We start from the raw sequence: 72,089 nt of genomic DNA, 5'->3' as shown, positions 1-72,089 counted from the left end.
TCTTCACTATTAAACCAAATTCTTTACACAAAGGAAATTAATGCAGAAGTGAAGATGAACCTTTGGTTTCAGGTCTTAACCTGCAGTAGATATTCTGTGAACTCTGCATTTGTGTTATGTTATCTGTGTTAAGACTGTGATATGCAGAAGCAAAAAAGTGTGTGATTAGTGAGTGATTTGCACAGCACTTCCTTGACTTTGCCCTTCTTTCCCATTTTGCTTTGGTCATTTTTTAGCTTTGAATATTTCTTTAAAAGAACAAAGACGTGAAATTTGTTCCAATTGGTATCGTATTCTGTCAGTATAAGCATGTGGGAGTGGTCTTGATTTATTTATTTATTTATACTATGCAGTTGGCATGCACTAGCACAGAGAGAAGATAAGGTCATTTCATCCATTACGAAATATGCACATGCATGTGACTTTCAAATTCTTAAACCTAAACAAAATCCTCAAATTTCTTTATTCTATTCTTCTGCTTACTGTGATTTGATTCCATTTCTAGAAATGGGGCATGTATGAGAAACAACTTCTTCAAGAAATTATTCTCCTTCTTTACCCTCCAATCCTTTTTATTCGATGCTGCTCCCAGGAGTAACTTCAACCTGCAAAATCATGCCACAACCAAGGTTTGGAATAGTTTATAAATCAAATTGATAATTATATAACACAGTTCCCTGTGAAAACTTTCTCTTTCCAAAATTTTAGTCAAAGAAAATCAATTTCAAGAATGATTTTTAACTTGTATTTAAATGATGTAATTTAAGAGAATAATTTGTTTAGTTAATGAATTTAGAATTATTTGGAATGAAATAGCTTGTTTGGGTCAGAAAATTAAAAAAAATTAAAAGTATTTGAAATAATTAAAATCATAAAAATTTAAATTTATTGAATAAAAAAGAGAGAAGAAAGTGAAACTTCAAAGCCAGTAATGTATTTTAAAATATGAAATTCTTAAATATTATTTAAATTTTGAAATTTGAATAATATTTTTATAAAGTTTAATTTGTAAATTTTATATTTTAAAATAAATATTATCTTAAAAAATTCAAATACTTCAATGTAAAGATGCTATAAAAATCACACTTTGATAATATTTTTATCTAATTATTCAAAATAGGTTACCCTTAATATGAAATTTTTTTATTCCTATAATTTAAAGTCTTAAATTTTTATATTATGTAGCATCTTTCAAAATTCAGGTTTTAAACGTATAACTTATTAGGTAATTTTTGCAATATAGATGTACAAAATAGAATTATAAATAGATAATTGTTATTTGGATTATTTCATTAAAAAATAAGACTATTTTTGTGAGGATTTTGAAAAAATAAATTAAGGCATTTGTTTAACCAGCATAGCCTTAGTTATTGTACAAGATTGTTAGATTATCATTTACAATATTAGTTAGCAATGTCACATCACAAAATTGACCCTAGAGATGTTACAGTATTTTTTTGGTCAGAGAAGTGCCTTATTTCTTGGCTTAAATGGTGAAATTTTGGGACACTAAATAGTTGTTAATTTAAATTTTTAATAAAGTCAATTTGATGACATCACTAAATTTATTAATTTTAATACTTTATTCAATGGTTTACTCTGACTTTAGCCTTTTAATTAATTTGAATTTTGAACTAACAATCTGACAATAAGTAACAAGTTGAAACTTAAATTATGCAAATAAAAGATAAAATTTAAATAAAATTGAAGTTGTCAAAAGTTCAAAAGTCAAATCGAAATAATTCATCAGCTATTAATGAAACAGGACAAGAATATTCAAATATTATTTGGGAAAAATAACTTTATAACTTCATAAATAAATGCCCATGTCTCATGTATTATTACAATGTTTGAAAGTATTGAAATGTTTAAATAAATGTCTAAGATGAATAAAGTGTTGAGTATCATGTTAAATATTTATATTAACAAAGAAAAAAAAAGTCAAAATATACCTAAGATGTGGATCAATTTTAAGATGGACAAACAATTAAAATGTGAGATGTCATTAAAACTAATATTTATTTAATCAACCAAAAGATATTATACAAGCACTACAATAGCACAAAATATAAACAACAATGATAAAAATAATTTGATCAAACAAAAGTAATTAAAAAATATTTTTTAATCAGCCGAGAATATTATATAAAGTACTAATATAGCACAAAATACAAATCTTGATAAGAATAATTTGATAAAAAAAAATAATCAAGAAATTATCAGTAGCAAATACATCATATAGAAAAAATAGATTTAACTTCTGTAAGTTTGAATCATTGTTTGCTAATTCATACGATTTAGGGAATGTAAATAAATAAAAATAATTTTTAACACCCTATACAAGTATTTAACAATTTTATGTAGATTCTTGGATTAATAAAATCGTAATATGCGTTTCTTTATACTTAAATGAAAATACCTTGCAGAAAATTTTATGTCAACTTATAAATATTTGCATGTTATTATTTTAATCCTTAGGTCTCACCATCATAACACCGAAATGAGATTATCTTAAAGGCATATACAAGTTTTTATTGAGGTTTAAATCTTAGTGTTGTGCACAAGACACTCATGTTTGATGTATCTAATATTTTGCACAAGTAAAAAACAAGTATTAAAAGAAATCTAACTCAACACAAGACACTTTGGTGAAAAATGATGACTTTGAAGAGTTGACAGAATTTTAAATTATATTTCTTAAAGTCTCAAAAGAATATGTAAGAAAGAACACTTGAGAAGGAAATTACTCACACATCTTATAGTGATCACAAAACATTTTAAAGGAACAAGTTGACTAGGACCACATATCAAAGATAATTTTGACATAGTGCACCAACAATTACACCTTATATGATCAAAATTTAACATCTCATATTTTAGTAGTATAAAATTAATAAAATAAAATATTTTATAATAATATTCAAAAGTAAATTAAAAAAAATTATATTAATACAATTTTTTAAGAGTTTAGATTATAAAAATATATTATTTATACAGTGATGTCTATCGTAGCAATTTTTTTCAAAGAATATAATCTTAAAATATAGTTAATGTATATATTCTTATTAATTTCTTTATTAAAAAATAACATATCTCTTAAAAGAAATGTTTGATTCATGAGATGATTAAATTAAATTTTTAAATTGCATTGGTGATTAAAAGAGCATTTATTAACATTTTTATTTATTTATGCAATGATTGAGTAATATCAACAAGTTGAATATAAAATAACTAATTGGTTAATAATATAATCACTCAATTTAATTTGTTGTCACTCATTCTAATCATATTATTAAAAATATATGGATTAATTTGGTGGAGAGGTATAGATGAATAACTCTTTGCAATGTGTGCTTCTTAAGTAAGTGTGATATGGTAATGTTATAATGTATCATTTTTGGTTAATTTATGCAAAATTATATTTTTATAATTTTCTTAGTTTTGTAAAAAATATGAATTCACAATGTGTCATGTATACATTTTATTATGTAAATCATTATCTTAAACATCATTAACGCAAATCGACAAAAGATCGAAATCATATTGAAATTAAAAAAAATGAAGAGAACATATTGGACTAAAAAGTTTGAGAAAACAAAAAACACTGATTACATATTGAAATAAAAAAAATGAAGAGAACATATTGGACTAAAAAATTTGAGAAAACAAAAACACACAAGAATCAAAATTGTATAGTCTTTATTAAAATTTGATGAAAATAAAAATGAATATTAAAATTTTAAATTCAAACTTGTTGAAGTTTGTGAAAGAGTATTAATTGATGTTTGGAAAAAGAAGTCATGATAATTATTATATGACTCAATTAAATTTTTAAAGTATTTTATCTTTTGACAAATTTGAATTAAGTTTATACTAAAAATTTGTTATATTAAGTGTTTAAAATATATATTTGTTTATTAATTACCATGTCATTTAGTTTATTGTTGACAATATGATGTGGTTGTAATTTCTATTTCTTATCTTCAACATGTTGATCAACTCATATTTCCACTATAATATTTTCTAACTTACAGGTCACCTTGTTCTTGGAAAAGGAAAAAACAAGTTGAAAAATATTAGAGAAAAAGGAAAATCGACGGATTAATTAAATTTCATTAACGACAAAATTAAACGAGCCGTTATTCAAACAAAAGTAAAAAATATTTTAAACATAAACTCACTTAAAAATATTTAAATTTATAGTATATTTTAAATTTAATAAAATCGTATTTTAAAATGAAATATTTTTAAATTGTAAATACTTCTCCTAGGTTTTGGAAAGGAGCCATTAAGACCTTTATTAGGGGTCCTTCATCAAAGTCCCTGAAAGTGGGCCTAGATAATTAAATTAAAACAATACTAAAATTAAAAAACGATGGTTAGATAACGAGGTAACATTACACTTGCAATAAATTTATAGTTTGGGCTTATTCATAACTATGTTTACATTAATGTGTATATATTGGGTTGTACAAAAGAAAACGTCTTGCACTTTTGCTTATTGAAATTCACTTTTTGAGGAAACTATGCCAATTATTAATCCCAATAATTGCATCAATATTTCAATTCTAAAGTTAGCCACAGTATGTGGAGACTTATATTCATATTCCATACACAGGTAATATTTTTTTTTTTTGGTTATTATCTACTTATAATCTATTGTATATACAAATTTTTTATTTTTATAATAATTATTTTAAAACTGAAGGGATCATACTTTCTTCGTTGATAATATATTTTTTTACAGTCACATTATATAGAAATTAAACTTATTCAAATCTCATCCAATAAATTTAGCATATTCATTTAATAAATAGGTGAGGTTTAATTTCATATTAGATTAACTTATGTAAATAGATCAAATCGTGTTTTATAGACATAAGAAATACGTATATAATTTTTCTCATTCTATATATGTATTTAAAGTTGTTCAAATGAATATTAATATCTTTATAACTCAAAAGAAACATATAGGTAAAATTTTGAAGAAATTTAATTCAAAATCAATTTTCACTCTAGTTAAAGAAGAATGAAAGCAAAGGAAAAAAAAAGTGAATGCAACTCAATACAAAAGTTTTATATTAATAGCACCGGTGCGAACCTTTCTTGATAACAAAAATAATTGGCTTGAAAATAAAAAACAAGAAAAAAGAAAATATCTAAGGTGCATTTCTCCTAGGTGCGATATCATGGTTTCAAGAAAAACAACTAATTGATACTAAAATGCTTTGTCTTCCCATGAAAAAAAAATGAAATTTTTTGAGATGGTAATGGTTGTCTGGTTGTCCACCATTACTTATGTAGTCATCTCTTGCTCCAAGTGCAAATCAATTAATATTTTTCTAAGCCATATAAGGCTTGATTTACAACTGTTGTGGCTACTATGAATTCAGCTTCAACGGTTGATTGTGCAACAATTTCTTGTTTTCTTGAACTCCAAGAAAATATTCCCAATCCAAAACTCAAGCAATAGCCTGAGGTGCTTTTCATGTCATCTAAAGATCTTCCCCAATCACTGTTTGAGTAACCTTGCAACTTGAATCATGTGATCGATTGAATGCCATAATTTAAAGTCCCCTTGACATATCTCAACACCCTCTTTACTGCTTTCAAATGAGAATCTTTGGGTCAATTAAAAAATCTTGAAAGTACACCTATTGCATACAATATATTGAGTCTTGTTACTGTGAGATACATTAAGCAACAAATTAAGCTTTTGTAGAGTGCATTCTCCGTTTATTCTGAAACATCATCTCTGCATAACTTCTCCTTTTGACACATAGGAGTGTTCATACTTTTACGGTTTACATGCTAAATTTCTCTAGGATCTCCTTTGCATACTTCTTTTGACTAATAAAAATTCCACCATTCGTTTGCTTAACTTCTATACCAAGGAAAAATGACATTTCTCCTAAGTTTGTCATCTCAAAAACTTGCAGAACATCATCCTTAAACTGCTGAATAAGTTCATAATTGCTGCCAATAACTAGGAGATAATCAACATACAAAGAAATCACAACAAAATTAACTTGGTTATCTTTGATGTATATAGTGTATTCACTAAGACTTTTAACAAAGCCTAGTTTAGTTAAGAATTCATCAATTCTTCTGTACCAGGCTCTTGGGGCCTGTTTCAAACTATACAAGCCTTCTTCAATAGATAAACTTTGTCTTCATGTCCTTTCACCAAGAACCCTCATGTTGTTCAACAAGGATTTCTTCCTATAGAAATCCATTTAAAAAGGCTGAGTTGACATCAAGGTTGTACATTTTCCATCCTTTTTGTGTTGCACTAGCAACATCCTGATAGTATCTTGCCTTGCAACCGGTGCAAACGTATCAAAGTAATTTACAATAGAAATTTGAGTATGCCCTTTCATGATTAACCTTGTTTTATACTTGTTGATTGAACCATCCGCATTCAACTTTGTTTTAAGCACTCATTTCATTCCAATGACTTTCCTGTTTTCAGACCTTTCAACAAGCTCCAAAGTTTGATTTTTTTTTTCGATCATGGAAAGTTCCTCCTGCATTGCATCCATCCATTTAGGATCCTTCATTGCTTCACCATATCTTGTAGATTCTAAAACTGCTACATTACATTTGTCATAGATATCTAAAAGTAATCTAGTACCTCTGACAGGTGCATCATCTACTCCATTACAAGTACACATCCTTACTTATAAGATTTTTTCTTATGGAAGATTGAAAAACTCTGTAAGCCTTGGATATTGAACTATATCGCACAAACATCCCAAGCTCAACTTTCTTGTCTAGTTTGTCTCTCTTAATTTGTGGCACATAAGTGAAACACAAGCATCCAAACCTCAAATGGAGTCTTCCTATCAACTACTTTGGTAGGAAGTCTATTTAACAAAAATATTATCGTGTTTGCTGCCTTTACCCAATATTCCTTTGGTAGTCATTTCTCATGAAGCATACATCTCATGGAACATAACTAAGTAATTTAATAAAATAATTCCCTAAAAACTTGACCAAATAGCAGGAAACAAAAACACTACAAGAAAACTTCTACATAGTAACAAATTCTAGTGACCAATAATGATTAGTAACTATAGTAACCAATTTATATACTAATTTACAAAACTAACAATTATTGGTTACTAAAATAGTCACTATTATGAATGAAAAATTATAATTGGTTACCGAAATTGGTCTTTAAAATTAGCTACCATGATTTTGACTATCAAAAGAAATTGGTCACTAAAAATTAGTTACCTAGATTTTAGCTATTAAAATTACTTAGTTTCAAAATTGGTCACTAATTAATTAGTGACCAATTATAATTTTTTATTTATAATAATAACTATTTTATTAACCAATAATTTTTAATTTTATAAATTGGTATATAAATTAGTCACTATAGTAACTGATTATTTTTATAGTCTAAAATTAGTTTTTTAATTGAGGGTTTTTTTAGTGAATATTAAATAAATATCTGATGCACATTAATGCACACTTACGCAAATGTTCAACATGACTTTAAGATATAACATTCCTTGTTAATTTTGAAATGTAGTGTCCACTGATTTTATTTCTTTTAACATTAAGAATGTAGTTTTATTGATATTTTATTTTTAAATTTTGCCCATAAAAAAGACAATAACGTGTTGTATTTGAAAATCAATATGGTAATATCAATCAGCTGCATTCATTAGTGAGTGAATTTTATCGGTCCTTTTTCTTTTATTCTATTGTGTGGTTTCTAATTTTGTTCCACGGATTTTCTAGTTAAAATGATCTTGTAGTAAATAAAATAAACATTTGAGTTCAAAAGAATTCACGCTCTCATTTACAAGTTTCAAAATGACTCAGATTAAAAGAATTCACATTTTAAAATCACTATCTCACATAACAAGCCTAATATATATATATATATATATATATATATATATATATATATATATATATATATATATATATATATATATATATATATATATATTTTGTTCATTCACAAACTTGAGAATCGAATACTTTCATGGATAACATTTGTTGGCGTTTTTTTTTTTCTTTTCTCATAATCTTTAATGTTAATTTAAACTGTTATATCTGTCAAAATATTTGATAGATTCTCATGATTCCTTGTTCCAAATCCAAGCCGACATTGGTTTGACAGATCACACATCAGACACCATAAACCATGCACCTGACTCCTCAGAGTACTAGATTGCAGCAACCGTATAAAGACATGAACTTGTTGGAGATTGAAGCCACTATTATGATTTAAAAAGATACCCATCCACCTTGAAACGATTGATAACACTGTTACTAACGTTATTAATCCATCAAATTCTCACTAATCCCAAAATTTAAATTTGAAATCTGAGGTTGAGTCAAAGGTGGAATAGCTGATTATGAGGCTATTTCTTGTGTCTGTGTCCAATGCATAATAGGTACAAAAGTTAACAACTTTAACCCACGCCACAGTGCACATGATGGAATATGAGCATGTCACCAACACCAAGCAGAATGACCCTGTCTTAGAGCTGTAAAGAATATGAATTATTGAAAAGATGTTTTAATGGCCTCTAATTATTAGTAACAAAAGTCAAAAGAAAAATGAAGACTGAAAAATGAAAATGCAGCTATCACTTTATCAGGAATAATAACAGCTAGGTAGGTTTAAATATGCAGCAGACTTAGGTGGTGCTACATGTATCAATGTACTACTAGTCCTTTCTTTTACCAATTTTCCTTTGAATTTGTTGACATAATTAAAAAAAAAAAAGTGTTTGTATATGATATTATGTTTGATTTTTTTTTTGTTTAAACTTTTTAAACTTTCTGCAGCTCCACCTATCTTCACCCAGTATGGGGGTACATAATCAGTGCTATTTTATGACATAGATCACATCAACCAAATACCCCAATGGAGCTTGGTAGGTGTTGGAGGATGCATTCATAATTGAGACTTGAAAGCAACCTCTGCCAATGAGTTTCAATTTCTTTGTCTGCCTCCTCAAAACCAATATGGTCCCACCATAATACGATCACATGAAAGGAGAAAGATGAACAGGTAGCTAAATACAATTTGATTCCAAAAAGTACAGGGAACTGGACATGCATTTTTTTCATTGTGTGAATGTGTGTGATCAGATTTGGCCCAATTCAAATATAACGGCTACAAGAGCAGTAATAAAATAGTGAAATCAAGCTTTTCAATTATCTTCCCATATATTTAGTTTTATAAGCTGCACATTAATTTGATTTTAAATCTAAAATTTCATAGAGTACTGTTTAAAACCATTCAAGAAAGGAATATTTGCATCTTTAAGATAAAAGACTATTCTGAATATTTGCTTACAGAAACACATCAAGTTACAATCACGAGATAACTTCAACTTTCATTTCTGAAAACTTCAGAACTCTGTTTAATGTTAAAACTTGCATATGATTACACATTTGGTCCCAGTGGCATGCTCCCTCTTTTGTGTCGGCATTCACCTAATCCATGACCTTGCTTTTCGCTGGTTTCGATCCTTATCATAGATATACTTGAAAGGTGGAGTATGTTTTTATATAATTATATATATATATATATATATATATATATATATATATATATATATATATATTCAAATGAAATAGTTTTCTTTCTATTAACCAATGCAAACGTTCAAAGTTAACATGTCAACAGTGAAGCTAAGCTGAGATTTCTTAAATAAAATTTCACATTTTAAATCTTTGTATAGAAAAAATAAATAAGAATATCCCACATGCATAACTTGACTGCTATCGGAGCTCAATCTGTGAATAGTTTTATTAAAAGAATCTGTAAATTAATGATAAAAATAGTAGGCAGAGTATCTCTCCAAGAAACAATAAAGCCATAAATAAAAAATAGCACCTCTAATGTATGTACAAAGAAATCCTACCAAAACAGGATCATGAATAAAGTAGTAAACAAGAAAGCAACCAGAGAGGGAATCAAAGAAGAGGCCGAAGAAGCAGCTATCTGAACGATAAAATTGCATGTGGGTGTTGAGATATTGTCCGTAGTAATTTTGGCCAAACCTTGAAAATTGCAGGCCATTGGGTTCTGATTCTGCACCTGGAAGTACATGTTAAAGGCATAAGAGGCATTGCCATTAGCATCAAGGTTGTTGCAAGAGGATCCGTATCCAAGTGCAGTGCAATCTCCAAAGGTGCAAGCATAGTTGATGTTTTCTGGAAGGTTGGACAGATCCTTAGCATCAGGATTAAACATGCACCACCTGGGAGCAAGGTACTTCACATTCTGTGCACCTATCAGAAATTTGATTTGGTTCTGTCCAGAAAGGTCCATTGGAAACTTGGGTTGTCCATCATATTTGAATATTCCCCAGTGGCGTTCAAAGTTTCCTGGTGCAATGCTCTTGGCATCCTCATCAATGAGTCCAAAAAGATAAACTTCAATGTGTCCGGGGCGGCGCGGCGTGCCTCTATTGCTTGCAAGCCTTGGCAGAAGGCCATTATAGAACCTCGTAGCATACCCAACATTGGCATTCTTGTCTCCTTCTGTTGGCCATCCTACTTCTCCCACCAAAATAGGCATCTCTCCAAACCCCACTGATTTCAGAGCAGCAACCAAAGTATCAAAATTTGCATCAAACACATTGGTGTATGGAGTACCATTATCGTTTACCGGATTGTCTACACCGTCAAAGAAGGCGTAGTTCAAAGGAAAATCATCGTTTCCATAGAGACTTAAGAAGGGGTAAATGTTGACGGTAAATGGTGCATCATTCTTGCTGAGAAACTGCACTATCTGGGTCATGAGACCACTGATATCAGGCCTGAATATTCCTGCAGATGGAACAGGATTGTTATCTGGAGACTGATACACATCTGCATTCAAGGGTACTGTTGCCTTCACTGTGTCTCCAAGGCCTGCTTCGTTAAGGGCATTTTGAATGTTCTGCAGAGCAGGAAAGGTGATGTTCAAGAATGAATTGTTGTAGGATTTCAGAAATGGCTCGTTCCCAACTGCTACATACCTACAAAAGAATATGTAAAGATTAATGCATAGTCCTACATTTCAATGTCAATAAGGAAATCAAGAAAAGTTTTGGCAGGGAAAGAAAGTATAAATTTCATTGCAAATTACTGTTTCGCAAATCAAAAATTGACAGAATGGCTTTAACACCAGATGACAGTATTTAATGTTTTCTACTACAGATGGCTGTGACATTTGGTAAGATTACTTGGCAAATCAATTATTCGAGAGTTTGAGCAATTCAATGATTAAAGAATGACAAAATTAGTCCCAAAAATATTTTACATGTTTGCTGAAGAATGACAAAAATTAGCATTCAAGAGGAGTTGAGATAAACAATATTGAATTTCCATCCAACAAAGCATAACATGTGGCGTTTAATAATATAATAAGAAACCTTTTGCATCTAAGAGAAATGTTGAAAAGATTCCATTATTTAGACCCTAAACTTCTAGCCCCTTTAATTTTATTTAAACTTCTCGTTAACCAATGCAGAACTGCAAGTCACAGCACCAACAAACATACCCTAAAAATATAATTTATCCTTGTTCTGTTTGCGATTATGTTATGTCTAAACTTGAAATCATTTTTTTTAATGCATGCACACATAATAGACATAAACACAAAATATTCCCTTCCCCAAAAATGCTACATGCTCATACCAGAAACTCCTCACATCCATTGGTTACTTGCACATATCAATGGGAATTAAGATGGATGCTAAGGTAATGTACAAGTCATCCTATATGGGAATTTTGACACTTTTATATCTCTTCCCTCAAACATTCCGCTGATATCACCTTCTAGAATGGCATAATGATTCTTAGAACAAATACCCTTCTCCTATGCCACAACAAAGTTGCAAAGGACTTCTCATGCACCACTACCAAAAAAGGAATCTAATTCTGGGGGATCGCCCTATACACAGAACTTCCCTGATAAAAAGAAAAGACAACTTTTGGGTTCACTTTTGAAAGATTCCTTTCACACATTTCCAGGGTTGGTCCCTAAACTGAATAATAATAATAATATTACGTATTTCTTACACTTTTGAATGATTATTTATTATTATTATTATCGTCAGGTGGATTGCCATCACCGGTAACAAACGCTCCTAATGTGAATGATAGAAGATTTTTCCTAAGCATGCCATCATTGAGCAACATCAATGACAGAATTAAAAGAAGTAGGGCGAACATAAATTCACCAAGAAGTCTAAAACAGAGAATCAAGGACTTGAAATCAAATCCACTTGTTTAAAATGCTCAGATAAACCAACAAGTAACAACCACATCATATACCAAATAACCTCTAAACTTCATTCGAAAACAAAGTAAGAAAGGAAAAACAAATTCTATACAATAGCAACAACCAAGTTTAAACCTAAGATTGGTGCAAACTACACACCCTGATGGATTTAAGGAAGGCCAAATTACACAATAGAATTAGAACAATAACAATTGAAGCAGTTAACTGAAATTGAAAAAAGAGAATAGAAAACTCACTTGATATTAACACCCCCATTGAAGTTGTAACGCGTGACGTTTTTCTTAACCCACTGTTTGGCCCTGCCATAGTCATTCATCTCAGCAAGCTGGATATTAGGGATAGCCACCATGACTTCAATCCCAGTCCCAGCCAAGGCACTCATGGTCGAATCATCTGCATCAAAAAGCTTCACCTTCTGAATCCCATTGTCCTTCAACATCTGAACCACTGTTTCTGGCGGTAACTTGTGTGTTGCTTGGGTTCCCCAATTCACACCAATCCCTTCCCCACACCAACACATCACCCCCACCACCAACACCCATCTCAAAATCCAGTTTTTTTCCATTGCAAGGGCGACAAAAACTTTTCCTCTCAAAATAATATCAAGATTTTCCAGCTAAAATTAAACCAAACACAAGAAAGAGGAAAAGCTAAAATGTGTATGTAAATGGTTAACAAAACACAAACGGAAACTCTCTCTTGTTCCTATATGGAGAGTGGGGGCAGCAGAAAGCAACCGTTTCTGAAAGTGGGGATAGAAAAGTAAGCGAAAATTTCACAACTTTTTCACAGACGAAATCACGATCAATGAGACGGTGATAGACCTAATAATGGGGTGAAAGATCAAACCGGAGTAAATAAATCGAAAAAAAAGAAAAAAAGACAACCAAGAGAGAAACAGCACAACAAATCACAATTAACAAAATCTTGACATAAGAATCAACAAAAATAGCTTATTCTTGTTTTCTCTCGTTGTCTCTTATTGGTTTGTTCCTTCTGACAGAGAGAAACAGATAAGGCAGAGAATGTGAGGTCCTGGAACCCAGATGAACAAAACCAAACCAGTTTCTCTAAAATGTTGTTAGAGAGAGAGATTGAGTGAGAAGAACTCTGGAACTTGTGAAAGGGAAAGTGGGGTAGTGGGAAATGACAGAGCCAAATTCCCGCACGCTTTTTAATAACTATTATTGTTGTGGGGGCTACCTTAACCGCTGTTCTAGATAGCTATAACGGCTATCACTTGAGAAGTTAAAAGAAGATTTGAAGAGTAAAGAAGAAGCAATTAGAGTGTGAAGGAGAAAAGGTATCATAATGATCATAATGATGAAATTTAAGACCCTGAAAATACGAGTTTCTGTTATTGACGAGAATGACTAAGCCTTTAGGTTGAAGAAAGGATCAAAATATTGCCATTGGTAATGCTTAAAGGTCATTGTAAAAAATTTATTTTTCTATTAGGGTTTAGGTCTTTATAAGACATCAAGTCACAGTGCATTAGTAAGAAATGAGTTCTCAATAAAGTAGGATATATTGAAAATTTAAAAGATTATTTTGGTATGTAAAGAAAGTTCGATGGAAAACTCTGTAAATTTTTTGGAGGTATGTTATGATATATAAGATTTTGTTCAAATATTTATGATTAATTTTTTCATTTAGATTTTACACTGTAAAAATTTTATGGATTTATAAGATTTAAAAAGTTCTATAATTTTTTAGACAAACATTCAAAACTGAAATATCAATAAAAAATAGAAAAAGTACATGGTTAGGATAAAATAAAATTAATACAATTTTTTGAATCTTTTAGTAATTAAATGGTTTAAAGTTTGTATACTGCGTACCAGTTCTTTATATATTAACATTTTCTCATTCTTAGTTTGGAAATTTAAATCGATGAAAATGTTTTGAGAGTTTAAGCGAAATTATTTTCTTATCAATTTATTAAAATGTTAAATTCAAAGAATTATTTATTAAAATTTCAAAGTTAATATCTCACATTTATTATATTATTAATATTTTCGTATCAGTTTTATCCAAATATATTAATTTATTTGTCAAAATGTTACTTGGTATTTATTTGGACAAAATAAATGTTGCACTAACCCGTGTGTGTATATATATTAATTAGATTCAAAATAATGTAATTTAAATAATTATATATTAAAATTTAAAGTCAATACCTCATAAATATTATAATGTAAATACTTTATTAAAATATATTTACTTTATTTATATTATATATATATATATATATATATATATATATATATATATATATATATGTGTGTGTGTGTGTGTGTGGTATACATTTATATATTATTTTATAATCTTATGAGCAATTGAATGAGAAGTTACAAATGACAAGTTTTTTATTTTAATATATTTTGAATTTTGAAAGTCTTAATGTTTATTTTAATCTTCTTAACCAAAATGTTAAATAGGTTACCTTATCCGTTACTTGTTAAGTCACATGAGATAGTATTGTGAAGAGACATTAATCGAAAAAGCTTCACTCATAAATTTATTAAAAAATAATTTTTTTTGAAAAGATTCATTAAATATAAAAAAAAAATAACATTCATGGTAAGTGTACCTTATTTAATCACAGAATTTTCGTCATAAAATGTACTTGTGAGTTTAAGAAAATTGTATACTTTTAAAACAGTTTATAACATTTATAACGTCTAAAAAGTTAAAAAGAAGAAGAAGAAAGTGTCTAAAGTGTATTAAAAAGAGTGTGATGTGAGATTTGAAAAATGAATATTATGCGGTGAATTTGTAAAAAAGTGATAATAGCGTGAAAGAAGTTTCACAGAAATTAAAAGAACACGGTTTCCACAGCACAAAAGAGGAACACACTAGATTCATTTGAGATTTGATGATGAAATAGGTGACGTGTACCTTTCCAAAACCGAAATGATAAAACTCTATTGTCACGCCAAGTGTCATAGATTTCATACTCCAATATTTATTTTTTCTTTCTATTTTTAAGGGAAGTTTAATTATTTTATTTTATTATCTATAATTTATAATTATACATAAATGTAATTCTGTAGTTTCTTCTTGTTATCCTTTAATTTATTTAAAATTATTTTGTTTTGCTTTATTATTCTCTCACGCTTTTCAATTTTGTATTTGTATGTTATGAATTTTAAGTTCTTTTTTTAACATTCCATTTCTATATAAAAATATTCCTTCTCTTTTACCTTACACAGTTTACTTTCTAATATATTTTTTAATTTGATTTATTTCTTTCTATAAGGATCAAACTTTTCTTTTTATTCTTTAATATTTATTTGTTCTTTCCTTAGCTTATGACTTCATATTCTTTTAATTTTAATTTTGATTTCTTAAAAATATCTCAAATTCAAACAAAATAACATAAAAATATATTAAATTTAAAATTAAGATATATTAGTATGTTAAATGGTAAAAACAATTACGATGATTCCAGGCAGATCTTGAAAAAATTATTCAAGGCACCAAATTATATTTGTTCAAATTCATTATATCTAATTATTAAAAACTTTAAAAAATTATTTTTAATGTCTTTAATTATTGGATTTATCTAAAATTTGTAAGGTTTGATTTACGTAAATGTATTTTTTTCATGTTCAGCACAAGTTTTTATCTTGAAAGAAAAAGATTATTATTATAATTTTTCTGATATAAATTTATTACTACCAACTTATTTAGAACAAGATAATTTACCATGTTCAAATGATACACAATAAATAAATTTATCAGAAAATAAATTGTTTTATAAAAAAGTAGAAAATAAATTTATTCAAAAAAAATCGATTCAAAAGGTTTTTTATTAAATTTCATCTTGGTACAATTTTATTTTAAAAATAATAAAAAATTAAGGGTGAAAATTTTAATGGAAAGAGAAAAATATAAAAAAGTGAAGTACATGAAAAAGAAAAAAAAAATCATACATGAAATTAAAGAAAAGTAAAAAATTAATATAAATAATATAATAATATATAAAAATAATTTTAAAATACATATAAAGTTTAAATAATAAAAAGAATTTGGGGAGCATGGCTCTCCTGGGTATGAGCCTGACCGCCAAGAGACACATGGATGCTAACCCAATTTTGGGTTTTTGAATGAAGAGCCTGGCGGAGATGATCTAACTGCCAGACGACGCGAGCCTATTTGGCTCAATTTTGAAGTTTTTGGGATTCTAGAACGAAGTTAAACGAGAAGAAATGGAATGCGCATATGTATGGATTGTGGAGGATTAAGAATCATTATAATTCTGCAATAATTGGATAATAATTGGGGAAAATTGTATGAATGTGAATTTTAGGGTTGATGATTGGTGATTCTCAAAGTTACACGAAAGCAAATGGGAAATTGTTAATGAAGTATCTTAGATTGGAAGTTTAGGAATGAACCATAAACCTAAATACATAAGTATGGCCTATTGAGTCATAAATGGATGGAAACCAAAGTTGTTGTGAGTGGACTAAGGTTCGTAGGGCCAGGAAGAATGTTGCGGTTCTTGGAACAGCAGGAACCGCCTGGCGGCGGTACCATACCAGAGATGCGAGTGGTACTCTGATTCACGAAAAACGTTGTTTTTCGTATTTTCGCAGAACAGGAACCGCCCGACGCTGACTTTGTACCGCCAGATGCAAGGTTCCTGATTGCTGGGAGGTGCCACCATTTTTCTAGTTTGCACAGTTTTTAAAAAACTGCATTTTCCGGTTCGTTAACCGTATGATTTAGGTGAAATTTTGACAGGTGGTCCATAACACGTAGTTCTTCACTTTGAAAGTCATTAGCGAGAGATATGTGTTATGAACAATTACTGGTTTTGAAGTCTTCAACATGCATGAATAACCTCTTGATAATTCCTAATAACTTCTAATGAAGCATGATTGGGTTATGTTGTAAGTCTCTATGAAATTGAATGTTCCTTTGGGTTAGTCACATGTTGAGAATTGGTTTATTGGTGAATGCATGTGTGTCAATATAAATTTGCATTGGTGCAATTGTGACCTTTCAAGGCACCTTATAAAGAAAAAATATTACTAATGAAGGCATTCTACAAATAAATATGACCTAACAAGATAATTTACAAAGGCTAATATTTGGTTAGTGTTCAAAAAAGAACATTTTTAGCTTAACGCTCATTTAGGCTAAGGCTAAGGGGATTGTTTGGTATTAGATCCAATGTCGATTGAATTAACATTTCGGAATAATGTCTTTCTAGCCTTATGCTTTGTTAAGTTAAGGCTAGGGAGTTGTATAATGTTAAGCTCAATGTCGATTGGGTGAGTGTTTCAAAGTAATGTCTTTCTAGCCACGTAAGTTATAAATAAGAATTCTCAATCTAAACAAGTAAGTTAGTGATACTAAATTTTAACTAAAGAGTTTACTTAAACTATGTTCTAGCCAAAATGTAAATCTGATCACCTAGAACATCCAAAGAGTGTTCTTCCTTTTTCTTATCTCTTAGAGTCTTCTTATCCTCCTTTCTTCCGACCCTTCCGTTTTTTCCGTCTTTATTATTCTTTAACACCCAAATTACTCTCATCGTCACTCTCCTTATAATTATTAATGAGGTTGGTTGTTTTCTATCCTTTTATTAGCGAGGTCGGCTCTTTTCTTATCCCTTTATTAATAAGGTTTGCTGTTTTCCTATCTTTTTTTATCAATATTAATCTTGTTGGTCCAATTAGTCCGGGATCTAATTAGGCCTAACACCACGAAAAGTTTTAAACACGAAATTTTGTTAATAAAATAAACATACAAAACCATTGATACATAAAACATAAAAAGCCTCCTGTAGTGAAAGGAACAAATCAAAGGATCAAATTCCTTTGAAATAAGGTTGGAAGGGCTGACAAGGGATAGTTTGAAAAACTGTAGCAATGTATAAATACCATTTATTGTAGAATTTCAAAAGGAAAAACAGTTAAATTAGTAGAAAATAATTTTCTACAAAACTGGTGCTTCTAAAGCCTCATTTTCCCTTTTGAAGAAAGCCCTTTTCCCAGAAAACCACTACTGAATTTGTTCCTTTCTATTAAGGACTGTGTTATTATAAAGTGTGAGCAGGGAGACATACTATACATTAATCTTTAGCCTTTTTGAAGAAAGGTGTGTTTCTCCAAAACTATTGAATGAAAATTACAGTTGTTAGAGGGTCTCCCAAACTAAAAAAAAAAAAAAAGAAAAAGTGAGAATTAATGTTAGTTGAGAAGTTATAATATACATTAATCCTTTACCTTTAACTTCTATACATATGTAATTATTATTTCATTAATGATTGATTGTAACTTGCCTCTTCAATTGATATCTACCGTGTTAGAACACGATTTTTACTTGCATATATATCATTCCCATTATGATGTGTGTTTTTTTAAGGTAACAACGACTTTTTCTAAAACGCGTTAATTAATATTTCAATGTGAATGGAGCTAGGTTACAACTGCCAATAATTTTCTTCTTTTTTGTATTTATGAGCCAAAAATGTAATGAAGATAATGCAAAAGCACCCAAAGAAGTTGAAGAGAAAAGAAGGAATGAATTGATGAGAACCGACAAATTTGAAAAAGGTGACATGTAAGTTCGATTACACTGCGAAAATGATAGAACCTACAAACTTTCGACTTTCGATAACTCATAAAAAATGTCTGATGCTTGGATGACTTTATGAAACACGTTATTATCATGATGAAATCATTATCATTATTTATTAATTGTACAAAATAATCGGTTAAATTCTCCCGATTTACAAGATAATTTTCACACTGTAAAAGTAATTTTAAAAGAGAGCGAGTGTTTCCTCTCACAATTTAAGTCTTACCACAACTATTAACCGGCTTGAAGTTTTTCTTTTCAAAGGGTAATTAATTATTAAAATAAAATTATTATGAAATTATATTTTTTTTTCATTTTTGTGTATATATTTCATTTTTAAATTTACACTTCACGATATTAGAATTGTAGTACTTAAAAGATTCATCTCAAAAAAAATTTATTATTACTAGTATTTTTCACATTTCATGAAATTTTGCTCACAAATTTATTATAAAATTTTTCAAAATTTTTTTTTCTATGTTTTTAAGAGTTTTAATTCACAGTAATTCTTTAATAAATAATTATTTTTTACAAAATTATAAAATTCATAAATATTTTTATAAAATTTTCTATAAAAAATAAGCACTTTATATAAAAAATATTGGTAACAATTTTTCATAATTTTTTTATTCATTACAAAATTTGACCTGCATATTTATGACAAAAAAAAATTCAAAAACAAAACTGACACCAAATATATGTATTTTTAATGTTTTTATATCTTAAAATAAGTAAATAAGTAGATTTGAGTGGAAAATTTACGGTGATTGGAAAAAAATTATTTATTATGTTTTTATTTGAATTATGTAAGGCCATCTTATTTCAGTCCCAATATTTAAGGGCTGCCCCAAAATCTAATAGGCCTAAGGGCTGGCTCATAGGGTGTCCAAGGCCTCTAAGACAGCTAAACCCCTCTCACTCCTGTCATTCTTGCAAAAATAGTGTTCTCATTCTTCTCCTTTTCTCTCCATAGAGGCTCTGCTAGGGTTTGAACCCCATTCGTCATCAAGCTCAGTCTCGTTTTCTAAGTCACGTAAGTGGTTTCTGTTCATGTCCTTCTTCTCTGATTTGGTTCTTCGTGATTTTTGTTAGGGTTCCTCGTAGTAATCTCGTGCTCAATCTGTATTATGGTTTCCAGGTCGTGAATCTGCTCCGTGGTCTGTGGTACTCATTTGTTTGGGTGTCGGGATATTCTACTAGCTTATTTCCAAGTAAGGGAAGCTAGGGCTTTCATATTTTGGTTGTATGTTGGTTGTTTTACCTTTGTTTTGTGATTAATATGACTGGATAATGCTTGTGTTCGGATGAATGTGAACTAAAAAATGTTTGGAGTTGGTGTGTTGCCACTATTACGTGAAACAAGAGAGGCAAACTACTATTTTCGCCCAGGCGAGCTCATCTTGCCTAGGCGAGAGTAGCAGAAACTTGCCCATAAGTTTTGCATGAGTACTCGCTTAGGCGAGTAAATTGAATTTTGAGCGAAAGACTATCTCGCTCAGGCAAGAAGGCCTCGCCTAAGCGAGCGCTCGCAAAATCTCCCAAGGCCTTTGTCGTAGTCTCGCCTAAGCGAGAGCCTGCAACTTAAGCGAGGGCACTCCTCTTGCCTGAGCGAGGGCCCCTGGCTTGAGCGAGACTCGATGCAGGCCACATTGTTTTCACCCTTGATTGTTATAAATTGTAAGATTGGCTAGTTTACTCTATTTAAAGTATGAGGCATATGAATATGTATGAAATTTTCTGGTGTTATGGATTGGAATAGATAAGTTGACATGATATTGGCATGTGGCATGTGTGGTATGGTTGATTACAAAAGTGACATGGAATTGGTATGAGCATGAATGTTATTTTGTTGAATGGAACATGTTGGTATGTTTAGGGCGTAATTCCATGATAGTTTCGTGGTGGTGCCTTATGGGTTAGGACGTAAGTTCATGAATCTCTAGGTGAGATCTCATGGTGGTGCCTTAGTTGGTCATGACGTAATTCCATGACTCTTGTTAGTGGGAGTTCATGGTGGTGCCTCATTTATATAATTTAGTAAGGATTCAAGGTAAGAATTGCATCCTGACGCTCTAATGAGTCACTGAGTCTCACATAGAGCATATTGACTCAAGTGATGAGAGTAGCAGGAGGCCTGAAACACTTTATGTGGAGAATGTAACACTGGAACAATTAGCTCGGTGGAACAACTCGGTAGAGCAGTAAAGATCACCACAAATGCAAGCATCTGTTGAATCCGACTAATTATATGTATCCGAATGAGTCATGTCGTGAGTCTTAGTGTATTGTTTACAAGTCATAACATGATTGGTTGACATGAGCATCTTGAACTATAAAATTGAATGTAACTGTATGATAAATCATTTTTCTGCTCTAGTTTACCCTTTTATTTGTTGCATGTTCTGTGTGTGTGGTTTTCTCTTTTTGCGATGGTCATCAATTTATTGATGGGAGCATATGCGAGAGCTACTCGTGGTCAATAGGGAAAGGATGATTCCGCTGCTTAGCCTCTCTGGGATAGTCTCCGTTTCTTCAAGTTTTTATTTAGGGTCATGACTCATGTATCATCATGTTTTTAAGTATTTATCCTTTGTACTTTGTTTTGTATTGGCATCTTGGTGTGCCTTGGTTTCCTTTGAGTATTTTTATATAATTATATGAAGTGGCGTTAATACTCTGAATCTTCGCTCATTATATTATATTGTGTGATGTTTTCATTTAATTAAGTTTAATTATTAAATGAAACGTTACAAATTATATTATACTAATTATTTATTTTGTTACATTTTATAAAAATATAAATATCAATAAAAAAATTAAAAATATTTATGCATAATCGATTATTTGTCAAGTTATAATCCATTATGTTTGATTTTAACTTTGTCTATTACATAACTTTTAGAAAAAAAAAAAAAAAAAGAACCTGTCTTGAATTTTGTGATTTTTTTCTTCTTTTTCGTTTCTGCTTGTAAATATCCGTTTCTTTATTTTCGCTGTTGAAAAAAAAGATAGTCTCAATGTTTTTCTAAAAAAACTTTTATTAAGCATGTTTTATAAAGACTTGACTCATCAAAAATACATTAAAAAGTTATTATCAACTATCTATGTCAAGTTGATTCGTTTTAACCATTTTGGAATAACTTGATACTCGAACTTCATTTAGGAAACATCATACTTGATATAAGAAGAGAGAATTATAGTAAAATAGTTACGAATCAAATTTATAATAGAAGAGGATAACTTGAATACAAGACTCAACATTTTAAAGAATACAATTATAAATGTTAACAAAAAAGGGGTTTATTTTATTATATGAACAATATAAATAAAAGAAAATTGAAAGGGATAGTTTTAGGGAGCGATAATGCGTATTTATTTAATGAATAAAAAATATTTTATTAAATAAGTTGTACAATAAATAGAGGAAACCTTAATACCAAATTTACTTCTAAAATATTTGAAAGCATAACAAGTCTAATCAAATACAAACTACTATGTAGTAGAATAAATCCCAACAAAGCTAAAAATATCATGAACTCTTAAACTGACATTGGTTCTTAATATCAGTATTAGACTAAGAATTTTATTTTACTTTTTACTCTAAATATCTCTTTCACTTCTATAATTTGACCTTCACTCTTATAATAAACTAGATAAAATCTTTCATCACTTGTTTGATCTTTCAAGAAACAGTATCAAACATCAACATGTTTACCTATTCCTTGCAAAATAGCACCTCTGAATAACTTTATGGTTGAAATATTATTACAAAAATGTTAAATTATACCTTTAGTTCCTTTTTCGTAGTAAAATATTAATTTGGTCTCTTTATTTTTTTTTATCTCAATTTGATTTCTATTTTGTAAAATTTGATGTAATCAAGTCCTTTTCATTAATGGTGCGGTAACAACGTTAAAAAGGTATCACGTGTCAGTTCCTGGATTTTTTTAATTTTTTAATTTTTAAAAATTTTTATTTTATTTTATTACTTTTTTTAATTGTTTAAAATATTAAAAAATTTCTACGTGTCAATTTGACATCGTGCCACGTGTTAGTGACAGTGTGATGTGGCAGTGACAGTGTCACATGTCACTATTATGTTAGGTATCATTTTCTCATTCTCAATTTAGTCATTGTATTTTTATTTGTCTCAATTTATGTAAAAATTGAGCAATTATGTCCCTCTCCAAATTGAAACCAAGTTTAATTTTTATATAAATGATACACAAATATTTCTATCAAAATTGATATTTCTAGTAAATATTTTGAACAAGATTAAGTTTATTTAAATTTATATTCTACATTAAACTTTATTTAATTTTTTTTAAAGTTGTTAATAGATTTTTTTTTCAATAAATTATATTGATAATAATTGAAAACAAATAAATTTAAAATTTGAAAACAATTTTAAATAAAGTTGGATATGAAACTCAAATTTAAATAAATTTAGTTTTGTTAAAAATATATAATAAAAATATCAATTTGAATGAAAATATTCAATTTAATAAAATATTTGTATAACATTTATTTAAAAATTATTTTTTTTTCAATTTGTACACATACGAAATTGCACAATTTTTACAAAAATTGAGACTAAATTGAGACAAAATAATAAAACAGGAACCAAATTAAGAATGAGGAGATACAATTGGCATAATAGTGACACGTGGCATTGTCACTGCCACATCACACTATCATTGCCATGTGGCATGATGTCAGCTTAACAGTTGGCAAATTTTTTTATTTTTTTTTAAATGAAAAAAAAAATTCAGGAACTGATACTTGACATTCCTTTAACGTTATTACTACACTACTAATGAAAATGACTTAATTGTATTAAATTTCCTAAAATATAGACCAAATTGAGATAAACAAAAAATTGAGGGTCCAAATCGATATTTCGTTACGAAAATTGGACCAAAGGCATAATTTAACCTTACAAAAAAATAAGAGTAGGCCTTTTTTTTCTTTAAATGGACTTCCTTTAGAAGCTTTCTTAGACAAATGGTTGACAAAACACATGTTGATACTACTACAAACTTTGCTTTTACTCTTGATAGAGTAATAATTGGTTGCTTTTAAGAAGACCAAGAAACAATTGTTGATCCTATCTTGAAGACATAACCAAATGTATTTTTCCTATCATCTGGTCACTAGCAAGTGATTATTCGTATAGTCCATCAAATTCAATTTCTCTCCTTTTTTTGGTACAACATTTCATACTCATTTGTACCTTGCAAAAATATCTAAGAATTCTTTTTGTTGCTTGGAGATGTAATTCCTTTTGGTGTTCCATGAATCTATAAATGGGACATAGACCATACATTATATTTAACCTTGTCGTAGTGAGATATATCAAGCTTCCCACACTTTGCTTGTACATAGTGTAGTCAATATTTCTTCCATTATCATATTTTACTAACTTCAAACTTGTATTTGTTGATGTGCAAATTGGAAATTGGATTGTAGTTCCCCATTTGAAACCTTCTTAGAATCTCTCACATATATTAATTAGTTTTATTTGATTGGATAACCTCTACAATAAGGAAATAATACATTATTCCAATATTAGACATGTCAAATTCGATTATTATTAACCTTTTAAACTTATCAAAATAGTATAATCATTTCTAGTAAATAATAATTTGTCAACATACAAACAGACCATAAAAAAGTGTATACTTATAAGGACAATTTTTTGAAAATCTTATATAAGAAAATAAACTTTTGTACAATTATACCTAGTCGGTGGGAATTGCTCAAATCCATATAAATCTTTTTCTTTATTTACACACTTGATCAACTATTGTTTTATAGTTTTTAAAATTTGATAAAGCTTCACAATGTTCCTTCAAGAAGTAAACCCAAGTTTTTCTACTTAAGTCAATAATGAAGGTGATATGATATCGTTTACCTTCATTTCAAATGGGATTAATTGTCCTATAAATATCAAAGTGCATAATCTCCAATAGTTTTCTTCCTCTCTTAGATTTTTCTTTCATAAATGGTTCTTGGTGTTACTTGCTAAGAAAACATTTCTCACATGTATATTTAAGACTAAAGAAATATGGAAGGTCAGCTATCATATTTTTCTTTTGAAGTGTGTGTAAATCTCCAAGACTAAGATGACCATAACGAGTGTCTCAATTGCACTTGATTGATTGAACTTGTTTCATAACATGATTAAGGTAAAGAGAAAACATTTAGTTTGTTGTTACAACCACTTGAGTGATCGATCACAATCTTTCATCTAGAATTTGACATAGGCCATTTTTAATTATCATATTGTAATCCTTTTCTTGCAACTAACTCATACTTAACAAATTGATCTTTGAATTTGAGACAAAAAAAAGACATTAGACATGTTTTAAGCAACACTATTTTTAGTTAGGAAAGTTACCTCCCCTTTTCATATCATTAAGACTGTAGAATGTTTTCAAACTTCACATTATCTCTATAGGATTCATCGAGAATGAAAAATACAGACTTATTTCCACTTATGTGATTAAAGCACCTAGTGTGTAAATACCATAATTTTCTGGTCATTGGCTCCTTTTCATGACAAGCCATCAACAATAACATTTCTCCAACTTGTTATTCCTCCTTTTTGTGAAATGTGACACTTCACCTTGTGCATTTGACAAATTTTGTTACAATTCTGATTTATAATGACAATAGTTGTGACGTTGATAGCATTCCACATTTGTTTGCTAATTTGCTTTATAACCACCTCATCCCCTCCCTTCTTCCTAAGATTGTATTTTTTTTATGTTGATTTTGTTGATAACCATAGTTTCCTTTGTCTCAACCTTTGTCATATCCTTTATCTTTACCTATATTGTCGTTGCTTGATCCATATCCTCTTATCTACTTTATCTGAATGATCATATAAGGTTTTTAATGTTAATTCTACATTGTCTTAATGTTGTAACTTTCTTTCATGAACCAATAATGAACCTTGCAATTCATCAATGGATAAAACATCAATATTTTCTTTTATTCCTCAATGGAACAAACCATATAATTAATTTTTGGTATCAATGAGTGCAAAATTTTTTTTACTACAATCACATCTTATATTTTCTATCCACCTGTTCTCATCTTACTGATGATGGCCATTGTTCTTCTGAAGAAGACAGAAACAGACTCCCCAAATTTCATTCTATGAATTTCAAACTCTAAACGAAGTTTTTGAAGTAGTTGCCTATTTGCTTTAGCTAATCCTTGGAATTTCTTTTTCATTGAATCCCAAATTTCCTTTGATATATCTTTGAAAACAAGATTAGTTTATTAGTTGCTTGGAAAAGATAATTATTTTTTTCTTAATATCCTTTAGTTTGAAAGCTTCAACTTCTTTTTTCTATGTATATGTTAATGTTATGTTCTCAACCAACTTTAGTATTACCACAGAAGCTATATGTCAATACTACTGAGGTCTAAAACAATTTTCCATCAACATACTTTAATGATCACAATGACCATCAAAGTAAGAAATTGCTCACAATACAAAATATTAGAGGCCATTTTATTTTTGTTTATGATAATATGTCGTTAACAACTCGATTATCACTTTTATATGAACAAATATAATTTAAACAATGAAAAAAATAGTGTTTGAAAGGGTAACTGCTAATGGTAATTATGGATTGGATTTTTAAAAATCCAATCCAAATCTATAAAATTGAGTTAAATTGTAGATCCAGACCTCCTTTTGATCCAAATATTTGGATAAGTTCTAAATCTAAATTAAAATATTTTGATCCAGTTTTAAATCCAGATTCATTTCTAAATTCTTAGTTTTAATGAAAATTAATTTTTTTATAAATCTAATTTTAATTTTAAATCTATATTTATTTATTTAATACATAAATATATGAAAAGTTAAACAATATATAATATATAATAATATTATAATTTAAGAATATTAAAGATTAATGAAAATATATTATATAAAATCTTAATATTAAAATTAAAACTAAAAATTCCACCACTTCAAATCATCATTACAAATCTTTTGATGCAAAACTTGTAGTCTGTGATTAGTCAAATATTTACAAACTCATGTATATAGAAAAAAAAAAAACTATTCTATTTGATATAACAACTTAAAATTGTGCAAGATCAATTACTACAATTTCTGATAAACATTAAATTTTAAAATGAAGCACACGTGATTAGCCTAATTTGTTTTTGTTTTTCTCTTTTTATTTGTAATGAAGACGTCTTTGGGTAACACTACTTCATTTCAATAATGATTTAAGTCGAAATTGTGCATGGTAGCATAACTTCAATATTACGTGGTTTAAATTTAAGTCATGCATGATTGACACAACCTTAATATATATTTGATGATAAAATCCTCCTCTAAGTACACAACTTTTTAGTATAATCTATTAGAATTTTTTTTTTTATATTTTTGTGTTTAAGTTTAGAAATGAAAACTACATAATAACAATTTATATATGTTGATAATTTTAAAAAAAAATATGCATTTTAGTTAAGTTGAAACAATTGTACTCATTTAGTAAATTTTCCTTTTTCTTCTTTAGTACCGATATGTTTAGTGCATATTTAGCCTTTGGTCGATATCTGTCATTATATTTGAAATTTCATTGCATCAAATAACAATTAACTTACTCGAAAAAATAAAACTGTGTATACCAATATCCCCTAGTTCATAGGACACTACAATATACCAACATACAATCCTATAACTTAATAATAATAATAAAAAAAACCGAGCAATATTCCAGGGAAAAATAATTTGATCCATGAGAAAAGTAGCATAATTTTGCTCAATTTTCATGTTGAATGATTAACTTAAACTTTTCAAGAAAAAAAAATAATATATATATATATATATATATATATATATATAATCAGTTAATAATTACGTGACTTCTTAGAAAAAAGTTCACTGAATCCGTCTCCCATGAAATCGTTCTTAGTTCAATTCCACTCCTGATTTTGACAATTCAGATGGCAATAGAAATATGTGATTCTGGCTCCATCGAAAGTCTGGCCACCACCATCTGTACTGTTGTCACTGTCCAGTAAGACCATGATGAAAGTTAAATTCTTAGTCCGATAACAGTTCATCCATCGGAGTACATAATGCTTCATAGAATTTGGGTTGAATCTTATGAAATTAGCTTGTATGTTTGAAGATTGTCCATGTTTTATTTTAGTCATATCTCTAGTTAATTGGAGACTAGATTACCTCACCTTTAAGGTCGCAATTAATCTGCAAAGAAACCACAACAACGGCAGGTTAAAATAGGAATTTCCCCCCTTTTAAATTTTCAATTTCAAAATATCAATTGTCTTAGCATTGAAGAATGAAGTTCATAGGATATATCACTGACAGAAGAATGAATACTCAGTCGGAAATGGATTTGACAGAAGAGTACATTTCAGTTGGTTTTAATTATAACAGCCCATGTCCTTGCAGTTTTTCGAAAGAATAATAAACCTAACTGCTTATCTTTATAGCAAAATCAGGCTTCCATTATTTATTTTATCTTTAACTCTTTCATCGTATTTTCTTTCATTTTCATTGTCCCTAAACAAGAAGAATGACCAAACAAAGCTCAAATAGAGATAAGATCGGAAAGGAAAACGTACATATTATTCTAATCCTTGCAAATAGAATAGTACAAGCAAGTATCAACCTACGAAAATTAGTATGAAGAAGATGATACAAACGCACTGCTTTCATAAAGGATGGGAGCCTAATAAACTGCTAGTCACGATGTGCATTGAATAAATAACTTTCTGGTCAAGAATTCCAAGCATCTCGCAATACCTGCAAGGACATGGCTGTTATAATTAAAACCAACAAACAACGCTTTGTAAAAGCAGACAACCAATGTTTGAAGACAATAAACTTATCAGCTAAAATGAGATTTTAGACATAACAAAGATTGGAAGGGTCAATAATAGGAGCCATTCAGAACCAAAGAATCTCAAACTCTTCAAAATACCACCCCAAATCAATCTTTGCATATCGGTATAAAGAGAATAGCTACACCGTAACAAGCATCGGTCAATATGGGAGAAATAATAACTCGGTCCTTCTGAATGCAGAGCATTTCTCCAAATAATACAAATGTACATCTCAGATTTATCTAGAAACAGGAACAAGTTGAAGAAATATGCTTCAACTTAACGCACTGAGCTGAATGGTTAGGCCTTTAACCGCATGAATAGTAGCATTATTTCGTCCTTTCATATTTTGCTTTTTGTTGTCTTATAAGGGTAATTACCATTTTATAAATTGAAGATCCCAAGCAAGGTCAAGATAAAAGACAATAAAAGTCATGAAAAATCAAATCATGTGAATTCTAGAAAAGTAATTTTGTTAGCCTTGTTACATTCAAATCTTTAGCTGAGATTCATTCTAATTAATTAACTAGACTTTAAGAAAACTATTAAATTTAATGACAGTTTTCTTCCATTAAGTTTGTATTTTGTTTGATTGGATAAGACTTCAAAGCCAAAACTAGGTAATCAGTATAATAGAAAAATATTCCTCAAAATCATTAAGCACAAAGAAATATAAACACTTGTTACCGGATGGCGTCGTTTATACAAGGAGATCATCTTCAAGATAATTGTACTCAAAAGTGAATTCAGTCTTAATTCTTTGACACCTGAATAACCACAGACACGGATAGAACAAACACAAGCGTAAAGTCAAACAATGTGCAATATTGTTCACGCATTCACTAAAGTTTTGGCAGCAAATATCAATAATTATGTTTGCACAGCATACCATCCATGTTGCATGTCATCATTTGCAATATGGAAATCAAAGTACACATAAGTTCCCTGCTCATATTCATCAGTGGCAACTTTGGGCTCTTCATGCCGCTGAAACCAAGTGTTATACTTTCTGTGGTATCTCCAAGACTGCTTCTTTAACTCCTTTGCAGCCAAATATTGTTGGTAAGTATTCTGCAGAAAAAATACATATAAGCCCACATGGCAAAAAGACCCAATACTTAAATCCCAGAAAGTTAAGATACCTGTTGGTAATAAAATGCAAAGAATAGAGTATCAGTGCCAAATGGTTCCAGACCCACTCTCTCCCAAAAGGCAGGATTATTAACAATAGGTGACTGTACTTGAGGATAACTTGGAGGTGTAATTGTCGGATGCTTCTACATTACCAAAGAAAATTCATCAATGAGCATATAATAGAATATCCAATGAACAGGAGGATGATTATAACAGGCAATTCATACAGGCGTATAAGTCCTGGGACGTTCAGAGTCTTTGGGTAGGGGAATTTTGAAGTGGGCTGCCTCAAGCATTTGCAAATTATACAACTGATCACGCACTCCACCAGAACTAACACTGGATGCACTAAAACTATCACCAATTGCTCCATGTTCAGCACCATTTCTTCTACCAATGACACCAAGGTTGCCAGTAGGTTGATTGGATTGTAATGGTTGGCCCGGAGACAAATCAATATCTCTGGAAGTTTGAGCAGATTCTGAAAGAGAGGCAGACACTCCTACCTGCAGCATAATCAACAAATAGTCAACCCAGATCATCATCAAATAATAAAATTATAAATATACACACACACACACACACACACATATATATATAATACATCAATCAAAATGCATATTTAGCCATCTGCAAATCAGGGAAGTCCTACCATTTCTATTCAGCTCATATCTCATCAGCTTAACTCATAAAAGTACTACAATAGAGCTGGTCAACTGGTTTTCAAATTAGATGAATGCTATCAAAGTAATAAATTTGTTTACATGATCTAACAACTAAATGGGAGAAAAGGAATAAAGAATTTCCATACATGCATGTGCTCTGTTCCAGACCCCAGGTTTTCCCCAGCTTATTATCCCAGATTTACTGAAGACTATATGATGCATTACAAGCATGGCATGATTGTAGAAGCTTATAGATGCTTATATATTGGAGTAAGACATATCTTGAATACAAGCATATTAAGAATTATGAAGCATACAGGCGAATCTACAGCATATGCTGATTTTGAATCATCTTCATTTATGAGATTCTTGCCAATCGCAGTGCTAGCAGTAGATTCAGTTGTTGGCTCATCAGTAAAGTTCTGATGTTGCTGCTGTTCTTCACCCTTAGAATTGCCACCGTCTGCATAATACAAATAATATAATAGTCATAATAACACCAATACTGGTATTAGGTATTCTATCATAAAATAATTATAATTTTATAATAGATGGGCTTGTATATTGAAATAGATCAGTCATTTCAGTACTATTTTATACTTGATCCATAGTCCAACTACACAGAAATGTAATTCCCAATTTACTTGCTAGACTAACACCTCTCACATATTTATTTATTTAAGCATGGAAAGTGATATTTGTTGGTAGTTTGATAGGAGCCTAATGGCGAATGAACAATAATCTCAACAAATCTTGCTAAGATAGAGGCTTTCATATGCTTCAATATCGCATTAAAAATGTAGAATTTAAGTCTAACTCAACTTTACAAAACTAACTTATAAAATGAGATTTGCATTCACTTATATACTATATTTTTATCTTACCTCTAATTGATGTAGGATCTCCAACAATCACCTTTATCATACAAATATTTACCAGTCATTACTCTTTTAAATCTTCACTTTATTACATGATGGGAAACTCAAAAATCAATAAAACATGTTCAATATTTATCGGAAAAATAACCATAGTTGAATAACATGGTTTGAGAACTATGGGAACCCCTGTATATAATCATATTATTCCAATCACTCCCTGGGCCCAGAAAGGAAAGGAAGAGAAAGTATTCCAATTTAAAAGGAGAAAACTATTCAGGAAAACACAATAACATATGACTTTTCACTAGCAAAAACATGCCTGAATCTTTAGAAACACCTGGCATCAGTGACTGTTGACTAGAGGGGGAATGGACAGAATTGGGTGGCTGCTGTAGTGATGCAGAAGAAATACCACTGAGACTAGTGGACTGGACCCCAAGTCCAATACCAGATTGAGAAGAAACAGATGAGCCATGAGAGTTAAACTGCATACATTACATTTTTCTGATGTATAAGAAATTATGTCATACAAGGAGTTATAGGTTATATATTATCGTTTAACAGAAAAATAAGTTTTAATCAGATTAAGTTATTCATAAAGAAAAGTACATATGGAAGGAAAATTGAAAATGAAAACATAAAGCTTCAAGAAAAACACCACTAACAACATTTTAAAATGTAAATTAACAGTATGCAATATTTACTTACTGATACTTATACCACATATTAAGAAAACAGAAAAGAAAACTTTGTATTGAGTATCTGAGTTTTTACAAGTGATGAGCTTCTGTTTACAGCAAATACATATAGACTACAGAGGCTCATTTAAATGATGAAATCATTTATAACAGCTGACTAACAAGCATCCAATCACAGCTGTAGCTGTAACAAACAACCTGTCAGTGACAACTGACAAACAGAAAACAACAGATCAGACAATATAACTAATCAGACTACAAGTGATCAAAAAAGTAATTCACTCACTGCACAATCCTCCACATGGGCATTATATGCGATTGATTACTATTTGCAACTCAGTCACACACCAGTCTGAAAATTTTCAATTCTACTTGATACTACAAGATGAAATATCTGGTGATTTTGGATGATCCGTGAATTCATATTCTACTCGGAGTAAAAAACATTCATTCCTTTAATTTCTACTGTTACCAAAGCAAGTACAGAAGGCTTTACTTTTCCTTTACATAAACAGGATTCATATTTAAGTAATTTAAGTAATACACTCACAACCAGACTAATTATCAGGCAGTAAACTATGACCAACAAAAAGAAACATGAATTTTCTTCCCTTTCCCCGTACAACTTTCTCCATCACTTTGTACTGAAACAGATTTAAAAATAGGTGCCCAATTTAGCTTGGAATATTATCAAGAGGACCAATGCTTCTGTAGTAAACCACATTAAAAATCAAGAAAAAAGTAACACTAGAAGAACATGCATGTTTAAGCTGGATAGCTCTATTTTTGTGGACAGTAATGAATCTTCTAAGAAAAATAAAAGAACCAAGCAAAGAAAAGACAAATTTGATAAACAAGCACCTGTTGCAAAAGGGGGTTTTGTTGCTGGGCAGAAAACTGCTTATGGTTTCCCCCAACAAGAGAAGGCATATTAAGAAGGGTACCGTGCCCTTGTTGCACTTGCTGATACTTCTGTAAAAACTTTTCCCTTTGATCAGGAGCTATTTCAGTTCTTCCACGAAGCTGGCCCTGAAGAAGTAGTATAGATTAAACAAGATCTATTCAATGATAATAATTTTACATATGCAATAACAGAACCAGGATGATACTTTCATTCAACCTAGCAATAACAACAGTGAGTGAAACATTTGTAGTGGTCTACTTGAATCCATCCATGTAGTTATCTAAAAGTGGCCAATGTAATAATTTTTCATGTAAATGGATTCACACACATACACAAAGCAAAAACATATATATATATATATATATATATATATATATATATATATATATATATATATATATATATATATTAGTGGAAGATCACCAGTGGTATTAAAATGCATTAAAGGTCTAATATGAAATGCAACTATCAAGGACATCAGCAATGGCATAATGATCCGGACAATACGGTAGAAAATAGCTCTGATGATAAACAATCTCATGCATGATAAATCAAATAACCGATGTATATATAAATGTTAGGAACATTCTATAGTTGAATAGTTCTAAGGCAATAAATAATCAATAGTCGTCAACAAAAGTAAGAATTAATGTTATACGAATGTTACCACTAACATTGTATCTTAGGGTACCCTAGATATGACATGCCATAATCTACCAATATATAAAGATAAATTATGATGACTGGGTATCACAGAATTTTATAAAGAAATTGGATTCTAGATGTCAACACATGATAGATTATAGTTTTGATTTGAATCCAAAAGCTGATATCCTCCCATACTATTTGTGCGAACAAACTAATCAACAGCCATTAGTATAACAATCTAGTTGCAAGTAATGTTTTAATATACATAAATGAATTTCATACTTTGATTGAAACCACATAAAATATCTCCATACTTGCAACCAATACAGATGTCTCCAAATAAATTACAATTAAAAACACCGACAGAAAATGCAATTTTTTTGGAGGGTCTAACTAACCAATAATAGTTCACACTTCAGATCCCGCAAAAAATTAACATAGAGGAAAACTACATAGCAAAGCAAAGGAAAATAAAGGACAGAAAACTTACCGCATCATTCTGATTCTGAAAGGGACTTCCTGGTCTCCATTGCATGCCAGGAACCACAGAAGGGGAGAAAACTCTCCCAGATACAGCTGCAGCAGCATCATTAACAGCACCAGAGTCTACTGAAACAGTTCCATCATTAGCCTTTGCTGCCTGAGGCAAGATCAATCTATTACTTAGCGGGGATACAAGAGGCTGCACCATCGCACTACTTCCAAGTCTATCATCAGCTGCCAACATGTTCCTTTTAGCTATTTCAGAAGCTGAAGGGACTGATCCCAGGGCCCCATTGCTAGGGACTATGTTTGCAGAACCAAGAGGGATGCTGGCTGTTGCTTGATTTGATAGAGAGTTTCTTCCCCTCAAGAGTGTCGCATCAGAAAGTGATGGAGACGGTCTCCTGCTAGGGAAGCTATTAATGTCTTCTTCCTTTGTAGATGTAGACTGATTTACAGAAGATGAATTGGTAACATTACTACTCTCCAAGACATTCCGCACGGAATTTGAACTAGGTATGGCTGCAACAGCAGGTGGACTAGACAGTGTATGACTAGAAACATTCACAGAAATCGGAGAAGTGTGGTTGCCAGTAGGAGTTGAAGCAGTAGAACCAATTCCACCACTTTTAGGAGGTGGTGTTTTGGCAACATTGTCAGAATTGCTATCCTGGGATGCTGTGTCGTCAGCTTGCTCCTGGACAGAAGTATGTTCATGATCAGAAATAATAGTTTCCTGGATTGGGAATTAACAATAATGCCTATCTATTTAAATGACATCATGAGAATGCAGCATTTCTACCTGTTAACTAGTCAAGTAAAATAGTGATTACACATGGACTAGCTGAAACTCAGATCATGATCCCATTGCTTACAATTATTTGTAATAAAGTACTACTAGACGCTTCATACAAAATTGCTCAATTTTGGCTACGAAGTTTCAAATGTAAGAATTATATCGTAAAATTTGGGTTAAAATAACTACTTTTTGAGTGTTTTATTCACGTTGAAAGTATATAATACAAATCCTTTACATTGTGTCCTGAAAGTTGATTATTATTATTATTATTATTATTATTATTATTATTATTATTATTATTATTATTATTATTATTATTATTATTTTGCAACACCATCTTGAAATGCAGCACTGCTTCCAATAAGCCTTGGAATTTAATCTTTTTACAAACTGATTGTAGAAAATAAAATGTATTGCTCATATCACATTTATCATCACTGCAAACCATCAAATAACAATTGGAGGGGAGTAAAAACAACCTCATTTACACAAAAAAATATCTAACAGGACCATCCAAGCAGAGAAAATAAACTAAATAAAAGCAAGAGCCCTGCAGAATATTCTGAAACAACGACATTTCAATTTTCAATAAACTCCTAAGAAATATTTTCATATCGAAGAAACAAAAAATACATACAGATGTTTGTGATGCAGATGCTGATGCTGATTGTGATGTTGAGACTGCTGAAGAATTTTTCACGCCAAGACTAGGTGCCACCTGAAAATATATACACATTAGGGTTCCTGAAAGAATAATTCTAATTATTCTAATATTTTAGCACGAGGGAAATATTAGCATAGATAATGAATTTCAAAGATGGGAAGCCTAGAAACAATATGCACAACATAAATAACAATCATAAAATAAAATAGAATAATGACCATTACTGACCCACAACATGTGTAGAACCCACAACATTCATTAAGGTATTTTCGGAGACAGTGTAGTAGCATCAGAAAATAGACATCTAATACATAATTCAGAGGGTAAATGCTAACACGCCAAAATTAATTGATATATGCCAATCCCGTAAAACAAATCTACAACATGCACGTCCAATTGTATTTGAGTGGTATGTTTGCAACCAACCAAGGCTAGAATGATTAAATAGATACCTTAGAAAGACCAGTGGGAATTGTAACAAGATCTTCTAGGGTCTCCACCTTGTCTAAAGGTAATGAACTGTACAGTTCATCGACATCACTAAACTCATCAAAATCCTCCTGCAGAAGAAAATGAAAATTAGAAAGAAAAACATGGAAACCTAGAAAGAAAACATAAATTTTGTGCAGAAGCAAGCATTAGGAAACGTTTGGATGGTGAGTCAGAGAATTTTTTATTTTAGTAAAAATTATAAAATGTTTATACATAATTTATATAATAAATGTATATGGAATTGTCAGAAGGTTATGTGACAATCTCTCACTTTGTTAATCTAATCTCATTTTTTATTTTTTAAACAAGGGGAAATGCTTACGTAAATAAATAAAAAAATTATCCCTCTTCCTCCAAACACACCCTTACACTTGTTTGAAATTGAAGATTTTGAAAGGAAAGATCTGGGTGAGAGAGAAATAAACTTCCTTAGAAATTGTCCCTTGTTCAGAACTGCAGTGATGGAGAGAGCAGCATGCCTCTAATTTCATCTCTCCATGTTGAGACAAAAATGCAAGAGAAGGTATAATATTTTGTTCCTAATAGCCAAAAATATGCTTACATGTTTTATTTAATTGTATTTTAAAAAGGTTATTAAACATAATTCTATTTCCTTTCTTCTTCCATTTATCCAATCAAAAAAGTGAGGAGAGAACTAAGCTTTTCTTCTCTTCATTTTCTTCCCTTATTTCCTAGTCCAAAGTGCATAAAAACCTACTCATTATCTCTTCTCATCTACTTCTTCCTTCCTATTACTTCTTAAAACCAAACAAATAGGCTTCCAAAGAAGACAATATTGGAAACAGGAAATTTTAGGAAATACGAGCTTCACAAGGTTTGTTTTTCCAAGTACCATAGATACTTGGCATATCCACATTAAACGTGTCGTAGGAAATACTAGCATCTTACTTGCTCTCTTGTAAATTGATTTAGCATTACTTATCTTTACCCTTGAATATACACTTGTGAAGAACTTACACTTCAATTTGCTTCATGTATCCATCTCCAATATGTATCCAACATTGATACTCTAGGATACTTCACATATATATATATATATATATATATATATATATATATATATATATATATATATATATATCAATGAATGAAGCACCAATCTTTTACTTGTTTCACATGTCGCACACCAATATTTTTGGATACTTCACTAACACATGTTGAAGTATCCACGCTTAGAAAGTATTTATATCCAATAAAACTACGAGAAAGATAGAAGTATACGTATATAGAAACATATAAACAGTGTTTCTTCATAAACCAAAGAAGAAACTGTACTCTGAATTATTTTTAAAAAGCACTGAAATTGATACGTACTCCTATATGTACATAATAGAAAGTAATTTATGATGACAATGATTCATAATTTATAATAGTAGCTATATATTTATTATTTTTTACGAATTTCTACAGATTTTTAAACATGTATCTTGCATGTACCATATCCAATTATTTTTAGAAGAACCGTATCATCGTATCAGAATGCATAGTATCCAAGATACGTATATACATTCATGCATTATATTAATACAGATAAATAGACCATTATGTTGGGTTACACTTAAACATGAAACATGTTAAAAAAAACTCGAGCTCAAAAGGTATGACTGTGTTGTACGCATGTGCATAATACTATCGTGGTCGGTGCTGAATAGAAGGAACAATTCTTGAGACAAATTGTGGCAAAGGAGTTGATATAAAATCTCCTAAGAGGCTAAAGTATTTTCTGAGAATTGAGGTGTCTCACTCTGATACGGTATTTACATATATCAACAGAAAATGTGTCACAAATTTAATCAAGAGACAGGTAACACAGCTCATAAATAGACCTATAAATAACTCCACAAAGTCAAACCTCAATCGAGTAATGCAGATGATAGTGTATGGTGGCTAAGGAGATATTGTAGCGTCTTGTTATTAATCTATATAACTCATAAGGTCAGAGTGTACTCATTGAAAGTTTGGTTAGTCAATTGTTTCACTGCTTGACACATTCACTTACAAGCCACTCATAGAATTAAACAGTACCTTAAAAGAACCATAGGAAGAGGAATTTATATATATAAGGAAAGGGAGTGCAATTCTTAAAGCTTACATTGATGCTGCCTATGCAGGGATAGTGACTAAAAGGAGGTCCACTACTGAACGTTGCACTATTTTTGGAGGAAATTTAGTAACTTGGAGGAGTGAAAAATAGAAGGTTTCTTTCCAAGTACCCTAGATGACTGGTATATCATAAGGTTCAAAGCATAAAAAGTAGTAGTATCTAAATTTCTCTCTTCTAAAGTGATTTAGCATTAACTATCTATAATACACTTGAATAGACAATTGTGCTGGGTGGAAAAATACCTCAAGCATAATCCTAAGAAAAGTCTCATCCACATTATACACAGGTTTGGAAGAAAGATTAGCATTCACTTAAGTGTTAAATTTGTAAATCGGAACAATATCTACAAGACAAACCTGATTACGCTCAACATAGTCATCCAAGAAATCTTTAACATCATTAACTTGCTCAGGACTTAATTCATCATTATCTAGTAGCCTCAAAATGAATTCACATTTTTTTATATGAGCCTTGTGCCGAGTAATTGATGTCTCTAGATGTGTCTGGAAAACAAAATAAACATGTCAACGGCCATGGCAAAGGCAAACAATCATTTCCACACAATACATCTAATAATTCATACCAATCTGGGTGGCCTGTTCTTTCCTTTCTTAACAGAAAGCCCTTCAAGCTCTGCTTCAAAGTTATCAATCTGTGATTCTAACTCTCCAACCTAGTCAATATTTAAAATAATAAGAAAATTTGAAAATGATAAGACAGACAAGTATGTAAGTCAAATTAATATGAACTCATTCTAACAATATATTATCAAAGATATTCCAATGAACATAACGAGGAAAGCAGACACTAGACTAATATAAACAGAATTCTGAAAGAAGAAAATCAGAAGAACCTATAATAACATAGATATTGCCAATAGTGAAAAGGTCTTAACAGTCAACCAGCATTATACATATTACCATTGCCAACAAACAAACACTAGACAGAGAAAATGAGGCTAACCATTTGCCTGAGTAAGCACTTTGGACATGAGCTACAAACACATGTATTAGCCATATTGAACACATAAAAAACATAAAAGCTATTCAAAGGAATTGATTTCATACCACATTGTTTAACCAGTCCCTTGTCTCTGATTTAGCCTTCTCTTTCGGATCCTATTATAGAAGACAGTGAGATAACAAATTACTCAGCCAATAATAAAACACCAAGAGAAAACCCAAAAAAGAGACAAAATTACAACAAATAAAAAGGTCATATTTCCCAGGACAAAGACTCACAGTCTTGGGCTGCTGACCTAAGCCTTCTTTAGAAAACGCTTTGGTCTTTGTTTCCTTCTCACATATCTTAAATCTTTCCATTTCTCGTTCAATTAGCTTACGCGCATCCACCAAAGCTTGCTCATACGAGGCACTAACCTATGTCAAGATGTCACGAGAGAAAGCATTGTCAAACTCAAAGCAGTGAGGCTAAATTTCAATATTTAAAATGTTATACACCCCGTGTCCTCGTCAAACATGTCAAACCAAGGAGCACTACCATCTAACCAGGAACATTCAATATTTAAAATGTCAACACAATCCACACAGCCCATATATGTATTACGACTTCTGAATCATTGCAGATTCTAGCCTCCCTGGAAACACATTTATTAACAAATGCACAATTGGTTGAACTCATTTCAAGAAAACAATCATGTATCCCGAGAGAGCTTTTAAAAAATGAGCTTTATTAATTAGCTGTTCCAAAACCACTACAATCCAAGGCGAAAAGCAAAATGTACACTGACACTTTACCAACCAGAATTCCAAGTAGTGAAAAAATGTGTTCGAATTAGTGAATTCGAAAAACAGCTTAGAATCTCAATCCTAATCTGAGAGCTTCTTCTCGTGATTTTCCCTAAAAGTAAATGAAAAGTATACTTACACTAATATTATCGTCTCATGTACCTAAATATATCTACCAAATGAGTCAAATATACACCTAAAGCTCACCGTGCTGGATAAATCAATTAATTTAAGAAAAAAAAATACCTTCTTGTCCTTGATCTCACTGGACTGAATCCATGTCTTGATTTGGTCTCTATATCTCTGTAGCTTCTTAATCTCCTTCTTGAGGTCTGCTTCAAATTTCTCCTTCTGGTTAGCATTGTCCGTGTCGTAAACCTATTCTTGAACGAAACCCGTCATTTTGTTCAGAAACAGTGTAATTGGAAAAAGGAATAGCAAAACAAGTGAGAGAAGCGAATGAAGCACCTTGTTCCAGATGCTATCGAAGACTTCAACACCTTCCTGAACCTTCTTGAGAACACGATCTATCTCTCCCTGGAGCTTTCGACTCGCACCCATTTATCGCGCTTCTCACTTCACCCAATGCCAGAGTGGCGGTCCAATTGCGATTTACCAATTGCTCACTTTGATTAGGGCTTTAGGGTTTGTTTCTGCACTCGCTAGCTTGCTTTCTTGCTCAGAGGACGCGGAGATTCTACCACGGCATCACTCTCTTTGTCGTTTCGTATATAAACTCAACTTTTTAGATTCATATTAAAGGAGGTTAATATTATTTTTTCAAACAAAGTTTAGTATAATTAAATAAATATTAATCCCTATTTTTTTTTCATTGTGGTTCTAGTATTTTTCTTACCATAAAATCTATTCAACTTTTTACATTTTTACTCCTTTAATTTTTTTATTTTTATTTTTAGTGTGTCCCGTTAACTTTTTAAAAGTTTATTTTGAAGCTTTAAATTTGTAAATTGATTTATTTTGGTGGTTTTTGTCATAGAATTATCAAGTATGGTAAGTTGGTTGACATTATTGAATTAAACTAATATGGTTTAGAGTTATTTTATTCAAATGACAACTTTGAAACTCATTTGTCTAGGTAGGTGTAAACGTTGAATTTGATTATGTGTCTAGTCTTGAAATAAAGGTATAATAATTTCATTTTTGTTTGTTTTATTTAGCATATTATTATCCATATTTTTAAACTCAAATGATTTTGGGGATATTCATAAATATATTGCTTCATAAATAAAGTTTGAAAAATGATGAGAAGAAGAAACTACATGTCCATAATAAAAGGGCTAGAAGGTATATTTTCTAATGTTCTTGTGTAGTTGTAGGTGTGTAAAGAATGAAAATATATTAATAAAAGCACATAATATTGCTTGTTGATAAAAGGCGAAGAGGTAAAACCTTTTTATGGTAAAGAAGTATATTCTACTTTCTTTGTATTGAGCCTTTAGGTACTTCTAATGAACTGTCATTTGTGATAAACAGGTAAATTCTACTTGCTTGTAAGTGCTTAGGACAATAAGTGGAAAATGAATGGTTTTGGCGGCCTCTTTGGGATTGATTGTGTCGAGGGGTTGGTCAATAAAGTTTTCTGGGTTATCAAGGAGAAAGAGAAATCTCAAAGTGGTGCCTTTATGGCCTGGAGTGAATTTTTCATCACAATTATAACAAAGTCCTTGAGTTTTGTGTTCTTAAAGTTGTGAAGGGGTGAATTTATTATCGATGAGAGAGGATTAGGGTGGTTGATTTGTGAGGAAGAAAGTTGGTATTGATTTTTTGTTGGGTGTGGGTTAAATGTGTTGTAGGTGAAGGGTCATGGGGGTTTGGCTTTGGAGTCTCGTATTTTATCTTCAATGAGATTGGCAAGGCCAATTGCGAGATGGAGTAAAGTTCAAAAATTGTTAGTTCATGTTTAATGTCTAGTTGAAGGCAATAAATAAAGTAGTTAAGGATGATTTCAGGGGATAAGCCAATGACACAATTGCATATTTTTTTCAAAATGTGCTTGGTATTTAGAAACAGTGTCTAGTTGATGTAACTTGAATAATTTTGCTTGATGGTTTGTGTAAGAGGATGGACCAAAATGAAGTTCAAGAGAACGAGTGACCAATTTGTGAAAAGGTTGTTTTGGTGCATCCCTTTAAACCAACTTAGGGGTATTTGATAAAAAGAAAAGTATTTCTCAACTTGGAATAACCAATCTAAGAGTTATGGACCTTTAAAAAAAGCTAGTTATAGTTTTAGTGGTTGGATAATGAGGGGTGGTGGGGGTGGTAGGTGTTGATGGTGAAAGGCGTATGTGGTGGTTATAGTGGCTTCGTGGAAATGGTTGTTGAAGGGGTTAGGTATGAAATGTGTTGAGGTGGTTGTCTGTGTTGGTGGGGGAACATGGAAAACTTAATGGAAGAGAAAAAGGATGAAGCATAGAGAAAGCAATGAAAGCACCAATGTTAGACCTTTGCTACAACTACACTAAGATTTCTAAAGGAAGAAGAGAAGACACTAGGTGGGAGTAAACATTCTCTGCTCTCTTTTTTCTTTCATTGATTACCCTAAGTAGGAAAAGTTATTGGGCCTACAGTGCCCAGGTAAAAAAAAAAAGAGCAATACAAAATGAATAACTAACAACTCAATTTTAAATAAAATATTCCATATATTTAGGCTTCTAGTGTTCACGTGGAGGTCTCTTAGAGATGTTGACCCTTTTTATATCAAACTCCAACTCACAAACACACTAACTAAAATGCTTTTTAAACCTTATTCCACAAAGTTGTCATTCTTTGATTAGTTGCAGATAAATAATATGTAATTTAAAAATATAGGAATTAGCAAATATTTACCCAAAGTATTTTTATTTTGATTTGTTTGTAACTCAGAATATGTCCATTCTTAATCAACACAATCAAGTTCTATTAACATTGTAAGGTACCAAGTAAGTATTATTTGGATTCAACCATTTTTTTGTTAAACCTCGAGTATTATTTGGACTCATTCACTCTTGGCTAAATGCAAAGCCTTCCTTGGACAAAAAATTCGTTCTTGAAATCGAAGAGTCTATGTTTCCTCTAAATTTGTATTATAGATCATAACTTACATCAATTCTCAAATAACACATATTGATTATATTCCATCTTTAGTATTATCAGAGAACACATATTGATTATATTCCATGTTTAATATTCTTTCAATACAAATTAAATTGGAGTTTAAGGATTAAAAAAATTAAAGCATATTGAAAATACAAGTAAAGATGAAATGAGAAAATCAAGATGGTTATAGGTCAACTCACAAATGTTAGAACCACACAATTCCTCTTATCATAATTCTATAAAAATTCATATCCAAATTTGAACAATTAAGTGATTCAATTAATCAATTAAATCAATTATATGACTTAAACCAAAGTATCATTCATTGTATTTCACATATATTTATCATGTCAACATCAACTCACAAATGTTAGAACCACACAATTCCTCTTATCATAATTCTATAAAAATTCATATCCAAATTTGAACAATTAAGTGATTCAATTAATCAATTAAATCAATTATATGACTTAAACCAAAGTATCATTCATTGTATTTCACATATATTTATCATGTCAACATTCAATTGATTCCTAATTTGATTTCTAAAATTAGAAATGAAAATTACAATCATAAAGTGCAAATAGTTGATGCAAAACTCAATTTAAATTATTTGATCTTGACTATATGAATTAGTTCTCCAAGGATGAAGCAAAACAAGGAAATGAGAGAAGAAGTGGAAGAGGCAATTCCAAAAATTGAGAGAAAATAGAAAATGAAAAGGCAATTTTTTAAATTGGAAATTAAACCAATGATTTTTGTCTACATGTTTAGAGGATATTTAAACTACATATATACTTTGAAATTTAAGTAAATATGGACCTAAACTAATTACGAAAGTCCAAAGAAAAACAAATACTTACGGGTTCCTTTATAAAAAATTCAACAAATTTGTCTTAACTTGTAAAAATCATAAAAAAAATTAACGAAGAATTTCAAATCCAAAAAGCCATGTGTCCATTTTGAAGCATAAAAAATGTATAATCCAATGCAACTAGAATCAACTAAAAATAATATCCGCAAAAAATAAAAAGGTATGACCAAAATATTAAGTATAGATCCTTTAGCTGAAAATACAAAATTATAGCAAATATACATCAAATTGAGCATTTTGTAAGTTGGAGGACCAAACTAAACATAAAAAAAAAAATAGAGTTAAGGGAATAAAAGTAGAATTTAGCCAACTTATTAGTATAAAGATAAGTTACATGCAACCTTGTATATAAGTTGTTAATATTTATTTCTTCATCCTTCCTAGATGAAGCATTTGATAAAGATTCGTCATTATCTTGCCAAGCTATATAAGCTTTCCTAACTTGGTCTCCTTTTTTAGTTTTAGTAACAATGTTCTTATCCTTATTTTAATTGTTGAGACATTCAATTTTAATATGTTCCTACTTTCCGCAGCTAAAACAAGTAAAATTTGGTGAATTAAAATCATATTTGGTATTCATGTATATTTTTTTTATAATAGTTTTTCTCATTTTTTCCTTTCATAAAAAACCTTCCAAAATTTTTAACAAACAAAGTCAAATATTTTCAGTCACTTTTAATATTTGATATACCTTCATGTATGACTTCTAGTGTATCCCACATGTCCTTCCTTTGTTGCACTGCACTAAGACACTATAAAAAATTCATCAAGACTTAAAACATATATGATAATATATTTGACACAACCATGTTGAGGCTATTTATTTTCAACAACAAACTATTCACACCAAGGTTTTTCAACAATTTCATTGCCAAAAACATGCACAAAAATAAACAACCCATTTATAATTGTATCTTAAGTACATATTGCTCAATAAATTAAATAAAGTTTTTTATTCTAACTTTTCAAAATTGATAATTTACCCTACAAATATAGGTGGTCTATTGATATATGCATCTTTAATAAAGGGGAGCATATTATCAACCATTTTCTTGGAAACCAAACTAGAACATGAGTAAATCTCAAGAACCTAATCTTGATATAAATGAATACCTTTTGGAGGTTGAGTTTGAGAGGGGAGTGAATTGAACTAGTACCAATTTTTTGAAATAGGATAAAATAGTTATTAAACATTGAGAAAAATGCAATAAATTATTTTTAGTGTAGATTTAACAATCAAATTCAAAATATTTTAAAAATTATGTGCAATATAAAGGAAGATAGAGACAGAAATAGACACCAAGATTTATATTGTTCACTTTATCACAAAAACTATATCCAATTGCTCAACTATACCAGCCAAACATCACACTATATAATTTCAAATTTATACAACATTCAACAAAATAATTAAAGAAAAACATACACAAAACATAAGTTATGAACCCTACAAGACTCAACTTCACACCTTGTAACACCTTCTTACAAGATCAACTTGTAAACCTTATCCAAGTTATTATACAAACACAAAATTACAACAAAAGAACAATATCACTTGGCCAAGAGATCAAAACAATAGTAGTAAGATACACTTGGTGATAAACTATGTTTTCTTGGTTCAATCAAGATGTTGATCATAATTTATTCAAAAAAAGCTTCAAGAAAAAATGTAATTTGCTCAATAGTTATTCTCTCTTGGAAATAGAAATAATTTTTAAATATCTCAATTTTTAAAATTCTGTCTTGCACACCTTTTTGTGTAATGTGTTTAGTCTCATCTGATGGATGCAAACCCCTACATTTATATGAAATCAATCAAAATCGAAAAAAAAGTTGTAACTCAAATTAAAACATAAGTCAATCCTTATAATTTGAGACTATAGAAAATGTGATTTTATTATGTCTTAACATGGTTCAACAAACCATAAAGAAAATAAAAGTGATTAAGAAAAAATTTGAGAATAACTTAAAACAAACAAAATTTATGCTAACAATTTGAAGTTTACATCTCTTTTTAAAAGTTACACCGACAATAATTGATAGAGTGATACACCAATTGTACTATTGAAGTACCAATAACTATTACTTTTTTTTTTCCTTTCTCCATACATACATACTAATATTTTAATAAATGTGTTCTCACCATTTATATCAACATAATAGTGAGATAATGGATAGAGGATTGTAAATAAATAAAATACTTTCGTCCAGTTTAGACAATGAATAGGATTTGTTTTGTTTATACATGTATGTGTGAAGTATATGATACTCTTTCTAAGAAAGAATTTAAATTATTTAAGTTAATTCATTTTTTAATATAATTAAAAAGTCATAAAAACAAAAATGTTGTTATTAGAAATTTTTTAATGGGAAACTCAACCATAAAATAAAATATTTTCTATTTATCTCAAATATATTATATCTTTATTTAAAATTTTGATTTTTTGTTCTTTTAATTTTTATTTTGCAACTCAACCATTAACAAATTGTATTAAAAATGAGTGAAAGAGAAATGCTCCACATATATTATACATTTCATTTTAAAACAAAGTAATACATTTAGGTATAATTGAATTGTACAGCATAAAAAATTAAGATTTTTTTAAAATTAAATTCTGTGTCACTATTAATAATATTGATAAGTATTTCGATGTAGTTTTTTTTTTCAAAATTATTCAGCTGTCCGAATTGATTTAATAGTATTAAAATTTAGAATCCGTGGCCGTTTTTTTATTTGTAACTAAAAGTTGCCACTATAATAGGTTTTAAATTTAAAAATTATTTTCACAAAGATTAATAAATTTATTTTATTTTTACATGATTTATTTTTTACCAAGATTTAAAAAATCCTTAAATCACAATTATGAATATGAATTAAATAAAATTAAAGAATATAATTTGATTATTATTAATAGTGGAATGGAAATGTATATAAAATAAAAAATAAAATAGTTTAATTCGATAACCAAGTCATCAGTTTGACTAGTAGTTAGTCACCCCAGTTGATAACTAACTAGTTTGATTTTTATAACATTAATTAAAACACAACTAACATTGCCATGTCACATATTTATTTTTGGTAAATTATTATTGTAATTCTTTATTGTTAGGTTAGATTGAACTTGATTTCTTATGTCATAATATTTAATTTAGATTTTTATATCTTTAAATTGATTCAAAATACTTCGAAAATTAAAAAAAAATGAATAAGAAGATACTGGAAGTAATATTTTATTGAGAAAAAAGAATTTTAATATTATGAAATTATTGTATAAAAGAAAAGGAAAGAGAAAAAAATAGGGGTGGAGCACGCAGAAAAGCAAGAAAAGGCCACACTCACCCCTACGTGCGTCAACACACCACACGCAATCTTTGTCCTAATTTTCTTCCTTTTTCTGGTTTTACGTCACGGATCCAAATCTCCAACCACCATTTTGTTTTCATTTGCCTAAATATTTCTACGTTTTCTTCTACCTTCACCTTCACCTTCCTACGCTGCTAATTTTCTTCTCTATAATCTTCCATATCTTTGTAATGCTACCTTTTAACATATCTTTTATAAAATAATTTATTAGATCTATTATTTTATCCATCATAATCTAACTAATTTTGTTATCAATCTTATAAAAATTAGTCAACATAAAACTACTGTAGTATTAGAATTATAAGCTACTTTTATCAATCTAAATATTTTATTTGTTGAATATAGAGACGTGGAAGTGACGATAAGAAGATAAATGAGTAGTGGCACCATCCAAAAATTCACAAATGGCATGCTTCTCTGCCTGATGTTCTACTTTTCGAAAAGGTTCTGGAATGTACATTTAGATAAACAATTTGAAATATATATTTGTTTCCTATATGATAAAACTATATGTTCAGATAAACAACTTCAGAAAAAGCCTTTTTTTTTTTAATTTTCGCTGATTTGTGTTCGTGTTTTTTAAGTCGTTTTTGTAACTTCAAAACTATGTTATAGTTAGTTAAAAATATAAAAGAGTGATATTGTCCGTATTTAACTTAAATTATTCCCATCTATGCCTAACTCAATTATAGTTACTCTTCCCACAAAAATCACTATCCCTTTTCAACTACAAACCAAGCATGAGAACAGAAATAGCCCACCTCATTTCCTTCTGTGGAAAAGAAACTCAACCACAAATTCTTCAAATCAAAACGTGATCTCAGTCAGAACCACAATACCTGATATCTTAACTTGGCATCACTACTACCATCTACTTCAGGATCTAGAACATTACAGAACTAGGGAAAATATTAAATATTTTTTCAGAAAAAGAAAGAAACAAACTTTCCATTGATGAATAAAATGACATTCATTTTTACAACAATAGGAAATGATTCCTCCTCACACAAAAAAAAAGGGTAACTACTAATGCTACAATCTCTAACTTCCCTAATCCTAGCAAGGCAAGGCATGGATCCAAAAAGACATGCCCAAGAGGAATACATCATGCATATACTGTCATATACTACTTGACCTTATCTTCCATGATATCTTCATTCTCACAAGTATACTACATGAAGATGTATTGCACCAAAACAAACCTATACACTGTACAAGGGATGGAGTCAGATGATGGGTTTTTCTTGCAAACTGACCACGTCATCTCCCAGCAGTGGCTAAGGTTTTCTCTTTGGAGACCTCAGAAAAGAGAGTCAATGAATGAAGAGATTCTGAACAAGGAACAGGAGTGGAAGCAGTAGCGAACTCTTCATCTGCATGTTCAGGTTGTAAGGGATTTGGTGAGTAGGTGAAGGAAAGATCTTTGTTGGCAGCAAGAGCAAGGAGCTCTTTCTCCTCTAACCCTTTGGTTGGGCCCAAGCTGCATCTATCTGGGGAGTGTTTCGCCAATGCATCTTTAAACTTCTTGATCTGTAATTAAATCAGATTCAATTCTGTTACTAAGTCATGTAATAATCTACAAATACTTAAATGTCAAAGATATGATATAAAATTGACATAGCATGTATACTAACCGTGGCATTGGTGCAGCTAAAGCTACATAGTCGACCTTGAGCACCTCTATAGAAGCGGAAGAAGGGAAGAACATGGACATTGAGGCTATAACACATGGACTTCTGCTCCTCATAGTTCACCTGAAGGAATTCAACATCAGGATTCATCTCTGCCAGTTGACATATCTGCCATACCATAAACCAAGGAACATCAAAACAACAACACAAATTAACAGAGCATGAAATCAAAAATTGTCATGTGAGTTGATCTTTGAATGGATCAAGGGGAAAAAGAATACCTTAGGGTGAAGGGCTCTGCAGCCACCACAACCGGGAGAGAAGAAATCAACCACCACCAACTTGTCCCCTGCGCTTAACAGTGATTCTACAAGATCTTCGGCGGAAGTCACCTCTTTCATGTTGGGTTGAAGCCCCTTTTCCCACCATTTCTGAACTTTACCTATTCTATGGGTCATCTGCAAAATTCCACAAAAAAAAGGTTCAGAAACCCCATGAGACAAACACAAAATCTTGCCGAAATAAAAATATATAAGCAATTATGAAACTTTTCAAGAAAATTCACAGAATTCCCAACAACATAAAACGTCTTACTTCCTTCTAAAACCCAAAATTTACAAAAATCCCACAAGAAAATTCCAGAAAACCTCTCTGAAGAACACAAAATATTCCCACTAGAAACTAAAATACAAGAAACTTGGAAACAAAAATGTCACGCAAGTTAACGAAACTCCCGGCAACAAAAAGGATCTAATTCCTCGAAAGAAAAAAAAGTTCAAGTTAAGGGTATAGTAAAACCCACAAGGGGTAGTCATATAACAAACCTGAACTGCAGTCGAAGCTCTCAACCGCGAACTAACCCTGTTGGGTATTCCTCGATTTACGTGAAAGATAAGCTTTTTACCCTGAAACTCAGAAGAAGAGGACCAAGATCTGAGAATCTGAGACTTTAACTTGAGAGAAGGGAACCTTCCGACGCCAGAAACAAAGCTACAAGAATTTGGAACCATGGATACTCTTCGTTGGTGGCGTTGACTACTACCATGCCAAGAAGAAACCAAACTCGCCTTGGTCAAAGCTTCAGCCATTAAATTTTCCTTCGCTTCAGAAACCACAAAAAATGAACAAACCAGAAAAGCCTGTGTTTTTATGTTTGAGAGAGAAGAAGAAGAGGAAAGAGAAAACCCTGAAAAGAAAAGGGTACGCATAACAGAACTTTATCCACAAGTGACGGCAAATCGACGTGTAAAGTTGCGGGCTTGAAATGTTAGTAGATAACGTTGAATTGTTGTTCAGTGAACGGCTGTGATGGGAAGACGCGGAGATCAACGGCGGCAGAGTGATCATGGCAGACACGCGGCGAACTGTTGTGGTTGGTTGGTTAATCACCATTGGATAAGGGACTTTCAAGGTAGGTGGGGCCCAAACGTGCGGTGGATCGTGATGACAGGTGTTTGAGTTGCGTTTTCGTTAGATTTGATCAGTGGTTTTGGATAAAGGGATTTGGCACATTCTTCCTCTCCATTTTTTTCTCCTCAAATGAATTTTCTTTTTAATTAATTTATTTTTATTCAGATTCTTATGTTTGGTTTTGATCATTCCATAATCAATTTATGAAATCAATTCATTATTAATAAACTGTATAGAGATATTCAAAATCAATGGAATAAATATTTACAGAAAAATAAGAGTGCAGCAGCATCGAAATATATTTAGATCGAATACATTTCTTGCATTGAATTTTCATGAGTATTTGACAACAAAAATTTTATATATATCTCTTTTTAATAATTATCCATTTATTCCATACTTACATCATATTCAGTTTATTAAATTTAATGTTGATATAAATTCATTTATATAGGTGGCCACGGCTTTAAAGGTGTCTTTTCTTTGGGAGAAAATGACTCAAAAGTTTAGAAAATAAATTCAAAAATAAGATTTTTTATTTAAAATATAACTTTTGAGGTTTCTTTATGTAAAATTATTTATTAAAATCTACACAAATATTTGACATGTGACATCTATTTCTAGTAAAGTAATCTACTAAAAATAAGCATCATATAATCATAATATAAAAGAGCACATGACATGAAACATACATGTATTAACTATTACAGTTATCCATAATATATTTGGAATGAAAGTTTAGGCACACAATGCCATAAAACATAACACAAAAGTATTATTGTTTTGCAAAAGGATTGCTCAGGGAGCAAGGAATTTAAAACAAACTAAGAGTTCTTCAAAAGAGTTCAACTGTACATACACTAAAGAAAGGGTAAGCTAGAGCAAAAATTGTTTTAATCATGTTATAGAGCAAATAAATAGTCAGATCATATTATGCACAGACAAAGCAGTAGGCACCCAAATCATGTGAAAACAAACAATTTCAAGACTCTATGACTCAATATCCGGATCATACTCTTGATATAGGATTCTAAAGGAAATATGCACCTGTGCTGGCTTTTAAACTCTAGAGAGTCTAAACGCAAGGGGTTATCACCCAACCACACAGGGTTAAACCTCTAAAGGAAGTATGTCCCAAGACTAGGACCTCCTGCCACTCTCACTACATAAATTATTCTACTCTATATGAGCATGAATAATTTTTAGAGTTCAGGATACCTTTCTTTATCTAGATATCTCCTATCAAGGTATACACTAACCACCATCACCGAGAGTTTCCCTTGAAACTCTTTTACCAACAATTTCCACATGCCATCTCAATCATTCAAGTCTCATGTCAATCCACCACCAATCAAACAAGTCATGTTTTCCATTTCATACTCAACATAACAAGATTTCATTTAATCTCATACTTAATAAATGCATACCAAGATATACATATATCACAAAATAGTATTCATTCCAAATAAATGAGTGCCAACATTTAAGTACCTGCAATTCTATGAAATCAAGCACAACACACAACCATAATTCTTACACCAAAATTCCTAAGAAAATTTATTATCACAAAACCAAAATCACTGCACTAATGCGTGACACATTTCTCAAGCTACAGACATCTAATCGACGATCCAACCAATCAAACCACAAAATAGCATGTTATGAACCAAATGTCCAAATTTGAGCTCAATCCAATGGTTAATGAGTCGGGAAAGTCAATTTTACTAAACCTGTGCATATTAGAAAAATACACAGTCGCCCAACGACCAAGTCACTCGCCCAGCGATTGCGCGACGCATCAAAATATGAGAAATAACGTCAAATATCATAGTTTCATGAATATTTGAACCCCTAACTCAGAAATATACCAAAAACTAATGTTTTCCCAATCTTTTCTCATATTTCACAAAACATTAATCGCATAAAATAAAAATAACGTGAAACCCTAGCTTCCCTTACCTTCTTAGATGCTAGCAAACGCCACCAGGTACGAAACCAAGGGGTACCACAACTTTAAGAATTCAAATAATGAGCTAGAAATGTGAATAACAGGACAAAACAAACGCAAAAGGTTAAACCCTAACCAGAACAATATACCCAAACAGTAAAAACGTGAAGAAAGGACCAAGGAGCTTCAATGTTTGACTTGGAGGTATAATGCTCTCAACTAGCTTGGAGAGGAATGAATATTTGTGCCCTAGCAGAGCTCTTACTAGAGGAAAGAAAAGGGGAGGGAGAATCTAATTTCTGCAAATGAGATAGAATTCATGGGGGTTAAGGGCTGGAAAGGGGTATTGGGTCCCCTTACTGGACTGGCCTTAGGCCCACGACAGGCTAGGCCCAAACACCTATAAAGGTGAAAGGAAAAAGGGGTTTACATTTGAGTTCTCCATTAAAATATGTGCAGAAAAAATATCAAAATTCATAAATTGAAAATTACCAAAGAATAAAATGAGATAAAAGAAACTTTGTAATCATAATATAAATTCAACAAAAAGAATAAAAACAACAACACAACTAGAAAGAAAAATATATTAAGCATAAATGAAGATAAAAAATTGGTACACACATAAAACATGCTAAAACTCTTAAAAAAATAACTTTCAAATAGAAGAAATCAATAAAAGGTAATGACTAAAATAGGAAGTTACAAAATAAAGAAAAAAAAAAACTAATCATTCGTTTTTGCTAAACAAAATTATAATTTATTGAAAAAAGTTTATAACTTATTAAATATAATTTTTAATACTAATAAAAATGAACAAATAATAATTTTATTAAATTTTATTCTTTAAAATGTAACATTATAATTAATTTAATAAAAGTATATTGTAAAAAAATGAAGTTTTTTCTTAAACATAATTTTATAATTAATTTAGTAAAGGCATATTAGTGCTATTTTCTTAATTTAATAGAAAAATATTAGTACTAAAAAATTTTAGGTCTTTTTTGGTGGAGGCCTATAGCAAATGCTTTACCTGTTTTACTCTTGAGACCCTGCTCGGAGTAGTGAATCTTGATTTTAGGATGAGAAATCTAGTATATTTGAAATTGGGTTTGAGGCTTAATCAGGACAAAAAAACCTTAATTTTTTCCATCATATTCCAAAAAATACATTCTTAATTTTGTGATAAATTTTTTTTGACTTTATCAATTTTTATCTCTATCTTATTATTATTATTATTATTATTTATATTTTATTTTTTCTCTAACATTTAATACTATTATATTAATTTTATAGTTTCATACATGAAATATGATGATGATGATTATTATTATTATTAATATTATTATTATTATTATTAATATTTTATGTGTTAGTTATAAACATATCAAATATTATAATATTTGAATTTATGACCCTTGATATTACAAGGAATAATTACTTATCTTGGATATTAGATGTTAAAATATATTTAAATGTAATGGATTTTGGTGATGCCATTAAAAAAAGAAATAAAATAGTTGAGCAACTAATTTGCTCCTCTAACAACAAATATTCCGAATTTATTTCATGTCTTTTGTGGTTGAACAAAACAATGAAGCTCTTAAGAAAAATTATGAGACTCACCCAAGTGGTTTTGTTCCATTCCCATTGGTGAATACTCTTTGATTCCTATTTTTATAGTCATAGTTTTGGTCTTGGTCGTGGTTATGGTCGTGCTAGTAATCATGGTTGTGGATATGGTCATTAAAGAAATTGACATTTTATCACTAGAAGTTGAACAATAATGTGAAAAAGGGGAAGAAAAAGGTGAAAATAATTACAATTAAGATGAAAATATAAGTTATCATTGTAGTGGTAAAGATCATTTGAGTCGTACTTGTCGTACACTAAAAATCGAAAACATAAAGAGAATAACATAAAAACACACTTTACTTATGAAGATTGTGATTTTGATTATGACCATATAGATGCCACTCATCTTGATATTGTTATTTTCTTTGTTAAACCATATGGAAGCATTGATCACCTCATTGGTAGGTGATGAGAGTGTTAAGAAATAGATTTTTGCATATCACGTTCTTAATTTTAAGACAATGCTTTATATTTTTTTCCATGTTTCATGTTGCTTATATATAAGTTTTTCTTGATCAAAATAAATATTTTAAATCTTTTAAATATGTTTTTTCTTCTCCTGTTGCATAATAATATCTAATATTGATATTAATGTTTATATGAAAAATTGATGTTGGCATTAACAGATCTTTGTCTTGTTGATAATGCAACAACTCATACAATTCTTAAGAGTAATAAATTTTTCTCTTGTTTAGTTATGTGAGAAATCAATATTAGTGTCATTTTTGGTACTACAATCGAAGGATCTAAAAGAGATACTATACTTCTACCAATAAATCTAATAGAAACTTATTAAGTTCCAAGGATAGTTGTCTAAATGGATATCATATTGAGACAAACAATAAAAGAAATATGAAATATCTTTATATCGCTAGACTTGGGTTGAATAAAAAATGTGTGTTGGAGAAATTATCAACTTTCTCTTATGTCTTGTACTACACATATATTAGTACAATTAAAATGCATGTCATATAAACCAAAAGTTTACGAATCAAAATGAATTCCTTGTTTGACATGACTAGTTGGATGGTTTGTACTACTACACATATATTAGTACAATTGAAATGTATGTCATGGTAAACCAAAAGTTTACGAATCAAAATGAATTTCTTGTTTGGCATGATCAGTTAGGTCATCCAAAATCTATTATGATGCAAAAAATAGTTGAAAAAACTCATGTGGACACCCACTTAGGAGTCAAAAAACTTCTTTAGTCCAATGATTTCTCTTGCACTACACGTTTACAAAGGAAAGTTGATAATAAGACCATCACCAAAAAATTAGAAATGAGTCAATCTCATCTTTAAAATGAATACAAGGTGATATTTGTGGTCTAATACACCTACCATGCAGATCATTCAGATATTTCATGATTTTAATTGATGCATCAACTAGATGGTCACATATTTGTTTATTATCAACTCGTAAAAAGGCATTTGCAAAGTCATTAGCACAATTAATCAAGTTTAGAGTGTACATCCTAGTCCTAGATGATCTGATTAAGAAAATTCGTCTTGATAATGCTAATGAATTTACATCTTATGTTTTTCATGAGTATTGTATATCAATTGGAATTAAAGTTAAACATGTAGTGGCACATGTTCATATTCAAAATGGACTTGCATAATCATTAATAAAACGTCTAAAACGGGTTGCAAGACCATTACTTATGATAACTAATCTTCTAATTGCAACTTGGAGATATGCAATTTTGCGTGCTACAATATTGATTCACATCAAGCTAACAAGTTATCACAAATACTTTATATGTAGTTGGTTTTTGGTCGGTAACCTAATATTTATCATTTAACAAGTTTTCAGTGTGGTGTATATATTCCAATTTTCACACCAAAAGGGACTATGATGGGTGCTCAGAGACGATTGAGAATATATGTTGGATATAATTATCCATTAATAGTAAAATATCTTGAACTATCAACATGAGACTTATTTACAATTCGATTTGTCGATTGTCACTTTGATGAATAAGTTTTTCCAACATTAGGGGGAGAAAGAAAAAATTTGGAAAAAGATATTAGTTGGAATGAATTATCATTATCTCGTCTTGATCCTCACACAAAAGAATATGAACTAGAAGTTCAAAGGATAATTCATTTACAAAATTAGTCAATCAATTACCAAATATGTTTACTTATAGAAAAAAGGTAACTAAATCATGTATATTAGCTATTAAGGCTTCAAATAGAATTGATATTAATTCATAACACGTTTGAAGCGTGATAGGTCTATTGGTTCCAAAAATACGCTTGAAGTGCAATAGACCTATTAGTTCCGAAGATACGTTTGAAGTACAGTAGACCTATTGGTTCCAAAGATATGAACTCTAGAATGAGAAAATGAGCTAAAATGCCAAATGACCTAATAAAAAAACATGTGTAAATCCCAAAAGATTTATTTGATATAATTAAGGATTCAGTTCTAGAAGAACCTCAAGTGCTTGAAATTGTTGAAAATTACCAGATATAAATTATGGCATGGATATGAAAATATGAAGTCAACATTGATGAGACTTTTGCATATAATATAGCGATAAATGTTATGAGTGACAATGAGGATAAAAAATCAATGATCATTGAAGGTTGTTGACAAAGAAATGATTGATTAAAATGAAAAGATGCAATAGAAGCATAATTATATTTACTTACTAAACGAATGATTTTTGGACCTGTAGTTCACAAACTTGAGATTGAAAAACTCATTGAGTACATATGGGTTTTTGCGCAAAAACAAAATAAGAATGGTAAAATTGTTAGATACAGAGCACAGATAGTCGCTCAAGGTTTTTCACAAAAACCTGGTATTGATTTGTGAAGAAACATATTTACTAATATTGGATGCAACAACATTTCAATATTTGATTTTGCTAGTTGCATAATAAGGTCTGCATTTATATCTAATGGATGATGTTACAACCTATTTGTACGATTATCTTATTTTTGGACTCGTGGTTCATACACTTGAGGGTGTAAAACTCGTTGGGTACAGATGAATTTTTGTGCAAAATCAAAATAAGAATGGTGAAATTGTTAGATACAAAGCACAATTAGTTGCTTAAGGTTTTTCACAAAAACATGGTGTTTATTTGTGAAGAGACATATTCACTAATATTAGATGCAATAACTTTTCAATATTTGATTATCTAGTTGCACAATAATATCTACATTTACATTTAATGGATGATGTTATAGTCTATTTGTACGATTCTCTTAAGAATGATATTTATATGAAAATCCCTGAAGGATTAATTTGTCCAATAAGAAAAATTCTAAAGAGGATTATTCAATGAAATTGAACAAGTTTCTTTATTGATTAAAGCAATCAGGACATATATGGTATAATCATCTTAATGGCATAAACATCGTTGGAAAACCTAATGAGCTCACAAAGACAATTGATTGCTTAAAGAAAGAATTTGAGATGAGAGATCTTAGAAAGACAAAGTTTTGTTTGAGATTAGAAATTGAGTATTTAAATAAAGGTGTTTTTGTATATCAAGAGGTTGATATAATGAAAGTGCTTAAAAGGTTCTAAATGGACAAGCCACATCCATTATGCACTCCAAAGGTTCTAAGGTTGTTAGATGTTGATAAAGACTCTTTTAGACCTCAAGAAAATGATGAAGTAATTTTTTGTCTATAAGTACCATATCTTAGTATTATAGAAGCACTAATGTATTATGCTAATTATACTCAAACTGATATTGCATTTTCTTTTGATTTTGTTAAGCAAGATATAATTCTTCACCTACAAGAAGACATTGGGTTGGATTAAAACATATACTTCGTTACCTTAAGGATACTACGAATATGAGCTTATTTTGTCAAAATGATTCATAATTAAATATAATGGATTATGTAGATGCATGTTATTTATCACATCCTCACAATGTCACAATGGTTGATCACAAACAAGATATTTTTTCATATGTTGTAGCACAATGATTTCATGGCGGTCTGTGAAACAAACCATAACAACAACATCATCAAATCATGTAGAATTTTAGCATTACATGAGGTAAGTCATGAATGTGTTTGATGAATGTTTATAATTCAACATAAGCGACAAACTTGCGGTCTATCCTTGAAAATAATGGAATCAATAACCATATATGAAGACAATAGTGCATTGTTCAATTGAAAGGGTGATATAAAGATCTAAAAGATTCATTTAAGTGAAAATTTGACAAATCTATTTATAAAGTTTTTACCAAGGAGAACTTTTGAGCAATTGGTTCACAAGTTTGGACTTTGCCATTTTAATGATGCGAGTTTACATGAGGAGAAGAAATATAATATGTGATGAACAATATTGTATTAAAGAACACAAAAATGTTGTACTTTGGTTCCTTTACTAAAATTTTATCCCAATGGATTTTTTCTAATAAGGTTTTAACAAGACACGTTATCTTATCAATGAACAATCAAGGGGGAGTGTCGTTATGAATTAATGGTCGTCAATTGATTTGATTAATTTGATACAGTAACTCAACTCATATGATTGATCTCATTGATTAATTTACTTGAATTACTCATATGATAGGTTTGAATATTTGTATTAACTATTTAATTTGTATCATTTATGAGTTATATTTTGTATTTATGAATGAGATTCTTCCTATCAACATTAACACACACGTAAAAAAAACAACTTTTCATTCTATCTTCTCCTTTTTCTTCTTCTCTCTATTATCAACTTTATTTTATAACATATTTAAATAAATTATGTATGCGTTTTTTTTCCTTTTAAAAGAGATAAGATGAAACAAATTATAAATTCTATACTTTTTATTTTATTTTTAGGGTTTAAAATTTTAAGTATAACTTAATTTTGTATAATGGAAGATTTTTCTATTTTGTGTAAATATTTTTATATCCATATTTTATCATTAATTATTATTTAAAATTAAAAAAATAAATATAAATTACTTATCTTTTTTTTCTTCTGAAAATCATTGAAGAGTCTTCAAGGTGGGGTGAACTTTATAAGGTGTCAAGGTGCTGCTACTGAGTAGATAGAATTGAACTTAACTTTTTTTTATATTAATTTTTATCAAAAAGATTAATATATAATTATTATAGTTTAATTAATAATTTATTTGTATAATTATATTCAACCGTTATAGCTATCTATAATTCATATATGTAATACATAATACGTAACCTAGAGTTTATAATAGAAAAAAAAGAACTAAATAATTAATCAATTTTACTGTCATATATATATATATATATATATATATATATATATATATATATATATAAATATGTTATTTTGGATAGTAAAATATGTAATAAGAATTAAATAAGTGCATGAAATAAATGGTTAAATAAAATGTATCTTTGTCAAAGATTTAATGGTTTTAAATTTTGAATACAATCTTCCGTATAATATTTATATTCAAGAACCTAAAGACCGGGATTTATTACTCTTCTAACCACATATTTCATATAATGTCAGGTAATCATTGCATACACTAAAAAAAACTCGATTTTAATCCTCTTTGGATCACTGCCAACCATTTTTATACAATTCACATGTACAAAATTCATCTTAGTAATTTATTGGTGTAAAAACGGTGGTTTTAATATATTGCAAAATATATTTATCACTTGCATCAGTTTTGATTTTGACAATTAAATTAAATTTTGTATGACAGTTGCTTTTGTTTTATTTTCACAAAGTAGTTATAATATCTTTTGATCGTTGTGAAATTATTGTAGAGTTGTTACAATTATCCTAGTTGGCCATAATTTTTTTTAGCCATTAGAGTCCTTATTTGCACCTATAAATATGTTGTTTAGTGTTCTCCTAAAACACATTCTCAATTCTCTTAACTCTCTTTTTTCTCCTTTTATTTTCTCTTATTTTCTTGGGTTACTTCTTTTATAAAGAGGAGTATTTTCTTACTAGTTTTGTAACATCATGTCATGTCTGGATATTATGGATTTAAATAATTAAAATAGGGATATAAGTATAAAATTGCATTTATGATAATTCCTTCTCCCAAAATGCGAGAAATTTAAAACTTTTATTACCTCAATAATTATCCAAAATCCACAAATATAAATACTATTATAATTATCCAAAATTCTAGTAATAAAAATGATTACAATTTATTTGAAATCATGAAAATATAAAAGCTTTGATAAAAACTTTTCTCCCATGCTAGTCCCACTCCGGCTCTAGGCATCACCAGATCCACCTACAACATCATCTGCTCCCGTGTTTCGCATACACGATCATCGTCAAACACAAGCAGATAGGGTGAGCTAATAGAATAAAACATATATACGATACATTTATATATAACACAATCACACCAAAGGAATTCCATCCTTTGATTTCATACCACATGGCCACCACTTACGTCTTCTAGTGAGTACCTCAAGATGTCTTGTTGCCACACCTATTGGCCATAACCGATAGAGCACGTGCGGGAAACCATGCTGCGGATCACACACTGTAACGTTAGGTGGAGTTCCCAATACGAACATAGTTCGTAACATCCTAAGACTACCAAACTCGTTCGCAATCTATCTGGACCCGCTGTAAGAGCCACAACCCGCGCACTCACACCAGCAACACTCGCCAACCTGAGCCACAACTCAAGAGTTCCTCGTGTTCATCTGTCATCCTGAGCCACAACTCGAGGGATGCCATTCCTAGCCACAACTCAAGGAATGCCACGTGCTTAACCCCAATCCTGAGCCACAACTAAAGAGATATGTTCTGAGCCACAACTCAAGGAACACCAGCAAACCGACCTTTAAGATATCCTAGAAGCCTTGTAGATCACTCAACCAATGTCAGCAAACATAATTCATGCTCCAGCAAAATCGTCTGGTGCTGCTCACAAGGTGCCAGGCGCTGCCCACTTCCAATTTGCCTGGCAGACACCTCACGCCGCTAGGCGCCATACGCTTTCCAAAGCCTCCACCATATCTTTTCCGCCTGGCGGGTCACATTTTTCCGTTAGGTGCCATGCGTTCCAAGCTTCTATGGTTTTCCCTTATCACCTGGCAGCACATCCCAAGCCGCCAGGCAACACACCCTAAGCCGCTAGGCGCCACACCAGTAGCGTCATTGCCACTGGTTTTTGGCACTTTGAAGCAAGTTCCAAAGAACCCCAAGCACTATATATATAATCCATAACATGAAATATGCTTATCCAGTCATAATCACATGACTGGATCATAGTCCAACACAATCCTGAACAACCAAACAATATACAAAAGTAGGAAAAATACATAATCATTGTCCCAAAATATCGCACGGACAATAAAACAATAATAATGATAATAAAATCATAAATAAAATAAAAAAATGATAATAATAACAATAATAATAAAATAATAATAAAATAAAATAAAATAAAAATAATAATAATAGGAATAATAATAATAATAATAATAATAGAAATAAAAATAATGAAAACAATAATAAAATGAAATAAAATGAAACAATAATAATAAAACAATAATACTAATAAGTTAAAACAATAATACCAAAATAATAATAATAATAACAAAATAAAGCAATAAAAAAATAATGATAATAAAATCATAAATAAAATAAAAATAATAGTAAAAATAATAGTAATAAAATAATAATAATAATAAAATAAAATAATAACAAAATATTAATAATAATAGTAAATAAAATAATAATAATAATAATAATATTAATAACTAGTAATAATAATATATAAATAATAATAATAAAAAGTAAAAAATATAATAATAATAATAATAGTAATAATTATAGTAATAAATAATAATTATAATAATAGTGATAATAATAATAATAATAATAATCATAATAATAATAACTAGTAATAATAATATATAAATAATAATAATGATAAAAATAAAAATAAAAATAATAATAATAATAGCAATAAATAATAATTATAATAATATTAATAATAGTAACAATAGTAATCATAATAAAAATAATAATAATAATAATAATAATAATAATTATACCGCTTTTAGGAGAAAAACTTTAAACATCTCGACAAGTAAAAAAAGAAGAATCATGATAATCATAGCAATGATTGAGTCACAAAAGCCAAAAAGAAGAATTATGATAATCATTGCAATGATTGGATCACAAAGAGAACTCAATACAACGAAAACCACAAGTACACACAAACTCTCTCTAAAACCACATACGACAAACATCAAGAAGTTAGACGATACAAGAATTTGATTCAGGAGAAAGCTTTCATGCATCAATATATAACGCAATTGCATATAATATCATTAAAACAAGAAATGATAGCTCCCCTAACCTAGATTTCCCGCTCCAATTGTGCTCCTAACGTCCTTTCTTGACCCAAAATTGCCTTGGGTATTTTCTCCTATACTTGAGTGCACCTTTTCCCCTCAAACACTTCCCTTTACCTTTACTCACTCATTAAGCTTTCGCCTAGTAATTACTACATTAATGTCCAAAAACTAAAACAATGATTTAAGCTCATCAATTGCCATGATCCTTACCTCTCTAGCTTCTTTAGAGACAACCAGGGTTTCTTGATCACTTACTAATGTAGCCAAAAATAATCCAAGTGTAAAAGATCTATTTTGCACTAGCCAAGATTCGAACTCTCATCCACTCAATTATCAAGCATATGCACAACCATCAACCTATAAATGTTTCTTGACATATCATGCACACATATACTCATAACATCATGTGACATGTTCATATATGCGCCCACAATAAATTAAATAATTAAAACATAACATTAATAGCATTTGTAAGGCCTTGAACCCAAGTTCCCATCAAATGCACCAAGCGTGTCTAACCACTTAGGATACCATTGCTCCTTTGTCATAATTCTCCACATTAACTACTTTATAGATTCCTTCCCTTACAATTATTAAATAAATATTTATTTATTTACTTAATTTTCTCGGGTCTTACAAGTTCTGAGATCCTCGAAAAATTTGAGAAGTTTCTGTTGTATCTTGGGAGACTTGCGCAACACACTACGGATCAATCCTTAAGGGCAATGAATCTACATGCCTTAGGAAATGCTCTTTTGTTCGTGATTCGTCAGTTTCCAACAATCTTGAGGACTTATAGGTTGACGTTATGGACTTTGGAGAGAAGAAGAATTTTTTTCTTATGTGTTTTGAATAATTGGTCTTTCATATGAAGAAATCAGAAATACTGTGGAGTAGATTGAGAGTTGATCCTGGCATGGTAAATGATGTAGTGGACCATTATCAAGTATACATGAGTAGTTGTTTGTATACTCCCCACCTACAAATGAGGACGAGCATGACCATGTATTTGCTCATTTACCAATCTTAAATATTTATGAACGTGGGGGTACATGTAATTTTACTCAATTATTTGGAGAAAATTAAAAGAAAAGAGTGACTTTAACCTCCATTTTCAAAGGAAAAGAAAACAATTATTTGTGATGGCTTTTCACCTAATGATATTTAATATTTATAGAGAATGTGTCATTATATATTTGTATATAATATACTAATGATTGATATATGCAATGAGATAGTCTCTAGAGCTAGTTTCTAGAATCTAATTTTGAAATATGAATTGTTTCTAGGTGAAGCCAATGTGATTTTAGAAGCAAAATCATAAGGGAGGGAGATAGTATAAATTTTGATTTCATATTCCTTATGATACTAATTCTAAATTAAGGAAAAAAAGAGGAGAATTATTTTCTCAATCTTAGTATGCCTAGATAATTGGGAGCTAACTACCTTTGATGGTCTTTTCTAGGCCAGATTTTGTTTATGCAGTAGATAGACTGAGAAGATACACTTAATATTTTAATTAGGAATATTGAAATGCACTTGCAAGACTTATGAGATACGTAAGATATTCAATGGAATATGCCATTAAATATAGTGTAACTGAATCTCTGATTCAAACGTGACAAAATCCATTAGTGGTAATAGATTCACACTTGGGGGTAGTGTGATTCCACGAAGATCAGTTAGACAAATAATTATTGTTAGATCAACAATGAAATATGAGTATGTTGCTCTTGAAATGGTTGATACTGAAGATGAGTAGTTGACGAACTTCTTAACTACATTCCATTAGGAATGAAAATACATTGTGATTGTCAATCAACAATAGCTATTAAAGAGTGGAACAAATTCCACTGAGTATGTGAAATCAGAATGGAATCTAGCGGATCCTTTGATAAAATCCTAGGATGAAATATGATTACAGAAACATCGAGAAGAATGAGACTTAAGCCACTTGAAACAAACAAGTGATGATAACCCAATCTTTGTGATTGTAGGTCCCATGAATAAGGTTCATATGGGTAAGAACAAGTCACTTGCTAGGTCTAATAACACTATAAATTGATTTTAAATCAATTATGTCTATTCCTATGGTGTGTGTGTGTGTGAAAGTGCTAGAAACTTCATTATTAAGAGATTAAACTTTGTAATTAAAATTCTCTGAGGTGTAAGAATTTTAGCTAAAACAAAGTTTTAATGATTTTCATATCCCTTATGGGTGGTGTATGATTTACAGAATACACTTGATGAAATCACTTTTATGAGTATAGAGTGAGGCCGCTTGTATGAGATCTTGGCATGATCTCTAAAACACTCATGAATACCGGACACATGCATGGCCTATTAAGTGCAACACAACGATAACAACAAAGAATTGTGGGGGTGTATTGTGATTGATAAATCGCTAACACACACTAAGTGTTTTGGTTCATATAGCTTTCTATACTACACTATGTGTTAAGTTTCTCAATCTAAGACTTATTCATATAGCTTGCTATAATAGCTCTAATGCATTGCATCTTATATGAGACCCATGATTTTATTTTCTTTAGTCTTTCCTTTCTTATCTTTTGCAATATGTGGGAGATTGTTGTAAAAATAGTAGTTTTAATATATTGCAAAATGTTGTTGTAGTGCCTTTACCACTTGCATCAATTTTTATTTTGACCATTAACTTTTGTATGGTAGTTGCTTTTTGTTTTATTTTCACAAAGCAGTTATAACACCGTTTGACTGTTGTGGAGTTATTGTAAATTTGTTAGAATTATCCTTGTTGGCCATGAGATTTTTTAGCTTATCACAACCCTCATTTGCACCTATAAATATGTGGACTAGTGCTATCCTAAAACACACTTTCTCAATTCTCTTGGCTCTCTTCTCTCTCCTTTTATTTTCTCTTATTGTCCTGGGTTAATTCCTTTATAAAGAGGAGTATTTTCTTTCTAGTTCTGAGATCCCTGGAAAATCCAAGAAGTTCCCGTTGTATCCTACGGGACTTGCGCAACACATCGCGGATAAGTCCTTAAGGCTAATGAATTTACACGCCTCAGGAAGTGCTCTTTTTTTTCGTGATTCTTCAATTTTCCAACACTTATGAGATTACACCAAACACATAAATCATTAAGCATAAAATAGGCTGAATAATCAATTAGTCCCGCTCAACGAGAACATCCACTCGCTCAACGAGAACATCCATTCGCTCAACGAGTAGTGTCTGAAGGCATACTTGCCCAATGACTAGAAGTCTCGTCCAACGACATTAAAACTAGAACTTATGGTGATTAAATCTCCCAAAATTCGTCCAACGAAGTTCAGACACGCTCAACAACAACCAATTTAGTGAACTCTCTGACTTTGGAGTTGCTCAGTGAGAATATTCTCGTCTAGTAAGTATGCATAATTGTAGAAACCAAAAATTATACAATTTTGCAGATCCAACCTTTGCCAAACTCAATTCAACAGTTTCATACCCAAAATTAGTCTACTGAAGTCTAGACACGCCCAACGAAAACCAAGTTATTGAACTCTCTGACTTTGGAGTCGCTCAACAAGAATATCCTTGCCCAACGAGTTTGCATAGTTGCAAAAAACAAAAATTATGCAAAATTGCAAATCTAGTCTTTGTGAAACTTTATTCAACATCTTCATACACACCACAATACCAAATTTCAATTACAATAATTCAACTCAGTCCAATTTATTGTAATTTCAACATTATTATTTAATTTACTTCACAACTCAATATACAACCAAAACATACAAATTTAAGAACCTAACTCCCAATTCAACAAATCATGCTCATCACACAGCTCAATAATTCATGCAATCATAGTATAATCACTAAATCAATAATTTAAATAGTTTAAAACATAGAATAACTAAAATTAGCTTCCCTCACATGTGACCCATCTCAAACGAATCTAATAATACCAAAATACCTCTACCTCCGCAAGATGCTCTATGTACACATAGAAACAACATAAGAATGATCAAGATATACCGTTATGATCATTGATCAACATGGACTCTATATAGAATACTAAAAGAACACAAGCAAGCAGAAGAAAGCTCACATGCAAGAGAAAACAAATTTGAGCCTAGAGAAAGGAGTAAAAGACCAACTTACTCTATTGGAGATTCCAATAGACTACCCTTATAAAACTTGAAGCTCTAATCATAAAGGTGATCTTTGACCATCAAACAAATGAACAGTGAGGAAAAATTCCTAGAAAGAAATTAGAGAATGCTAGAAAAATGATTTCTAGAAAGATGATATATTTTAAAATAATAAAACTGGTTTATAACAAAATTATGTATACTAAATTCTTTTAATATTAAAATAATTGAGTCTCACTATTCTTAAACCACTATTAATTCTAAAGTACCATTTTCTAAATCTCTAAATCTTTGTAAAAAAATTGAGTATGAAACTTATTTTTTTAAAAACCGAAAAACACAATAGAGTAAATGATAGAATTGATTGATAAATAAATATAAACAGTGTAAATAGGGAAAAATACAATGAAACAATAATACTATTCCGCTTTTGGCCCAAGTTTGTTCGACAACCATCGTTAGGAACAACCACCATGTTCCTGAGGTATTGTCCGCTTTGGAGCGTTGGAGTTCCGTCACAGTTTTGTCCTTAAAAGATGCCTTAGAGGGCGGAGGGAGGTAGGAGTATTTAAACTTTGATTGACCTCGACTCTGAAGCGATGTGGGACTTATTGGGTGTACTGGAACAAACTCCCCAATCGAGAGCAAGGGAAGTTGAAGGGGAGTTGTCGGTCCCCACGGTGGGTGCCAATTGTTCTTTCGAAAATAATAACTTAATGTCAGGGAACATAAATCACATCTTACCTCAACCACTGACTTCTCGGGCTAGTTCCTCCATCACTTGTATGCGTCTTTCTCCTAGTGTTGGCGGTCTGGTCCCTTGAAGGGTTACCTGCGGAAAGGGCTCCGACGATCATGTTAGCAAGGCTCTCAAAAGTCAAATCTCGAATTAGCGAATTAATGAAGGCGTACCTTTAATTGTTGGGGTCCAAGTGTATTTATAGAGTCATTAATTGTGTCTGCCCTTTCTTGTGGGCTGGGCCCCCTTCTAGCCACTTTGGGCTAATATTCAGATTCTTGATGAGCTTGGACTGAGCCCAAGTTCTGAGTATATGTGAGGGGCCTAAGTTTGGAGTTAACAGCTCTTCATTACACTGTATCCTTTATAGTAGGCGACCTACACTGTCATGTATGTAATCTTATTTGGTGGACTATCTGTCTAGTATTTTTATCATATGACTATATATATATATATATATATATATATATATATATATATATATATATATATATATATATATATATATAGTTTAGATCGAATAGTTGTCTGAATTTGTCTAGGTATAGTATAGAAAAAAAAATGAAAATAGAATGAAAAGTATGATTGTTTGGATTGATGAAATGTGAACAAAAAGAATTGTAGTTGATTTAATTGATATAATAAAATAAATTGAATTATATCTTACTAGTCAATCTATTGCTTAATTTGTAAACATTCTAAAAGAATTAAAAATGTTTATTTTTTGTGATTTAGTTAAGAAACTAGATTTAGTATGCATCTCTTGATGTTCTTAACAATCTTCCTTGTAATTCTTCTTTTGTACTTGTCTTGTTCTTCCCAAAATTTCTCCCTTTCTTAAATCCTAGTTTTAGTCCTTGAATCATCATCTCCTCATTCTTGTCCTCACTCATCTTCTTCAACTTGCAGGGCCATTTGCTTTCCCACCATTAAGGTGTCATTGGCCACAATGTCATAAACTTGGCCTCAAGAAGGTTCTAACCTCAAATTATTAAAATTGGATCGCTTTCGACAATTTTCATCAAATAATTGAAAATTAGAAAAGTCAAGATAAAGATAAATAAATATGAAGAATCATCATTTGTGACCTATTTCATTAGATAAGAACTCTTAAAGAGAATAAACTCTCAATTTCTCAAACTTTGATTAATCACTAGTGCACCACACAACACAAGAGATAAGATATGAAGAGCTACTCCAAGGAGTGGTGACTCACCACTTGAGATATAACAAACTCAAAATAATAATAACTCACATTTTTTTTATATTATAGTATCAATTGTTTTATTTTTTATTTAATTATGTTTAAGTTGATTTTATTTGAGATGTCATTTACTTAACTTAATCAAATAATCTATCAACCTAAATAAAATACGGTATATTTAATTATATTTTAATTAATCTATCCTAAACTTAGTTTCACCTAAAATGGCAAAATAGTAAAGCAAATCGAGTGGGAAGAAGGTTTTTTTCCCAAACTGGTGCAATTTAATTACGTATTTCCTGAAATGGTGCAAATTTTTTTAAAATTCCAGCGAAGGGTAAGTCATGCCAAGATGGTGCGATTTCAATATGAAGAAGTCGTTCCAAAATGAGGCGATTTTAATTAAAATGAGTTGAAGTCGTGCCAACATGGAGAGACTTTTGTGTTATGAAGAAGTCGTGCCATATTCAGACGACTTTAATTAACATTTTAAGCAAAGTCGTGCCAATATGGGAAGACTTTAGTATTAAATTGTTAATGAATAAGTCGTTCCATATTGGAAAGACTTCAGTGTTGTATTGATAATGAAGAAATCGTACCATATTGGGACGACTTTAGTTCGAATAAAAATTAAATATTTTTTAGTCCTATTAATTAATTAAATAATAATGCATATAAGTAATTAAAAATTTTATGATGTTTTGGTTTGTTATAATAGGGCATCAAAGTTATCTATGAGAGCCTGTGCCACAAGGAGGTCTTCTTCGGTGTCGTCTAGGTCTTAATTGAGGGCTCTGAACTGGATCGTCATCATCATTATCTTCATGTTGTTGTCTTTGGTTTATATCTTCCACCATTTGTGGCGGCATTATAGGTCGATAATATTGTTGGAAGGATGTGGGATATGCAGACGGAGGTGTTGACGAAGAAGTTGCAAAGACATTTTGTGTAGGACCAGAAAAAGTGTCTGGTTGTTGAGGAAACATGTTGTATGTGTATGGAACTTGCTGGAATGGAGTATGTGAAGACATTGGTTGTGATGCATCCAAGTATGGTGGAAAAGGAAGTGGTTGAAAACCTGGTTGACCAAACGACCGGTATTGAGGTTGTTGAACATATGAAGAAGACCCAACATGCTGATAAGGAGTGTGTGGTGGAGGTTGGGTAGACTCTTGTGGCATATCGTACTGTAATATAAAATTAAAATATTAAGTTAAGATGATAAAAAATTTCAACTAAATTGTCCAAGTGAGGTGACTTACATCATCGTCGGATGTAAGTCACCTCTCGTATCTTTGGTTTACCAACTTTGTTGTTCACTTTTATTTTAATATATATCAACTAAAAAATTATTGGATCTTATATATTTGTTATTAAAAAACTCTTTTTTCTTTTCTTTACTTTTTTATATCTCGGTACAATACAAATTTTAACTTTTTTATTCAATTTAATTTTATCATAATTCAATATTTTTTCTCTTTTCAATTTAACTTTTTCTTTGTTACTTACAACTATGAAGTCGTGCCATTATGACCAGACTTCCTTTATACCGAAAACACTAAAGTCGTGCCATAATGGCAAGACTTTCTTGAAAACCTAATACTGAAGTCGTGCCATTATGGCAAGACTTTCTTAATAACCCAATATTGAAGTCGTGCCAATATAGCAAGACTTTCTTAAAACCCTAATATTGAAGTCGTGCCATTATGGAAAGATTTCCTTAAAAGCCATTACTGAAGTCATGCCAATATGGCAAGACTTTCCTTGTTATGAAGTCGTCCCATTATAGGACGACTTTGATTATTCTCGTAATTAATTTAAGTGAAGTCGTCACCGTTTGGTACAACTTCATGAAAAATATTAAAGTCTCTTCAATTTGAGACGACTTCAGCTCAAATTAATCAAAGTCGCCTTAATTTGGCACAACTTCTTTAAGATGAAGTCGTTCCATTTTCTCACGACTTACCTCTGTCGGGAATTAAAAAAAAAATCTACACCATTTTAAAAAATTGGGAAAATAATTGCACCAGTTTGGGAAAAAAACCTGGGAAGAAAGTGGTTTAGTCAAAACATTTACACACGAGTTAAAGGTAGGAATATGATGACTTTTTTTCCCTTTCTGTAATATGTCATTTTTGAACTTTATTGATGTGAATAGACTATAAAGATTATTTTTCTCAAACTAGAACCTTTTGTCTGTTTAAGTACAATTTCTTTTTACGAAAGATTAAATTACCATCACGTTTTTTCTAATTTTCAAATGTTGTTTGCTAATTTCTTTTGCAAAAGATTAAATTCTCATCATGTTTTTTTTTTCTTTCTAATTTTGGATGTTGTTTGTTTCTGTAATATTGTTTTAGGAACAGATTCTTACCAACATTTTTTCTAGTTTTATAGAGTTGTATATTTATTTATAATAAATTACTTAATTAAAAAATTATAATTTTTTACAAACTCGTGTGAATAAAAATAAAAGAAAATATATTTAATTTACCATTTATAAATTAATTAGAAATAAAAAAATTTGAAAAGTGATTATAATAAATAATATAATTTAAATATATTGTAATTATGGTAATGGAAAAATTATCATAATAAAATATTGCAATTATGGTTGTTTTTGTATAATTTTTTATAACTATATTTGTTTGGTTAAAATAATTCATGTAATAAATTTTTTGAGTGTAATGACTTAGAAAAATAGAATTAGATATTAATATGATTATAGGTGAAAATATTTGTAATGTAAAGATGATATGAAGTATAACACCCCATTTAATTTAATATACAAAATTAAAGGAAGTGTCACAATAAAGATAACATAATAGCACAGTTCTGGAGTTTAAAACTCAACTCTTTACAACTCAAGGCACACCACAATGCCCAAAAGAAAGCTGGATAAAAAGTTACAAAAAGTATCTATATCCAAGGACAAACAAGTACATGGGCCATAACCCTAAAGAAAAGTCCATAAAAAACTAAAGTCCAGACCACATGGACTATGCGGCGGAACCATCACCTCCCTGTTGTCCACGGGTGTTCCTCGCATATGCTCACACCAACAAGTTAAAGATCATCGCAAAAGAGAGTACCACACAACAGAACACACAACAATAAAAGTAGGGTAAGCTAGAGCACAAAAGATTTCATCCATACAATCAAACATATATATTAACCATCCTATATACACGAATCAACCAAGCATGTTATGACTTTGCAAACAATACACTAAGACACGACTCGACTCATCCGGATACATATAACCTGGTCGGATTCAGCGGATGCTTGCACTTGTTGTGGATACCTCTACTCACCCCCGAGCTGCTCACCCCCAAGCTGCTCACCCCCAAGCTATGTGTTACAAGTGTTATAATGAATCAATTTCCCTCACCACAAGGTTAGCCCTTATTGAATTTCAGGCCTCCTGCTACTCTCACCACAGGAATCAGTCCGCTCTAGGTGAGACTAACTAACTCCTTAGAGTGTCAGGATACAACCTTACCTTGAATCCTTACCAAGCTATACAGATGAGGCACCACCATGGACACCCACTAACAGGGGCCATGGAATTACGTTCCGACCACTGGAGCACGACCCGAAAATCCCACCTAGGAATTTCCAAGGAATTACGCATTGACACGGACCAAGCATACCAGATCAATCGATAAATATTATTGCACATTTATATACACATCACATACCATCTCTTGATAATTCACCCTTTTTTAGTTCTTTCTCAGTGGTTCCATACCCAACCATTTCTCTCCAACCAT

General features: G+C 30.5%; 5 protein-coding genes across 6 annotated transcripts in view; 1 reads left to right on the top strand and 4 right to left on the bottom strand.

Annotated features, from left to right (window-relative positions):
* The window catches only part of LOC114175964 (GATA transcription factor 9-like), a 1,557-nt gene extending 1,368 nt beyond the window's left edge, over positions 1-189 (top strand). Inside the window, exon 2 of the mRNA XM_028060832.2 lies at positions 1-189. This exon is cut by the window's left edge and continues 802 nt beyond it. The gene's annotated coding sequence lies outside the window, so the exon portion shown is untranslated.
* Positions 190-9,761: 9,572 nt separating this feature from the next.
* Positions 9,762-13,425, bottom strand: LOC114193681 (O-Glycosyl hydrolases family 17 protein). Its single transcript, XM_028083573.2, has 2 exons — positions 12,505-13,425; positions 9,762-11,000 (listed from the first exon to the last, which is right to left on the bottom strand). The coding sequence occupies exons 1-2, from the start codon at positions 12,831-12,833 to the stop codon at positions 9,896-9,898; spliced, it is 1,434 nt and encodes a 477-aa protein (XP_027939374.1). The 5' UTR covers positions 12,834-13,425; the 3' UTR covers positions 9,762-9,895.
* Positions 13,426-28,471: 15,046 nt separating this feature from the next.
* Positions 28,472-40,726, bottom strand: LOC114184425 (transcription regulator NOT2/NOT3/NOT5 family protein). 2 transcript variants are annotated; one of them, XM_028071738.2, is made up of 17 exons: positions 40,457-40,726; positions 40,235-40,366; positions 39,482-39,619; positions 39,308-39,358; positions 38,824-38,913; positions 38,597-38,743; positions 36,076-36,183; positions 35,597-35,677; positions 34,168-34,857; positions 32,987-33,154; positions 31,747-31,912; positions 30,867-31,012; positions 30,112-30,390; positions 29,893-30,027; positions 29,640-29,821; positions 29,438-29,517; positions 28,472-28,670 (listed from the first exon to the last, which is right to left on the bottom strand). In XM_028071738.2, exons 1-16 carry the CDS (start codon positions 40,547-40,549, stop codon positions 29,451-29,453), a joined length of 2,673 nt encoding a protein of 890 aa, XP_027927539.1. In that variant the 5' UTR covers positions 40,550-40,726; the 3' UTR covers positions 28,472-28,670; positions 29,438-29,450. The 2 variants fall into 2 exon arrangements, with proteins under 2 accessions (XP_027927539.1, XP_027927545.1); XM_028071744.2 differs by having other exon boundaries at positions 31,765-31,912.
* A 7,521-nt stretch (positions 40,727-48,247) lies between these two features.
* LOC114184547 (thioredoxin-like 1-1, chloroplastic) lies at positions 48,248-50,185 on the bottom strand. The gene is made up of 4 exons (XM_028071877.2): positions 49,780-50,185; positions 49,237-49,413; positions 48,959-49,123; positions 48,248-48,854 (listed from the first exon to the last, which is right to left on the bottom strand). Exons 1-4 carry the CDS (start codon positions 50,161-50,163, stop codon positions 48,585-48,587), a joined length of 996 nt encoding a protein of 331 aa, XP_027927678.2. The 5' UTR covers positions 50,164-50,185; the 3' UTR covers positions 48,248-48,584.
* A 20,888-nt stretch (positions 50,186-71,073) lies between these two features.
* LOC114184152 (NAD(P)H-quinone oxidoreductase subunit N, chloroplastic-like) overlaps positions 71,074-72,089 on the bottom strand; it is a 22,252-nt gene continuing 21,236 nt past the window's right edge. The window contains exon 9 of the transcript XR_014993610.1: positions 71,074-72,089. This exon is cut by the window's right edge and continues 895 nt beyond it. The gene's annotated coding sequence lies outside the window, so the exon portion shown is untranslated.

Source organism: Vigna unguiculata, chromosome 1, assembly GCF_037176805.1.
Source record: "Vigna unguiculata cultivar grain cowpea cultivar isolate G323 ecotype 2 chromosome 1, ASM3717680v1, whole genome shotgun sequence".
Classification (NCBI taxonomy): Eukaryota; Viridiplantae; Streptophyta; class Magnoliopsida; order Fabales; family Fabaceae; genus Vigna; species Vigna unguiculata.
This window is presented reverse-complemented; position numbering and strand designations above follow the sequence as displayed.

Bases quoted from the DNA above. Each gene is read 5' to 3' on its own strand.
- LOC114193681 (XM_028083573.2), bottom strand. From the start codon at position 12,833: ATGGAAAAAAACTGGATTTTGAGATGGGTGTTGGTGGTGGGGGTGATG. The intron at 11,001-12,504 runs GTGAGTTTTCTA...ATTCTTTTGTAG, and splicing joins AATGGGGGTGTTAATATCAA to GTATGTAGCAGTTGGGAACG.
- LOC114184425 (XM_028071738.2), bottom strand. From the start codon at position 40,549: ATGGGTGCGAGTCGAAAGCTCCAGGGAGAGATAGATCGTGTTCTCAAG. The intron at 36,184-38,596 runs GTTTGTCTTGTA...TTTCTTCTGCAG, and splicing joins ACTATGTTGAGCGTAATCAG to GAGGATTTTGATGAGTTTAG. The intron at 29,518-29,639 runs GTATGCTGTGCA...GTGGTTATTCAG, and splicing joins GATGACATGCAACATGGATG to GTGTCAAAGAATTAAGACTG.
- LOC114184547 (XM_028071877.2), bottom strand. From the start codon at position 50,163: ATGCGTACCCTTTTCTTTTCAGGGTTTTCTCTTTCCTCTTCTTCTTCT. The intron at 49,414-49,779 runs GTTTGTTATATG...GGAATTTTGCAG, and splicing joins GAGCTTCGACTGCAGTTCAG to ATGACCCATAGAATAGGTAA. The intron at 48,855-48,958 runs GTTAGTATACAT...ATTTAATTACAG, and splicing joins TTAGCTGCACCAATGCCACG to ATCAAGAAGTTTAAAGATGC.